The following is a 72,089-nucleotide window of genomic DNA, read 5'->3' on the forward strand; positions in this document are numbered from 1 at the left end:
TGTAAGGCTTCTAATATTTTCCAAAGAATGTGACCACATTAAAAACTTAATTAGTCCCTAAAGCTTAAGAATCATTCACTTGCAGACATTATTTTATTTTTATGCATGATGCCAAGTTAGCATAAAGTACTTTTGCAGTAATTTTCCTTTAGAATTCTATTTTTCCCTTCTTTAAGGTTTTCCTTTGAGGTTTCTGTAGAATGTGGGGGGGACTGCAACTGTTATATCAATCATATTTAATCATTCCTTTTTACAATGTTATGCACACAAATAGAAGAACCATAGATATTAAAAAAAACAACCACTATTGTCTGCAAACTATGACTATCATTATTATTTTACCTATAGAACACATGACAGGAATTATTCATTGTTACATGCTTGCAATAAGATTTGCTTTGTAAGGAGGTAGCCTGTTTCATATCAAAGTTAGGTGGTATTGTGGAAGGATACAGAGAGGTTTTTCAGTATTATATCTTCAAAGATATAAAAATTCCGGAGAGGAAATACGTCTTAAAAGACGGTATTTTATATTTTCATAGGTATAATAGAGTGCTGTCCTTGTCTTGCTTGCTTTTTTCCAATCTAATATCTGAGATTTAATGTTTATATTGTCTTAAACCATTTCTAATCTATTAATATACTGCATTGATCCGCCATTCATCTGATTGTTGAGAGAAGGACATTAATGGTTTCCATTAGTCCATTTTGTAATCTCCACGTGTTCTGATGGTAATAAATCTTCACTCCATCCATTTGCGAGGAGCAGCCAGTTTCAGCAGAATGGGCTGCATTGCAGATGACAGGGGTTTCTGGAAGAGAAGAAAAGCAAGGGGTAATGATTGTCTCCACAGCAGGGAGAACAGGAGGTTCTTTTGCAGGATCCACTCATGAGAAAGATGTGCAGTTAGGCAAGGCAGCTCAAGCTACAGTATGTGATTGGAAACCTGAGGGCCAACATCAGTCTTGTAAAATCAGAGAGGAGAGGGTTAGGGATGAGCTTGGTGTCAGAGGACAGCAATGTAGCTTCCAGGTGGGAGGCAGTTAAAATCTAGGCCACTCCAGCGAGAGACAATGACCATACACCTGCGTGAAAACTAAACCCCCAGGAGCAAGACCGTGATTCCTTGTGTATTTTCACTGCCAACCCATGGCCATGTCACTGACTCTGAATTATCTTTTACTCTGAGTAACACTGAACTCTAACGTTTTGTGGAATTCCTACATAATTTCTGAAGAAGGGTGGGCATGAAGTGAGTTGAGCTAACTATACGAGGATGGTGTCAATTTTATAGACTAAAAGAATAAACCTTGCACGTATTCACAGACATGCACAGCACTGACACCACTAAGAAGTCTTCCTTGCTCTTTCTTTGCCCTTCAAACTCAATGTCAAGTAACTTCACTCTTCAGCTTCCCTGCCAACAGCATTGAAAAGGCACTATTCAGAAATCTTCGTTTCCATTCTGAAACTTCAGCATCCTGAAAAAGCATTATGTTTTGGAGCACAAAGTAGTAACTTTGAAATGTCCTGCAAAGGAAAGCATCTAGGCAGAAGAGTCTATTTGAGACACAGCAAAGATTTTGTTCTGTAAGAAAATGGAGCTGGAACACTGAGCAACAAAGTCCTTGGTTCAGCTGTGGCATCCTCTACCCTCCTGCCCTGAAAGTGGAACCAGCTACCCTGGAGCCCTCAGGGGCACTGAGGAGCCCCTGAGCAGTGCCTCTGGGAGGTCCTGGCTTCACAACAGGTGAGTCGTGCAGGAGCCCAGTGCCCAGGGTTCCACTCACAGCATGACTGCTGGAAGCCTAGGAGACTGCTCCCTTCACCTCATTGCCGGTTGTCAGGAGAACCTCCCAATACAGACATTTTCACAAAAGATGCACATAGTATTTTGAGATGTGTTTAGATATTTATTAAAAAAAAAAAAAAAAGTGTTCTATAAAATTATGTCTTCTCTTGTGGTGATGAGATCCGTGAGATTTGATTGATTTTCATGTAACCATTGCAGGTTTAAATATCTGAATTCTATACGGTTTCATAAATTTACAAAAGAATAAGAGTAATGGAAGCAGGGTGGGAATGAGACTACATGGATTTGACATCTCTTTATTAATCAAAAATCACTTACTAAGCTTACATGATGCAGACCTCAGTTGCTACCCAGTACTGGATCAAGAATGTGTCTGTTTTCCACATGCTGTTCAGAAAAAAATTTGCATATCGTCATGTGAAAAACTAATAGCTCTTGAAGCACCAAAGCTGCTACATGTAACTAAACTTCGGCATTTTCAAGAGAATCTTTCTTTCAACTAGAATTTATGGGTCTGATCTACTCTTATTTGAAATGCAAATGTCACCCACGCTTCATCTGTTTTCACAACATAAAACCTCTGGCAGCACTGAGTAAATTAAAGGTGGGTAGAAGAACTTAGAGGCAATATCAGTGGAGCTATCATTCCTCCTTTAGGAATAGACAGTAATAAAAGCTCATAAAGTTGTTGTCCTTGGCAAGATTTCAAGTATAAGTCTCTAAAACACAGCTTCAATGGTCATGAGTTGGCAAATCATCCTTTTAAGTCTCACATGCTCACATATATTGTGCAATTTGAACTTGTCTTGACATCACCAATTTTTAAGTTGGACAAAAAATTCAGCATTTTGGAGTTTGTTGATAATGAGGAGAAAAAGTAAAAGAAACAACCTGGTCTTTAAAGAAGATGTTAATTTACAAAGAGAACATGTACATATATAAACCTGATGGATAAAAAGCAAGGCGAGGATGGCACAGGAATTCTAAAGGAAAATTTACTTTGTTAAATAAAGCATCTGCTGAACATCAGGTACATGCTTCTGCCAGGATAAGTTTTGGAAGACTTATCCATAACATTGTGCATAGCGTTTTATCTAACAAGTTTTAAAATTGAATGTAGCTTTGAAGAGAGTGAGGAGAGCACAGATGATAAGTTCCAAGAAAACATGGTCATAAACTTGAACAAGTTTTCCACTCCCACCCCAAATACTTTTAAGAAGAAGCTTTTGACAGATTTTCAAGCTCTGAGTACTGCATCTCAGTGAAAAAGCCAGATGAGGAAGGGTAAGAAATTTGTCTCTAAAGAAAAAAAATAAAAAATAAAAGAAACATTCAATATTAAGCAACCTACTGCCTCCCAGGGCAGGTGGCAACCTACAGACAACACCTAGTGTGGTATAAAAGCAGAGTCATCTATGAGTTCAGCCACTGAAGGAACTTACAAGTGGAGCTGGCATGGCGTGCAAAGCAAGTGCTGCATTTTATGAACTGTGCAATAATTATAAAAGCTTTATTCAATTCATTTTAGCTTAAGGTATGAACACATGGGCTTACCAGGCATCATGAACATTGGAGCACCCTGCAAGCATGTGGATGCTGACTTACCTCTTGGGAAGAAATTCCATCAAACTGAATGTATGAGGTTGGGATGGGTGCTTCTAAACCAACCTTTTCAGTCTCATGGATAATTTTGTCCTTCACCAAATAGTTCTGTGTGGCAGTGACACAATAATTATAGAAATGGTCTCTCATGAATGATGCAGTTAATATGTGTTCAAGCAGAAAGAGGAGAACAGTAATTCCAGGCCAAAGGAGGACAGTGATGAGAGACCTCACAGCCTGAGGGTGATTTCTTTCCTGCTGTTAGGGGCAAAAAGGAATTTGCACTTCTCCACTGTTAAAAATCCTCGTCTTGCAGAATGATGTCAATAGCTCTCACTTAATTTAACCTTACTGAAGTCAATTGGGTATTTTACATGGATTCTTACTATTTGTTTCAGATCTGAGTCAATTCACAGTGGAACTACATCTCATGCTTACCAGACTTGGCCTTGAAGGGAAGTGGTTAAGCTCCGCTCTGCCAAGTTGGCAGAGAGTGTGTAGCTCTGCAGTCAGCTGATCCAGTTGAGTTGCTGAAATCAAATAGCACATTCCAGATTAAATTACTGCAGCAGTCTCATATTGAGCAGGGTTTCTGTAGGGGTGGCGGGGAGTGGGTGACCGGTCCAGCCCAATGACATCACCAATAAGGTTGGAGGAAGAGGTGGAGGAGAAGGTGGAGTGGGTGGGGGCAGAGGAAAAGGGATGCTGAGGAGGAACAAAGTGAGGAGATGTGCACTGACACATGAGATTCTTCAAACAACAACAGCAACTGCAGCACCAACAAAACAACAAACAAGCCTCTTGACATCTGTGTTATTTTTAATGTGCCAGAGTCTGGGGAAGGGACAAGCGACAGCAACTTCCACCTACATCCACAGTACACAGTGGAAGGATTAGTTCTTCACACTTGCACATCCAAGCCAAAAATCAACCCACTAATTCTAGAGAAACATGCCTGACAGCCATACTGAGCTAGGTGGTGATTTTATGGAGCAATGGGATGGCAACATTTAATTCAATTTTTTCATATTAGAAGCCACATCCTAGCCTCAGGCAGCCTCGCATCACAGTCTCCAGCAGAGCTGCACCACACATCTGGCTTGTGAGGTATGTCATGTTTTGGGGGAAGAGGGGAAGGGACTTCACACTGTGATGCTACAGAACCATCCCAAGACTCAAGCCTTGCCAGAGACAGGGACTTAAGTCTCATTCTCCTAATTGCTGGTGGTGGCTGTGGGAGGTGCTCTGGATGCTCTGCCCACCTGGCTGTTCCCAGGGAAGTCTCTGCCAAAGTGAATAGCAGAGCAGAACCACTGCTGGTAGCTGGGAGATAAACCGCTGGAAGCAGCACTGGGAATCCAGCAGGACAAGAGCATACACGTGTCATCCAAGAGCAATTCTAAGTCCCACCCCTTTGCACACAGCCTGAAGTGGGGGGCATGACTCCTGCATAACCCAAACTTACACCCTTCCAGCATGTGAGGCTTTGGAAAGGGGTTAAGACTAGAGATGTAGGTTCCCACCTCTGAGTAGGTAAATTCAGTTTCCGGAGCAATTGAAGAAGGGACCAAGATCTGACTGTTTCCCTGATCATTTTATATTTCAGTACCAAAGTAAGGAAAGAAAATTCCAGCAGAACAAACTTTTAGTCAGATTTAGTACTTCTGATGCATATTTTCCTACATGTAGCTGAAGACAGAGCTCATAACCCAAGTAAACATGATTCAAGCCTTGAATTGTTCTTTCCAGGGAAAAGGGGATTCTTTATTCCACCACTTTTTTCTGTTTATTAATAATCCTTTCCTTCTTTTGTGTGTTTACTAGTATGATTTTTCTCTAATAATGAATTCTGTCTCTAACCTTTTTAGAAAATGAGGCACAAACAGTATTTTTCCAGGCTCCATACATCTTAAATTACTGTATCTGCCTGGATGCCTAAAAACCTAAAGATAAAAACCAAGAGACGGTCACGTCCTGCCCAGAGGTATGAGTGTGAGGAGAGGTGACTCAGGTTCATGGGTCCCCTTAGTTGGAAAACAATATACACAGTACTTCAGGTCCATAAACAAAAGGCCCAATTAGCAAATGATTTGGCAGAAGGATTTACATTATTATAGGTTCAGTTGGTAAACCTAAAAAGTCTGTGGCACATGCAACACTATAAATCTTATGTTACCATATTACTTGTAAAATGGAGCAAGAGAATATAAGTATAGGAAAGAAAGTAAAGAGACAGAGATTTCATCATCCTTACATCTCTGCTTGATGTGTGATGGAGTTCGTAGTCTCAGATCCAGCAATGTACGCTGTCCTCTAGTGTCTTGATCAGTTCATGTGATGAGATTGCTGGGTTGAGTGGTCCTCAGGCTGGTGGGTGGGCACCACCAGTGTTAGCACAAGGTGGGCCTTTAGAGCCCTCTGGGTTGCTCGTTTGCATAATATTTGGTCTTTTGCAGAGTTGTTATTGTGAAAGATAGAAAAGTCTGGAGGGGTGATTGTGAAAGACTGTCAGTTCTTCGGCCATCTTGAAGAGACTTGGCTTTTCTCTTAGTGCCATGCTGGGCCTATCCGAAGCTACCTGCTCTCCAACACGCCCCTCCACCCCACCCCCCTCCTGTGTCAGTCAGCTGGCTTTTGTCTGTGGCTCGTTAGCTTGTCGTTGATATGTAAATCTCAGTTCACCTTATACTGAATGTCCCATCTCCTGCTTCTTGGTATGTCCCATCTCCTGCAGCCAGATGAACTGTTTTTGGCACAATGTTTGAGCCATTATTCTTTTCAGTCTCTGACAAAGACATACCATGTAACTACCCACCCACCTGACCATGACTGGGCTTTAATTTTGTTTAAATCATATTTACTAAGCTTAGGAGATGGAATGGTGGGGTTTTTTATCATAATCAAATTTAAAAGTTAGATTTAGAACAAAAAGAGCAAAGAGCCAGTGAAACACAATGATGCAGTCAGGAGGTGTGAAGCAAAGAAGAAATATCAGAGAAGAAAAAAAACATTGGAAATTTTGACAGGTTATTTGGCATTGTAAAATATGGCTTGTTAACTTCAGAGCTGCACCTCTGCAGGGCAAGTTTGAAGAACAGAACATGTAAATATTAGGGGGAAGTGAACCAAAGTTGCTTTAATGCCACTGGACTGCCTATGGCCATCAAGGTCCCCAGGCTGATTTAGTCTCAGGCTACCTGTTCTGTTTAGCAGAACATCCTACAAGCAAATAAAGTAGCAGAAGGCTACTCAGATAAGTCTCAATTTACCCTTGCAATAGTACAGTTTTTGTTTATCCATCTATAACTATTAGGTTGTTCCAACTATATTTAAACAACAATGGATGTCCAGTCAGAGCCATATATTAATTGCAGTGTACTGTTTGGGCTACAGTGAGAATCAAGATCAACACCTGTGGTTTCAGGGACTGGAAAAATACTTACAGCAACTGAAACAAAATTCAATATTTAAATAGATCACTGTTCTGTGCACCAGATTATATGGATTTTATTCTATATACAGCTACACTCAACTTCAGCATCTCTTCATGCCACAACTTGTCCTTCCCTCATTGATGTAATAATATTTGTCTATATCACTTTGCAGGCAAACTGCAAACCTTAGTGCACGTTATTTTTACCTACTGCAATTGAATATACTCTAAGACTGTGGGGTGGTGGGTGGTGCTAGGAGAACTGTACTAAAACAGAAAAAATATATCTTTCCGTCTCCATTCTTTTAAAAATCAGGAATAGGTGGGGTCTGGTGAATAAAAGATCATGCATGACACGCAGAGGCTTTTAAAGTACTAGAAGAAAGGGGTTATGGAAGAAGAAAGAGATATGCTCAGGACTGGTAAAGCTTCTGAAAAGGAAGTCAGAAAAGATTAATTTGTAGGGTCAGTAAGAGAGTACTTCAGAGGAATTGGCTTTCATATCAAAGGTACTCTACTCAAAAGACATCTCTCTGAAAAAAGACTACAAAAAGTAGATCTAGGAAGAATAAGTTTAAGTCTTTGTAGCACTAACCTTGAGGAAAGAACTAGTAGAAATGTGATAAAATTTCAGCTTAATGGGAAACAGCAGTAATTTAGTCAATACAAAAGAGTGCAATGAAAATCCACCTGCTGTAGATAGGTGAGGAACAGAAGCTGTTAGACAGTTTATTCCTGATGGCAAAGCAATGTCACTTAATGTGATAAAGGAAGAAAGAAAATTAAGAGCATATATCATGAAAGGGTATGTTGCTTTGAACAAGAAAAATATCTAGCAGTCATGTGAGTATGCCCTATCTCAGTTCACAAGCAGAATAAGATGCTATATCCACAAATGAAAGCATGCAAATTATACAGACTGTAGGACTAGAACAACAACAACAAAAATTCATACCTGTTCTCTGCATGTTTTAATTGAAATTGAAGGAAGATGTACATCTTCAAGAACAAAAGTTAATATATCAATTCAGTATTCAAACTATGTGGATGTCTCTTGAGGCCTTCCAGAACAGAAAGTTGATCAAGTGTGATAGCTGATGAGTTGTCTATTATTCACATGGAGGTTGTTCAGAATTAATTTAACAATCTCATTTCCCATGAAACCTGAGGCTGTGTTTTGAGCATTTTCCAAAGACAGAAAGGTGCAGCACCTTGTAAATTACTCACAGGGGGCTGTATTTCCTCCTTTCCTTCCAGATTCACCTTTCCTTACTACAAGTGTGCATCGATGGACTCAGAGCTAGTTCTTGAGAGTTTTTATTTTCCCATCAGTGTTTATGATTGTCATACATGGGAAAGTCCTTCTCCTCTTATCCATTGTAACTGTGGCAAGGCCACAAGTTCTCATTTGTGTGAGAGTCTGCAACAGTAAAATCTTCCAAGTAAATAATTACCCACATATTCAACACAGATTCAAGACACACAGGTATGTTTTATATCTAGTAGAAATGCACCACTAGTGACAGAAAAATACTTTTCCTCCACCACTCGCTCAGGGAGCATGGATTTACAACTGGAACATAGCCCAGAACCCTACACAACAGCAATATGAGAGCAAAACCCAACAAAATCTTGAAGCACACACAAAGAACAACAAGCAACTCTTGAACTAGTCACACAAAAAGTAAAGGCCGAAATATTTTTAATATTGTAAGTATCATGCATTTATTGTGCAGCAGTAAATACCATAGCACTATATGAAAAACAACGATGATGCCAGATGGCAGTGACAACTGCTGCTGATATAAGGCAAGGCTTTGTCTGAATTATGCAGCTATTGGGGAACTGCTGCAACTGAAGTAAAGGGGCAGGTCTTCAGGGGAAATCTCCTCCAAGCTACAAGTCATCCAGACTTTCAAGAAAATAAATTGTCAGAATACCAGCTTGGCTAAACAGGAACACATGGCTGAGCTGCAGTGAAAATGGTCTTACACATGAGGTGGAAATGAGGACAGGCAGCAAAGCAAGACCATAGAAACATTGTCTGGGCAAGCAGGGATATTGTCAGGAAAGCCAAAGTTCAGGTAAGGTTGAAATTGCCAAAGGACTCCAAGAACAACAAGATGAGGTTCTATATGGACAGATATATAAAGAGAATAAAAAAGGAACATGTCATCATGCAGCTAAATAAAGCAGTTGAATCAGTGACAGTGGATGCATAAAAGCCCAGGCTACTCTGTTTTTTTGCCTTAGCTAGTTCTCTTTAATATATTATCAATGATCTGAATGAGGTGATCAAGCACACAGTCAGTAAGTTTGCACATGACACAAAGGTGGGTGGAAGTGTTGATCTGCTGGAGGGTTGGAAGGCTCTGCAGAAGGATCTGAACTGGCTGGATCAATGGGCCAAGGCCAATTGTATGAGGTTCAAGAAGGCCAAATGCTGGGTCCTGTGCTTGGATCACAACAACCCCATGCGATCCCACAGGCTTGGGGAAGAGCGTCTGGAAAGCTGCCTGATAGAAAAGGATCTGGGGATACTAGGTGACAGCTGGCTGAACATGAGCCAGCAGTGTGCCCAGTTGGCCAAGAAGGCCAAGAGCATCCTGGCTTGTATCAGAAATAGTGTGGCCAGCTTGACTAGAGAAGTGATCGCTCCCTGGAACTCAGCTGCACCTCAGATGCTCTGTTCCATTTTGAACCCCTCACTAGAAGGATATTGAGGTGCTGGAGTTCATCCAAAGAAGGGTAACAGAGCTGCTGTAGGATCTAGAGAACAAGTCTTACGAGGAACAGTTGAGACAACTGTGGTTATTCAGCCTGGAGGAAAGAAGGCTGAGGGGAGACCTTATTGCTGTCTACAACTACCTGAAAGGAGATTGTAGTGGGCTGGGTGTCGATCTCTTCTCCAAAGCAGAAAGTGATAGGATGAGGGGAAATAACCTCAAGTTGTACCAGGGGAAGTTTTGGATATGAGTCAAAAATTCTTAACTGAAAGTGTTGTCAGGCATTGAAACAGGCTGTCCAGGGAAGTGATTGAGCCACCATCCCTGGAGGTACTTAAAAAATGTGTAGATGTGGTTCTTAGGGATATGATTTAGAGACGGACTCAGCAGTGTTTGGTTAATGGTTGGACTCTATGATCTTAAGGGTCTTTTCCAACCTAAATGATTCTATGTTTCTATGATTCTTGAATAATTTTGGCCTCTGTGAGTCCCTGGGGCCTGGTAGAAAGCATCTAATGGAGCTTGATCTTCAAAAGTTTCTGGAAAAATCTCTTGATGACAGGTGAAAGTAAAATGTTGCCGTCATCTTCAAAAATATCAAGAAAGAAGATGCAAAGAGCTACAAGTAAGGTCAGAGGTGTCAATCAAGGTGTGAGGCTGGAGCCCTTGCCCTGGAAAAAAAGAGACTGCAGGACTGGGGCTGGTTCAGCCAGGAAAAGGGACAGATTCAGAAACAGCCAACAGCAGCTCAGGCATTAAAGAGAGGGACTGAGGAGCTGCAGTCCTTCTGTTTTCTAAAGTGTTCAAGTGGAGGATGAGACACAATGGTCATAAACTGAAACAGGGGAGGTTTTCACTGAATATTAGGAAACGAAATTTCACTGTAAGAATAACTGAGCAGTAGAACAGATTTCTCAGAGAGTTATGTCAACTCCGACATTGGACGTTTTCAAGATCCAACGAGACAAAGTCCTAAGCAACCTGACCTGAATTCAGCATTGACCTCCTTCTTCGAGTAGGAGGCTGGACTGCAGACTTTCAATGTCCCTTCCAGCTGGAAGGACTGTGAGAGTCTATAGAAAGCTGATGTGGGGATGAAGTCTGGCCCTACTGGTTTCTGAAGCAGGAATTAAACAAAGTTTTAGTTACATTATCTGGTGGAGAGCTCTGTGCCCAGCAATCCAGACTTCTCATCTTTGGTTCCTTTTTTTTGTCTGTAACCTCTTTGTAGGACTTTTTTTCTGTCTGTCTTTGGCTGTTCAAAGCAGATTCAAGGTTTCACAGGCGACAATTAGTGTCATAATACGGAATAAGAAGTAGCTGTGTAGGATGCTGAGCAGTGTCAAATTGTTCACATTTAGCACAATGGTATGCTTGAATTTTGACACTGTGTGAGAATCAGAGTGGCTTTAAACAAGAATACAATACTCTTAATGTTCTGGTAGTTCAGCAATAAGAAAAGCACTTCAATTCTAGTATAGAGATTAATTTTGTAGAGTAGGGAGAAAAGGATTGCCACATGATGGATGAAAACAGTGGTCCATTTAGACTAATTTATTCTTTTTGAAAGCAGGAAGTAACAGATGCTTTAGAGCAGAGGTGTCAAACTCATTTTCACTGGGGGCCACATCAGCCTTGTGGATGCCTTCAAAGGACTGAATGTAATTTTGGGACTGTAGGAGTAGTTACATTTATGTGGCCCCCCAGTGAAAATGAATTTGACACCCCTGCTGTAGAGGAAGTTGCAAAAAGGAGGTATTCTGTTCCATCTGCTATAGCTGGAGCTCCCACTAAAGTAAACAGGATGTGTACATATGCATCTTTCCAATAAAGTCTCACTTCAGTAGGGAGTTATAAGTCATAAGAAGTGTAGTCCGCTTCATTAGATCTCACTACACTTAAATCATTTGAGGCTAGCCTTTACAACAGAGTTTATAAAATTAAGAAGCCGGATTCACATGTCTAAATAAATAAGAACTTTCAGATGAAATGCCAAACTTCTGATCCTGCCACCCTCAATAGAACTTGTGTGATTCCAGCTCTTTCGAAGACTCATCCACAACTATATATGTATCAAACAGAAACATAAAAGCCTATGCTTAGCTACTCAGGTTTGATATTTTTGCTTTATTTCTCTAAAACCTGTCATGACTAGGGTTCACCAACACCTGTAAACCCTTTACTTTTTCAAAGTGTGTAGATATTTTCCTGTCAAACCAATCTAAATATTTTAAAATGGTGCTCACTACCACAGCATCTGACTATCCAAGAACTGAAAACCTAATCCACCAAGTGAAGAACTCAGCTGCAAGCGGATAGGTGATACTTTTTATGAGCTTTTATTACTCCCTCCTCCCCTCCCCTCCCCTCCCCTCCCCTCCCCTCCCCTCCCCTCCCCTCCCCTCCCCTCCCCTCCCCTCCCCTCCCCTCCCCTCCCCTCCCCTCCCCTCCCCTCCCCTCCCCTCCCCTCCCCTCCCCTCCCCTCCCCTCCCCTCCCCTCCCCTCCCCTCCCCTCCCCTCCCCTCCCCTCCCCTCCCCTCTGCATTTACAGTGTGGTAGCCATGCAGGCTAAGGTGTGCTGCAGCTAGTTCCTTTGTTCATTTATAAATGGGTCTCTGCAAGTTTATGCTGATAGAGTTGCTACTCCATTGTATGCAATTCCTTAGTATTTCATATCTTTGCAATTGCCTTCCTCACACTCACTCTTCACCTCCCCCTGTAAAACTGCCAGTGCGAGGGTGACTGCAAAGCAGTCTTACTTTGAGGTGAGAAATGACAGACTTTATGCTAAGAGTCTCCCAATTTTCTATCAGTTTGATACAGCTTTATAGAATAAATTCCTCAAGTTAAAAAAAAAAGGGGGGGGGGGAGGGTGCAGAAGAAAAAAGAAAGAAAAGAAAAAAGGTTCATTTCATTGTGCATTTAAGTGAAATCTTTAAAACTCTTTGCATTATTTTATCACATCAGACTTGTCAAGTCACACTCATTTGAATGAGTGAGATTTGAAAACTTCTGAGTGTTACATTACATTTTCCATTGATATATGCCGTGAATCTTTATGGCTGCATGAAAATGAAGCCAAAAGTAAGAGGAGACAGCTCACTTCCAATGAGTGAGACTGGATAGGTTTGTCATATGTTTTTTCAGGTGCTCAGAGGATAGCAGTTCTAAGCAGAGATGGGTAATGCGGTTGACAGGTTTGCATGGGTTTAGACAAAGAAGAAAAACTGAATCAGAGAGACAGAAAGAAAAGGGTATGACTCTTCTATTGGAGACATTACCTTTGCTAACTAACTTGAGCCTCCTCTGGTACTCAAAAGAGGTAGAAATGTCACAGCTTTCTGGAGGCACTCTGGACCTCCTGCAATGACACAGTGCTCTTCATAGGAGAGAACAGGCATCACTCACTCTGCAGGTCATTTTCTTTGGCTGGAAGGGGGAACTATGACCCCATAGCCACCCACTCCCCTGTGCAGTGTCTGCTGTCACAGATGGTCCTAGCAAGAAGATGTTTATGTGGCAAAGAGATTTTGCACATGTTGCTTGCACATCTTTTCAAAAGCCAGCCACAGAAGGACCCTGTTCCTAATGTTCAAGAATATTTACCCTCCATTTGTGCATGCAAAAGTTGACTTTATATTCCCATCTTTGTATTTTAAAGTTACCAGACAGGCTTCTAAAAGTTTCTCTGAGACTTTCAAAGGAGATTTGTTTTTCCACGCAACTGAGAAGAGAATAACTGGTGAAAGACACCTTTCAGATTTGCACTCTGCAAGGATGTACTTTGTAGCATGTGCCTGCAAGTTGATATTTTTTGGCAAATGGAGCAACACACCAACGAGTCCATCACCACGTGCGTAGGGTGTTCAGGAATGCACAGTTCTAGCAAAAAGACTCATGAAAGATGTGAAAGGGCAGTGCTCGCATTTAATAGGTTTACTCCTGCCGTGAGTAAACAGGAAAACTGCTAAATTCGGTGGCTGATGGGACTGCACAGTTGAAACGCCCGCTGCTTTTGGGGTGCCCTATAATGAGGACTCCAGTTTCCCCTTTAGGAGCGCCCAGGCTCTGCTCTCCGCCGTCGCGGTCAGTAGAGGGAGATGTTGGTATGCCTTTCGGTAGCAGGTTTGACTCGACTGTTTTTTAGCCACTTCATTAATTCAATGTTTGAAATCAAACCACCATTTGAAACGCACTGGTATTAATACACAAGGGAAGACGTGTAACATGAAGAATTTCCACTAAACTTTCTACATAGCCACAGATTTCGAGTACTTTTGTGGGATGTTTTTGGAAAGTCAGTGCAGAAGAAATGTTGGCTCTTATAGCAAAATTGTCTCAGGAAAGAGTTCGTGCACCAAGGTGTTTGTTCAGTATTCCTGAGGCTGAAAACAGATCAAAGGTGATGATTTTTAGGAAGACAGAATTGAACCTAAAAATATATTTTTGTTGTTTTGGGCATGTGACTTACTGTAACCATTTTAAAGGAAGAGAAGCATGGGGTTAAGCATTTTTTTAGTGATATTAGCATACACTGGATAAATATATGAGCATACTTAGATGCCGTGGTTATGTTGAGATCAAAGTTGATCAGTTTTATCTTGAAGTGCAGTAATAATTAAAAAAAAAAATAAAAATTCATTCAGTCTGGCTTACCTAAGGGGCCACAGAAAGTATGTCAATTTTGTATCAGCTAAGCATTTTCTTTTTGTGTTCAGATTTCATTAGGAGAGAAAGAAAACCTAGTATTTTCATTTATTTTTCTGTTTGGCAGGAATATCTGCTAGCTTGGGATGCTGGCTCTAGAGCAAGCACTAGCTCCTCGTACTTACCTTCCGTGAGCAAAGAGAATGTCAGATTTAGTTTTAGACATCAGGAAAAAGGAGGTATATGGGACACCTGGTTCCGTTTTGACTGAAAACAGGTTTCCAGAGGAAGGTCTCTGCGGACTGGATCGTGAAGGTAAGTGTGAGCAGAGCGAGGTGCTCTGGTGGCACCTCTGCTGCTCTAGAGGGGAAGTGCCTCATGTTGACAGCTCCCCTTTCCCATTCACTCTGCAGATCTGTTTACCACTCTTTTAGACTCATTTGAGGTAAAACATGGTCACAAATTAGGAAAAAAAAAATGAGATAATTTTGTCTGGAAATTGTTATGCTTCCATGGTCTGAAACTGATGTTGAAGTCACATTCGTTAAATTTTGTTTTGATCTTCCCACTTTTAGGTCCTTGGATTTCTTCTAAATGTAAAAGAGCCAAAAAGATCAGGTGTTTCTTCCCACTAGAAGTTATTCAAATGCTAAGTCTAGATATTACCTGAAGACACAGAGACAACATCTAACACTGTGGCAAGGGAAACATGTTATTAAACACTCAGCTCCTCAGGGTGATGGCACTTGAAGCCAGATAAATTATATCTGTGACTTGCATTTCTGACGCTTGTATGTGGACACAAAGCTGGCTTCAGTCTAATTCTCCCAGCTGCTTCTCATGGGTAAGGCAGGCAGCACAGCTGCACCGGCCCAGATGCCCTCGGCAGGTGACACCATGCCATCCGGCCATCACAGCACTGGCACTGAGGGTGGCTCTTGCCATCAGTTGAAGGTTTGTCAATGGGTCCTGCAGGCAAAGGTCCTTCAAGAATATAAGTGCAGCTGGAATGGCAGGTAGAATCCCCTCCTATGCCATCCTCCATCCTATGTCAAGCTGATCACTCTTTCTGGAAAACGGTGTTTTTATCAGCTTTCGAAGCACAAGATTTGTGTTTTCCACATCCTGGTATTTCACTGACAAGTACAGCAGGTCTAATTTTTCCATTTTGACAATACAAAACCTCAGCAGCTGATCCAAAATTTGTGGAGTTCTTCCAAACTTAATTGTGTTGCAAACAAAAGCCATGGTAGGTCCTGAAAAAAAAAAAAAGTCATTTTTACTCTGCCATAATACAAAGTTTGTTGACAACTTGATACACACAGCATGCAGGAGATAATATGAAGTGACACAAGTCCTAATGTCTAAAAGAAATGTGAGTGATACAGCTTTCAGATTTTTTTAAAAAAAGCTATCTGAAAAGCAGATGCACTTAAAATAGATTTTAAAAAAGTGCCACAGTTATTAAGAGAAAAATTCTCTGCATTTCCTGGACCATGTTTTTAACTGGAAAAAGTATACTCAGGTAACTTTGGGGTAAACTTAGCATCACATAGAGCATTAATTTTAATGAAAGCTGTTTATTTATTTTCTTTTGAATAACAATGTAAAATGAAATTTAAATTGTAAATAGTATCCAGATACCACTAGTTTCCTGGCTCAAATTCTTCAGCACATATGGCAGAAGCATAAGCTTGTGCCAGTCTGCCTACTTTGGGTAATTTTGCATGCAAATAATTTAGTCCTTATACTGAGGTGCTAGAATGTGTTTAGTACACTTTAAAATATTTGCATTGTAAAAGGAGAGCTAATCTCCTGAGGAAAAACAAATTGATATTTTGTATTAAGGGACTACTTTGGACATTGTGTGTAACTGTTATATGGAAGATTATGTTTACAGTACAGCTAGAATTTTTAATTGACCTTCATAAGAGAAGGACCCACTCCTGCTTTGCCAAATTCATATTAGGACAGTCTCTAGTTGTCATTCACCTCAATGCTCTTTGCTACTCCTGAATCTTTTCTCTGATAATTTCATCACTTTGATAAAGCTATTCCCCATAAACAGGTTTAGCAGTGACTGCAATGTTTAATAAATACTCAGGAGGCAGGTTGGCTGGAAAGAAGAAACAGCTCTTATTAACAGCATGAATAATTAGCACAGCTGGGTCTGCTCTGGATTCTGGAAGTGTCTATTTCACGTTGGACATGCTTAGGGACTCAACTCTTGGCTGCTTCATGGCCTTGCTTCCTATCCATAGCAATGCTAATATATCCATTCCCGTACCAATAAGCTGATATTCAGACTTACATTTCCAACCTTCCCCTGCCATGCACACACACACACATCCCTTTCTATTATTTAAATTCCTCTCTGACAACATTAATCTTTGAAACAACATGTAGCTGGTGAGCTCTAATGTAGCTCTAATATAGTACTGGTTCATTTACTGTGAACCAATTCATTTCCTACGCTGCTTGCATTCTGTCCCTGTTGTATGTGGCTGGCTGTCTTGTGGCACAGAACCAGCACAGCTCAGTCCAGTTCTATTATGTTAAACTCAGCTGGTATTAGCTGGACACTGTGTCAGTGGTGATGCTGGAGTCAGCATTGACTCAATACCCAAGACTTCCTCTGATACCAGATTCTCTCAGGACACTGGAGACAGATCTGGATTCCCATGCATTTTGGGTCCCACAAAGTGCATGCTGTCTGTCAAGATGGCTTTTGAAAGGTGTTTTTTCTTAAAGTGTAGTTGTGAGTTCAGCCACTCATTTCTATAGTTTCAGCATCATGTGTAGGAGAGTGGACCACTAAAATATTTTCATAGTGTTTTGTGATGGAGGGAGGTTTTGGAACTATTTCGAGTTAGTTAATGTGATTATGATACCTATGTGGCTATTGCACTTAGAGAAAAGCTAATGAAGTTACAAGTAGGCTCCTTTCTTTCTCTTTTCTTCTTTTTTTTTTTTTTTTTTCAGTCTGAACACAGATTTTCTTGGCCCTGTTTACTCATCCACATGCAAATACAGCTGGCTATCTCTGCTGCAGCAAAAGCTCATCTGGGGCCTATCTGAACGCTGCCTTACACAGCTGCCATAAACACTCAGAAAGAAAAGTGTAAGTTCCTTGGGAAATTCCTGAAGCAGCAGCCCTTGTTGTGGTGGAGAGCCTGGGTCAGAGCAAAGGGTAAGGGACTGTGCAATCGACCATACAACAAGGTAGTGGACTTCAGGGCCTTTTCAATGGAGCTGTAAGTTGGAGCAGAATTCCTTTGTGATGACCAAAACTGTCCTGATTTATTTTTTCTGAGGATGTACGGAGAAAGAAACTGATTAATTAAGTCTTAATAATTTCTAAGTGGCTGTAATGTCTGTCTAATACCAGGTGAAATAATCTTCCAGCAGGTCCTGTGAGGGCCTGTTGACTTTCAACATATGGAGAAAGAATTAAATCTGAACACAAAATTCATGTAGATGCACTCTGTATTGTTCATGGAGTATTTCAATTGTGGCTTTTATTTAATTTGAATTAGCAGCTACATTATTTTGTTTTAGTGTATGTCTAATAGATATAATGGCTGCTAAACTGATTTTCAGACTTTCTAAAGTTCGGAGGTTTCCATTATCTTTATAAGAAACTTCTATAGGCTTTCTTATTCTGTATCATTCACAATCCAGATTAAGTCATCATTCATTACAACTTCGGGTCCATGTAATCCTTCAAAAATTTGGGAAGTTACTCTGTGAATTACCCCACATACAGAACTAATATCAAATGGCAATTTATGGGTTTACAAACCTTCAAATGGTGTATTTGAAGTCATCTGTCTTACCTCATCTAATTTGCCAAAAGGCAAACCTTACACACAAAATTACAAATTGATTATTTATGACATGTTATCTGTTGCCTTATATTTTTTCTTTGAATAATACTTAGGTGTTTGTTTTGATACTGTTTCTGGGAGGCAGGATGTCATGCTTATTAAACTCTGGTGAGGCAGGCTGTTTGGGAGGAAAACTTTCTAGTAACTACCTGATTCTCAATGGCTGTGCATTGAGCAGGCTTCAGAACAATTATGCATGACTCTCAGTTTACTCAGAGGCCTTTTGGATTCTGGATTATTTGGCAAGAACCCTGTAATGCTACAAGTGAGAACATCCCTTCTGTTGCTATCTTGTCCTCAGAGACTTTCTTGTAGGATACTGTACTACGAGTGAAATAGTTGCTATCTCACATTACTATTTTTTAATCTTTATTTCTATTTGTGTATTTCTATGTGTTGGTGATTCTGGGGAGGTAGCTGTTTTAAATATGCTATATGTACTTGTGTGGTAGAATAAGCCACTGGGCAATTGTAGGGCTCCTTGCCCTCAGAAAGGCTTTAGAGTTGGGTTAAATTTCCAGGTACTGAAAAAGCATTAATTACCAGAGACTCGGTTCAGCTTGTTGAGCATTTTTTATGTTGGATTTTGATGTTGGAAGAAAAAATTTAATTTCTGCATTAGCCAGCAAACATCCCCTTATCAATACCAGTAGTGCAGCTAACCACATGCTTACTAGGACTATCAAACTGTCAGTCTCTAAGTAGTATCAACAATTAAAGAGCCACCAATAGTGTTCTGAAGTGAAATGGTAGTGACAGCAATGAAGAAAGTTCAAATAGTCTTAGAGCTAACTGTGGACTCAGGCTCCTGCTCTACTCATATTTCACTAATTCATCATCCAGCCATAAGGCAACCATTTAATATTTCTGATGAAAGCTGAGATTCTAGAGTACAATTATTCAGCAAGCTTAAAAAACAAACACACAAACAAAAAACCCCAGCATTCATTTGAGCAGCTGCATAATGATATGATAGGTCTTTGTGTGAACACATCTGTTAGCATAGATACTTCCATAGGAACATTACCTCATCATCAGTGTATTCAGTCCTATACTAATAATATGATACCTATCTGTAGAGCAAGGTGCCAAACCAACTACAAAGACAGTTTGATGAGAAGCAGCGGTTGCTGATTTGTGAGCACTCAAACGCTTTCCCTGATTTGCAGGGGACCAGCTGGTTAGAATCTGAGCTGAATCAAATAATGTGCACTTTGGTGCAGGCCATCAGCTGTGCTGCTTTTTGTTCTTCCATTATGTCAAATCAAAGGAAGCACAGTCAGTCTTAATACATATCTGGGATCTCTTCCTGGTCTCACAGCATCTTTTTCTTTTGCTGTAACCTGACTTCCTGATTACAACCCATCTATGAAGTGGTCTTTGACCTATTTTGCAGAGGATTGTGAGACTTACTTAGGTATGTTTGTAAAATACTTTAAAGATCAAACAACAACAGCAAAATGATCCCAGGCTTTTCTCAGGGAAAGAAGGAGATTCTGATTCAAACCCCATGCCCCAGTTCATTTGCTTTGATTTTCACCCACAACCCTTTCAGTGGCTTTAGTGCTTCCTGTTGTGTGGGGCAAACCTTCAGAGGTGTTCAGCCAGCTGGAACCACCCGCTTAAGGAACGAAGTTAGAAATGGGGCCAGCCGAATCTGCAGCTTCGACATTTGCACAAGCACAGTTCCATTAATGTATTACAAACCCTCTCCACTTTGAAATATATTATGATCCACCATGAGGTGATGGGAGAAGAAATAAGGTAATTTGCAGAGGTATTGGTAGTGAGGACAGGAAGGGTGGAGGAGGAGAGAAAGAATTTATGATACTGTATAAGCACCTGCTTGTGTCCTCCTGACTTCCCCTTTTCCCAGCGGTTGCTGCCTCTTTTAGCAGGGAATATGCAGTTCAATATTAAAATGAGCTAGATAAATAGTTACACAAAGCAGCAGGCAATGTGAAGGCTCCATTTCAGTAAGCCACGATGTAGTCCACTGTGCCTACAGGTTTCTCATCTCCAATAGGCAATACCAGATGTAATTGTAATAATTCCCATTGTTCTAAAACAGTCCTGCTTCTTTTGGGAAAGTGCTGTCTGAGAGAGCAGCATCCTCTGAGCACCCAGGCTAGTGAAAAACACCGCTTGCATTCCACAGCCTTTTGCAGTGTTTTATCACTCAGTGCTTGCCGTAGCTCACAACTGCCTAGTGTGGGATTCTGTTTCAACGGATAGGCGGTGACAGGTACTGTATGTGGGCCAACAGGAACTTATTATAAACACAGAACAATAAGGAAGGTCTGACTTAGCGTGTTTGTGAAACTCCTATCTGTTAGCAATTCACTTCCTTTGAAAAAAACAGAAATGGGGCCTCTGCTGCCTGAGGGATGCTGGCACATCAATCAATCCATTAGGTAAGTAAATAAAGCAATATCTGAAGAATAAATCATTTCTGAAATCCACCAACAAAATCTTCAAATATATAAATTACCAGAATGAAATTACTCACGAACAATTTTGAGGCTGCAGTGCATATTCAAACATGGAGGAAAAAAAACAAGGAGGAGAACAGCAGGGCTAACTGTGAAACATTCATCTCTCTTTGATCCTCCAAATCTTTCTTTTACTCCTTCTCGTTCACACCCTATTGTGAGGGGAAAAAAAACCAAACCAAAACAACAACAACAAAAACACAAACAAAAAAAATCCCCCCCTGCAGTACATTTCCTCTAGCACAGAGTGTGGGTAAAACAGCTGCCTCCACAGCTGATGACACCATTAACTCCCTGTGCCTTCTCCACTAACCCAAAAACAGATGAGCCCCTGGAAGGCACCACGCACAGCTCTACAAGCAACGCGCCTGGCTCTCTCCTGGTGTTGCAGCATGCTGCCTCCTCTCCAGCAGGCACAATAGGTATATGAAATCAGGCCTTCTGAATAATTAATCCCTTATGTTGGGGGAAAATAAAAAAAGAAGAAAAAAAAAAGAAATAATACATTTAATACATTTGCTGATAGAGAAGTGCCCAGCAGGTTTTATTTTGTTTTTTTTAAGGAGGGCAGCAAATTTAAAGTTGGAGCTTTTTATTTCCATATATTAATCATTTATTGGGGGGAACAAAAAACCTAGCAATGATAGCAACTTTAGTAGGTATACTTTGTATGCTGAAAGCTCTGGTTGAACCCTTTCAATTAATTGTTATTATTATGATTTAGGGTTGTGAATCTCGTGGCATGCTTTTCAACTGGACTGTGCATCCACAGTCCCCGTGAAGAGGTCCAGAGACCACCTACCTGAGACTCTGCTCTTATAGCGAGATGGGATAGTTCTCAGGCAATGTACTTAAACCAAAAGTGATTGCCTGCCACAAAGCAATGAATTGAAAAGCCTAAAATTGAGTTTTACATTGATATTAGAATATTCTGGAGCCAAGACTTTTGTGGATTGGACTCTAAATTGGTTTAGTGTCACTTAAATACTCACTAATTTAACACCAGTTAAAGTGGCAATAAAACCACCTCCAACTGTGTTGAGCTGTCATCCTGTTTATGCAAAATAGCTCCAAATCTTAATACTAACTATGCTGAGCAATGCCGCTGGGATGAAATTGATGGTGAATGTGCATGGCTTTTTCGTTTTTTTAAAGATACGATGAGGCAGTCTAGCCAAGGGTTTTTAATTACTATTAGTACTTTAACATCACATAGTTATTTCTGCAGAACAAGCACTGGAGGGGAAAGTGATATTTCTGTAACAACTTTGAAGCAAGAAGTCTTTGTGAATAACTATTTCCAATTCAGTCTGTGCTTTGCCAAGATTCAAACAATGCCTCTTTACCACCTTGTAGTTATGTACCTTCCTTTGCAATTTGCCAAACAAGTGTGTTCTTGTATAATTGCTTTCTTTACAATCTCACTTGCAACTTAACCACAAATCACCTAATGTTTAGGACAGGGTCGGCATTCAGTGGATAAAGAGAGAAGGTACAAGAAGTGTCTTCTTTTGTGCCCATCCCTGAAAATAAGCCACTGAAGCAGTTAATGGAAATACCCTCCATTTATCCATGCCTTACTTTGCTCATGTAGGAAAAAGGTGCCATGAGCCATAAGGATGTGATCAGATCGAAGAGGGTCATTTAAGGTTAGTGTGAACCTAACTGCTGTATCTGGTCAGCAGACAGCCATCATCATGGGCAATTCTGGGTACAGCGCTGGGAGACAGAGTGCTTTGTGGTTCTCAACCAAAGCGGGAGGACCTGAAACCTCAATTCTCAAAACAATCCTGGTGTCTGAGTAATTATGCAGGTGGGAACCTTAATAATGAAACACATCTTGACATTTCAAAGTGTCTGGAACCATTTGAGAGAGGAAAGATAAGAAGTACTAAAGGAAACAATCCACACTTAGCAGTATACTGAAATATAATTGTTAAGTTTCTTGCTAATTCAGATGCCTCACTGGCCCATTTTGAATAAAGGGAAATAGATTTTGATGTTTTAGCAACTGAATGCCACCACACAGAAGGCATGTTTTCAGCAGCTCTGGTTAAAATATGACTATTCTATACTCCCCAGAGACTGGGCTGGTGCTCACTGAAGCCACTTTTGGGAGCACTAGGTTGATATCTACTGTATCCTGAGGCAGTGGTTCCATTTTTGCCAAGTTTTCCATGAAAGAAAGTAATCAAAGTCTGAGATAAATTAACAACTGAATGCTGGGTATTGGTGGCCAATGCTGATCCCATCCTGCTATAACATGTTTACAGGCACATCTGGATATTCAGAAAGAGCATGAGAAGTGCCAGAGCCCTGGGAATTCTCAAAACAGAGAGACAAAGGGGTGTATCAAGAGAGAAAAGAAGCAGTATTTATTGTTGCATCTCAAATGATCTCTTTTAAAAATTTTCCTATCTGCCTGTTTTCTCTAGTCAGGTAGTTTCTTAAGCTGGAGTCGGGGGCAATTAAAAATGTGTAGACAACTGTATCTTTCCTAGTTCCTAACCAGATGATCTAAAGATATAAACAGGTCTGGCCGTGAGTCTAAGGACAAAGAATTACAGGACGCTCTCACAATTCCATTTTCATACAAACAGTTTCTGCAGTGTTAGATAACAGTACAACCATGGCCAAAGAGACCAGCATTTAAATAGTAGTAGAAATGGTTATCTGCAAAACCACCACAATGCTTTTAGGATCAGCTTCTTTCACAGACAGAATATGTATACTGATGTCATTGTCAACAGATGACATCAGATGACAGATGACATTCAACCTGTTCTTAAAACACAGTATTTTTTACAACTCTGTGTGTACCCTGTTTGTGTCATCTCCTCATATTTAAGAAAACATTTCCTGATGTTAATTTCCACACACAACCCCACCTCCCCCCAAAAATTTCGTACCCCAGTAGCCACAGAAAGCAACTGATGACAGCCTCCTTTGTAAAAAAACCATTTATGTGCTGAAAGATTGCCATGGTATCTCAGCTGCCTTCCAGTTTCCCTAGCCTTTTCCATTCCCTCTCATTCCCGTTACCTTTCTTTGGACACACAACTTATCACCTTTTCTTTCCTCATCAACAGATTTTGGCTTCACATAATCACTACTTTTACCCTTCATTGGGTTCATTTTATACAGTAATGGCACCATGTAATCAAACAAGATAAATTATTTCTGCATAATCTCAGATAACAATAAACAGAACTAAAATTATTATTGTTTTAAAATGTTAGTAGTATCAGCCCAGCATTTAGATTAGGAGTAGAATGTAAAGACATAAAAAGGATTTTCAAAAATGTGCCAGAACTTTTCAAATGGCAGTAAGGAAACAAATTTAATCTTAAATTTCTAATGCACCATTAAGTAAAATATTGTCTAATGCAGATGTTTTAGGTAGCTGCGACAGTGGAACTTTAGGAAAGGGGTACCTGGACACCAGTACCTTGACATGTATCTCAACTCTCTTTCCTAGAGACAAGGAATGTTTTAAAAAATGTTACCTAGGAGAAGGTAGGATTGAATTAGGTTCAGTTACAGATTTTCTGTTTCCTAAAATGTTTCATGTTTGTTTAACCAAATGCTAACATTGGTCCTGTGTCACAAGTCTGTCATAACCAGAAGGACCATGATATAACTTACAAAATGTATTAGCACTTCACACTATCTGCAATGAAAATGTCCAGCCAAAATCTGTCCTAGCTGAGCCATATTTATTCTCCAACTCCTCTTGCCAAATGTGGATGACCAAATCTGCCTTTGATCAGTTTAGCTTCCAGTTTCAGACCTCCCAGAATTTATGCAGGAGAAAAATTCCCAATCAGAGGCTCAGCTGATGTGTTGTCATGAGGTCTTATGAAAACATGATTCACAGAAAAGGGTGAACGAGTTATTTTGTAGTAGCTCACAGATATGACTGCATTTGTGATGCTATGCCTCCTGGAGTACCTACTCAGATTGTACTGCTGTATAGTTTGTCATGACCAAAGACTTTATATTTCTGCAGAGCTCAGCATGTCAGCTCAGTGACATGGTTCCACCATCATGGATTAAGGGGCGGTGGATTCATACACCCTCTATTGAAAATGCATTAGAAATATTGCATGCAGTTTATTCTCTAGATTGTTGTGATTCCTTCTGTATGGAGGGAGCATTTACAGGTTTTTTTAGAGGAAGTTTTCTTAATTTCCATTTTTTTCCTTTTGCAGCAGCTCCTAATTCATACTGCCATAGCCCAGTAATGACTTAATTTTCAGGATGGAGTATATCTGTGCAGATATTGTGAAGATAAGATAGTGCTACTTGTTCTCATTCAGCCACTTTTAGAGAAAATATTAGTGACTTACTACAACACAATTACAAGATTGCCATTCAGGTGTGTTTCCCATCTTATAACTGCCATTTTAAAATGTGTTTAATAATTAGCACCAATAAACCCTAACTGGCATGGAAGTAAGTCTTGCAACAACCACCAGACAGTAGGTTTACTTCTGCACACCCACACCTTGTCATGTGAAAATTACTTCAGTGCTTATCTTATAATTGCTGCATTTAATGTTGTTTACATTGTTTGGAACACTTTCTGACTGATTTTTTTTAACCACTGAATTTGTATATAGAACAACAAACATTACTCTTTTGCTCAATAAAGTTGAAGTTAGAGTGAATTGTTTGTAGTTCTAAATGGAGGGGGATATAGTTGATATACATTTATCTCCTGCTAAATTCATGCCTTGGAGATATTCTATATGGACAATAAAAAGCACAGATGAAGATACACTTTCTTCACTACTCTTGGTCTTCCTGACTACAGTAGGTTCTCATGCTCCTTCTGCACAGTGAGACAATAAAAACATAATATATTTTGTTTCAGAAGGACATGTAAATATTAGCGGGATAGATAATCCCCAGTCTAACACCACCAGTAGTTAGACACTTCACTCTGGTGGAAGTGACATATTTGGCCCAAGAATCAATATTTTGTCTATACCTGTTTGCAAGCATAGTACAGTCACAGTTTTCTGGATATGACAAGATGTCTTAAAGAGGTAATTCTTATGAAATCTCAACACAGAGGACTAGAAACATTATTCATCTAAAAAACAATACTTAGCTATCCACTGCAATATAGACACATGTATTAAAGGACAATCTGCACCTTTATAAACCACAGTAAAGCTGAAAAAAAACACCCTAAGAATGAAACAGATGGCATTGGTTTTATACCACTCTATCTACCAAGTATAAGAAAGATTTCTGCACAATTGTCCCTTCATAAGCTATGGATGCAATATTTTTTATACCTCTTTCACAGAGCAATCAGTGGTACAGAATTTCTACTTCAGGTGTGGAATTTTCTAGTTGCAATTTTTTAATCCTTCCTGTCTCCATAAGACAATTACTACTGAATCAACAAATGCTATCCAATGAAAAATGGCGATGGACTCTTGGGAAATAATGTAGCTCCTTACTGATTTGCAAAATAAAACCTGATTGTTGAGTGGATGGATCAACAATCTCTATTTTTCTTTCAGTGACTTTTAGTAAAGAGTCAGGTGGAGTTATATTTTCTTTGAAAAGGCCACTGTAAATTGTTGTTCACCCAAGAGTAGGATTAAAAGAAATAGGGTTATAGGATATCCATCTTTAGATAATGAATATAAATTGATCTGTAAGACATGGGGCAAGGTGAGGGAAGGGGAATCTTTCTTCATCCCTCAAGCACTAGTTCAAGCTTCCATGACACCTTACTCTTTGTACGTAGAGTTACCACTTCATATGTGTGCTAAATATCTATTCAGAAGGTGTAAGAGATTTTGCAGTTGGCCTGGTGTAAACATAAAATGCATGACCCCTACCCTGAAAAGTATTTGTTGCTGCTCTTAATGCTTTTCTACTACTGTAGAGCCACAGAGAAATTATCACTGTGTAAGAGACATTACAACAGGCATATTATGCTCTAGAGAGAACAGATTGAAAAGCACTGTGTTTTCCCCAATAGACTGTGATGTCTAAAATCAAGCCTTTTTGGCAAGATCTGGGAAGGGTTATTTTGTTTTGCAAGTCAATGATTCCCTTGTGACTAACATAATACAGTAATGCTATGTGCTTTAGGAAAGCTGATGCAATATCATTGAACACTGAGATCATCAGGGCAAAGCACACCCTATACCTTCAGGCTTCTACCGTTAAACTAGCTATATCTCTGATTCAAATTTAATTATTTCAGCAAAATTATAATAATATTCTGTGATCTTTATATTTTAGAGGGAGAAGATCAGTAAAGAAACAAATGAGTCCACCATCTACATGACAACTTGTATAATGCCATATATTTGTACTTAGGCATCTGCAATGGCAACAAGCTTAATGTTTGGTGGGAACTGATCCAGCAGTCTTCAAAAGAGAATACCTAAATGAAAAGGGAGTGATACTTCCCAGATCCTCAACAGAACTTTCAATCCTTTGTAAGGGCCTGAGGAACATATATTAATATCTGTGGCAACAAATATATTGACAAGTCATAATCTGATTAACAATCCAGCTATTCTCTTTTACATGGTAAAAAAAGCCAATTTTTCCTCCTCCTGTCCATAGATTTGGACTTATGACACTGTGATAAGCTCAGGGTAAGTTCAATAACCAGGTGCTCTTGGCAACTGTGTTAGGATAATTCATTCCATCATGCAATGCAGCTTCCTGAAATATGTGCCTGTACTGTGAATATAACACACATAATTTCTGAGACAGAGTGAGACCAGTATTCTACCAAAAGTTTTAAAATTTCCATAATTATTTTAAGTGAGCAAAAGCCTAAAGAACCACCTAAAACAAACCACCAGGACAGAAAATTCAGTCCTTCTGTAAACAAATCTAAAGCCACTTTTATTAAGGTAGACTAAAAAGTTTAAACTAAACTAAAAGACTAAAAGTTTCCATTACAGAAAGTCTTCTGTCTTTCTGAGGTGCTTCACAAAATATGTTTTGAAAAACATTAAGCTTTAAAATAAGCAGTGGTCATCTCCTACCTTTTCACTGAGTACAGTCCAAGAGTTGATATTTAAGAAGTCATACTGATTTCAATCTATTTCTGTTTTTCAATTCTGACAATTCAGTCCCCCATCTCCGTTTGTTTCCAAGCTTTTCTAGCTTGAAGAAGGTCTAGAGGACAGTGTGAAAATTTCATTGTCATCATCTCAATATACTCTCCACTATTACTATAAACACCTTGCAGCTTTCCTAAGTTGTCAGTTTTAAAGTGTATCAAAATGGAAAAAAATGAACTAAAAGCAAATGAAAAACATGCATACAGCAGCTTCATCCCCTGAAGGTTCTGAGTGAAATTCATCATCTTGCATTCAACAAATAACATAAGATAAAAAGGAAAACTAGAGTATAAAATGTTCAGTGTTGCCAAAAAAAGAGAAAGTTTTGAAGCACTGTGGTTTTTATGTATGTAGGTTTGTTTTTTTTTTTTTTTTTTAAAAAAACCTATTTTAGAAGAAATAGAGTTTAATTTGATTTATTACTTATGTTCTGAACATTTCAAAATGGAGAAAAATGGTAACGGAAAAAAGGTAAATCTTGCTTTCAGACCAAGAAGATTAAAGACTTTTGATCTAGTACTCAGAAGAAGAGTATAAACTCACCCATACATGGTCATCTTTCTTGAACCACCTCGCAGCCTTTGTCGTGATTTCTTGCTACCTGTAATGCAATGAGAGTAAAAATGCTTAATTCAGTGTGAAAACATATTGAACTACAGAATATTTCTTCACATTAATAAACCAGCCTATTCTGACTAGTAGTTTGTAAGTTTAAAGATGTATAACAGCACCACAAAACATGGCAGAGCATTTTCCAGTATTTCCACTGCTTAATGAGCAACAACATACATAGGTCTCATACATCCATGACTCCCAGTGCTGAGCTAAGAAAGGTCAGTGAAGATCTCACATTCATGGGAAATGTGCCGTTCCCCTCCCTGATACCTCTGCAGCTTTTATATGTTCCTCTGCTGACCACTGACTGCTCTTCTGTCATGCATTTGTCCACATTGGTCATTGATATTGCTGTATTTGTGACAAAGACCTTCAGAGGAGACGTACTGTAGAATAAGCCTCAATCTGCCTCAAACAAACCATCAAAATTAATCACCCTAGTAAAATCAGACATGTGTGTACTCCCCACTTCATTCTTCCTAGACAGATCATCTTTCCAAATTCTTTGATCAAAAGACAGTGTCAAAGAGAAAGAACATTGAAAAGAGTCTTCAAGTTCAGTTCAGCTTCCTCCTGATGCAGATGCACTTTTAAATTAAGTAGGAGTTTAATGGGCAGGGTTAAAATGTTCCAAGAAGTGGACCCGAAGATTAACTCCTTTAAGCTTATGTCCTTCTACTGATTTATAGAAATTTATACTGGAAGAATTTCATGTAAGTTTGTTTTTCATCTTGTAATGCATCTCTGAATTTCAGGTTCATCAAGGACAAGTAAGTATTTTCTCAAGATATGAGTGAATAAAGAAAACAGGTTATGAACAGAGAGTTTGAAATCCATTTTCATCTAGCAATCTTTATTATTTCCCACACCTCTACTCCTTGTTACGTACACCTTCTTTTAGAAGTCACTTTACCCACCAAGTCTTCTTCCATTAGTAAGTTGGATGAAATGTACAGGCAAACCATGATTTCCGTGTTAATCAAACCCTGACCTTGCTGTTCAGGATATGCTCCTGTACATATCAGTTGCAATTTCTGAACAAATAAAAACAATTCGGCAAATTCTGTGTATGTGGTGCACAAATTCTGTGTATGGAAATGGTAAACATCCTAGGGCTTTTTTACTCCCTTTTCTTGTGACCTTCCATGATGGCAGGCCAGCCATTCCTTTTGTTCAGGTGCTTCCCTGGGGAATGCAGAGGACAAGCCAGTATCCCATACTCCAGTTTTGGAGTGAGTTTTACCCACAAATTTTGGAACATCTGAATCCCCTATTGGCACATGAGCTACATCAGGGAGCTTCCAGCTCAGGAAATCTCTCCCTGTTTTCTTACACATGTAGGTGTATTTGCAAATGCCCTACAGAAGGGAAGAAACTCCAAATACTACACTTTTCACTGTAAAAATACAGACTTTGAGAGTCAAATTACACCAGATTTCCATTTCATGTGTGTCTGTGTGAGATCTGAAAGCATACAAAAGCAAAACTGTGGGGGGAGAGGGTCGAGTGCATCCACTGCATTGGTAGTGCCCTGCTTACCAGTGAGTTCAGGCACAATTTCAGGAAAGAAGAGGCAGGGAGGGCTCTGCCAGGTGATCTCTGCACAGTCAGTGCTGCTGTGCTCCAACATGGGGCAGAATCAGAGCAGAGGAAACCAGAAGAAGAAACAGGGGTTATCACAAGGTAAAGAGGATTCAACCAGTTCAACCCAAATCATGTTGATTGCAGCTTTGCATCACTATAATCCACTTAGATTTCATTCTAAGGTTCAGCCATCATGGGTGCTTTGAGTGGCTGCAGCTGGTCAAGGCCATGGACCCTGTGGCTTCCTCCCACAGACAGCCAGGAAGGACATCTCATGTCCCTTCCCTTGTAGCCGAAGGGCAACCAGGAACGGGACAGTCGCTGGCAAAGACCACCTGCAGGCAGACGCTGTGCCCACCCTGCTGCTGCCTGCCTGCTCATCCCATCCTTGGCAGGAGAAAGGGCTCCCTGTGCAATTGACAGCAGGAATCCCAGGAATCTACTGGGAGGAGGCCTAAACAAAAAGCAGATTTCCTGTGCTTAAATCTGCTTCAGCAGGAGGTACAGAGGGGTCTGTGAAAATGGTTCATAATGGGCGGTATGCTGAAATGAAATCCAAGTGGATTACACTGCTTCAGGTGGGAGGAGGTGGACATTTTCTTTAATTTATTTGTTCAGGTAGCTGGTGGCATGCCAAATCCAGGGGAGAATAGAGATCTTTTTTACAGATCATTAGAATTACCATGATGAGCATTAATGTGGTTATCAGATTTCTCCACTTTTTGCTGGAATTCTCCCTAGTCAAGTTGGGTTTGTATTTTGTGGTTGGGGTTTTTTCAGGAGAAAATAACTCAAACCATATACTGACTGTCTTGCCATGCATCCCTTAAGATTTTTAATCTATGTGTAACTGCTTAAATCACCATGACATTTATAATAGAAAGGGTTTTACTATTTAAGACTTTAATTGGCACAGTATATTAACAGCGCTGTTGTCACAGTGGCACTTAAGACTGCCTCAGCATTAAAAAACAAGCCCAACTTGAATTACACTTGTATTTTTTCTTACTCTTCTTCAGCAGAAATGTACTATACAAAAAATGAATGAATGAATAAATAAAAGAAAATAAACTCAACCCTTTTATTTTGCAGTATTTCAGTTAATTCAGCTTTACTAAACTCAGATATTATCTCAATCCTGATATTTTCCAATGTATGCTATGTGTTTTTCTCCAAAGACTATCATCCCCAAAAGAAAATACTTCACAAACTTCCCCTCTGCCCAAGGTTTTTTACTCTTTGGCATATTCTTATTGTTCCATTTTTGTTGCTATTTACAGTAAAAGCTCATTTAAATATTATGAAGCTCACAGCATAACCATGTGGCAGCACTTGCCAATGAATAACATCTGCAGCAACGTGTATGTGTATTTATATTACATTAAACTTAAACCCACTCATGTGGGTGATTTTGTTTTTCGTTTTTTGCCTTTTTTTTCTTTTCTGCATTGCCTCTGTTTTAAATTCTTTGTCCCAAGTAAAGCACTAGGCAAATGTATAAACCACATAGGATACAGTGCAGCCATTGTCACCGGGTGCAGTGCCAAATATAGTTTCATCATTAGACCTAGGTTCATGCCAGTGTAAACTACTCTGTGTTAGATGTCAGTAAAATGTTATTTTCTCTTTTTATTATTTTAAACTTATCTGTGCTGAGACTGGGTTCTTTCTGTGTGTCTGTTTTCAGTGCTTGATGTCTGTGCATGTTGTATTCTAAGCTGAACTGCATTTGGAAAGCCAACAGAGTTTACTTTTGCAGTAAAACAGAACTGGAGTCCTCTCATAATGAAAATTTTGTCAATAATGAGATACAGCGTAGCCTCCAAGTATTTGGGTAAGCACACTGTGTCACACACAAAGAGAAAGCTGTTCTCTTATTAGAAAATAAAGACTTGTAACATGAGAGAGAGAATTACCAGAATCTGTACAGAGACAACAGAGCATGCAAACTCTTCTGAGCTAAGCAGATTGGTCTAGCTAGTTTGTATAACACAGCCTTTGAAAATTACGTGTTTTAAAAAAGACAGTATAGAGACATAACAAAAATGCCTAGGGAAATGATCTGCAATTGGAATATTTGTGGTACTGAGGTCTTTTCAGGACTGTGTTCCTCCTTCCTTCCTGACACCACCCAAGAGCTGTAACTCCAACTATTTGCCAAGAATCTGATATGCACCCACCATGCATTTAAAGCTGACAGTCATTCTCAAGTTTATAAATAAAATAAGTCTCCAAAAGAATTTAGATCCTAGAACAACTGTTAACAGAGCTTGAAAAGGTTGTGACTGTAGTGTGCACCTTTCATTCTCCCATGTTGATCTGCCTATTATTGAAAATATTGTCCTTTTGGAATGTTCTTGGAGCCTGCACAGTTCTCAGTTTTTTCCTCCTTTCTCTGCCAGTTGTTTCTAGATCAAAACCATTTTGCTAGACAATTACAACCACATGCATTTAAAAATATACATTTTCTTGAATTAACTATTAACATAAAAGTTATCAGAAATACAGGTAGCCTTTAGGAAGATTTGTGGGTCCTCATGAAGTACAGCTCAAAATCTTTATTAAGCAGGGAGAAAACCACAAGGCAGCTGTGATTCCTTATTACATGTGTTTAGAAACTCTGAACCATGCAACTCTGACCTAAGTTTTTTGGTATTTTTCAGCCAAGCCCAGATCAGACTGTGCATTTCAGAGGTCCCATCACCCCGTTTTCTCAAAAATCATCACTACAGTTCTCTCTTTGAATTTTGTCTCTCAGAGCCTCAGGTAACCCTATTTCCTTCTCTTATTACTAACACGCCTCTTCCTACACGCACTTAGATTATGATCATGTTTAGTGTGAAAGAATGAAATCAGAGAGCTCTCTTTTGTTCCAGATATAGAAGCTTTGCAGGCAAAAAGCAATAAAAAGACATGGAAAATTAATGTCATAGAACTCTGCAGAGAAAGAAAAGTATAACTTGCTATTCGTGGGCCTTTGAGAATAAGCTGATGAAGCCATCAAACTGTAATTCTGTTCCCTGCTAGCCTAATCAACTCGAAGCTTGCCAGGGCATGAGACCTGAGTTTGGAGCTGGTGAATAGAGTGAGAAAGCTATTTTGTAGGTAAAGAGAATTGTCTTTCCTTAGTGATCTTGTACAGAACTGAGAATGCTAATTGTCCCTCTCTGCTAACACCCTATAGATATACTGTCCTGACAAAATAGGGAAATAAGGAACGTAATGTAAGCACCAGCCAGCAGTATTCTCAGGTTTAATGATGGTACAAAGCAGAATTCATTGTCGGGTTTGTTTGGATAGTATCCTACAGGTTTAATACTAATATGACAAATTTGGACCTCTTAATATTTCTGATTACTTTTTTGTATTACATCTTTTAAAGGCTGCTCAAAGAGAGATTAAAAGATTTTGTGATGCTTAAAATAAGAAAGATTAAACTAAATAAAACACAAAAAATAAAGATCACTGGCAATTTATGTTAGTGAAATAAAGGCTTAATCAAGAGCAAAGTAAATTCATCTTCCATTCCTTCCTTCTCCACTTTCTTAAAATGGTTAAAAAAAAAAAAAAAGAAAAAGATAAAGAAAAAAGTTTATGCTGTGTATGCTGTGTTAGGTAAAAATGAATGACTTCTATCCTTTCTTTCCGTCTCCTTTTTTTTTTTCTTTTTTTTTTTTTTCTTTTTCTGTTTATTTCCATGGTTGGGGTTTGTTTTTGTTTTTGTTTTGTGTGTGTGTGTGTGTGTATCCTGTACCTTCAAAATGTACAATTTTTCCAGAACCACATAACATCTACCTGTGCCAGATTGGAAGCAATTTCAGTGGAAATGCCTGGTTAGGTTCTTTCACACACCTCATTTTCTTAACAAGACAAAAACCAACAGAAGTCCACCATATTGTCCAGAATTCAAAAAAAACAGAGGTCTGCCTCTTGTCTGCTAGTCCAAGGTGGCAAAATGGGAACAATTGCAAATTTAGAACTATAACTGGAAAAAGTATAAAAATAATTTTTGATAGTCCACTGGATTTTGCTGCTCATCTCTTTTTGCTGGGATGTAACTCAAGCAATTAAAGAAAGCTACATGCTAAAAATTATCTTCAACAGCCTTTCCTGATCTTTTGGTCTTCAGTGGTTCCAAATGGATCCTCCTGCGAAGTGCGATAGCAGTGGGATGTTTTCAATATTTTTCCAAGATATGGACCCAAACCTTTGCAGAGTTTGGAATCCATGGGCTTGGCTCCAGCTCTGTGAGACACCAGAGAGATATTTCCTGTCTGTGTGTCAAATCTAGTGATGTCTCCCTCTCCTTTTATTAACATGTTGTGTTAGAGATGTGAGGAAAAACATAGTCTGTACTTCAAGACTTATTTCCATGAGCCAAAAGTAAAGAATGAATTTGGGCTGGTTATATGCATGCAGCCATTTCTTGATAATATATCCTCAAGCATTTGGGACTTCACAGTTGAGTAACTGTCAGTCACCAGTCTTAGACACCCTTGAAGAGGAGAAATGAGAATATTCCTCCTTTAGACTAATCAGAAAGATGCATAGAGAAATTATTAGGATGGTGCAAAGGAACTGTGATTTTTGCATTGTTTAAAATTAGTGTTTGATATTGGAATATGTTCTTAAATAAATGTGGTTATGTTATACATAAGTTTAATGCACTTTTCCTGCTTTATGCTTTTGCTAATGACTTATTACTTGGCATTTATTCTATATTTATTTTAGACTATGGAAATGATGTTAGAGAAAATGCAAATTTGGTAATTTTTTTATTCAAGTTCAAAATGGTTCATAAAGCAGACGTTGGAGACAACTCACAACATCAACAACACATTTGGCCCAGGAACTGCTAACAAACATTCAGTGGTTAAAGAAGTTTTGCAAAGGAGATGAGAGCCTTGAAAATGAGAAGTGCAGAAGCTGGCCATCAGAAGTTGCCAAAGACCAATTGATAGCAATCAGCGAAGTCAATTCTCTTACAACTACATGGGAAGTTGTCAAAGAACTGAACATCAACTATTCTACTGTTGTTTGGCATTTGAAGCAAATTGGAAAGGTGAAAAAGCTCGAGAAGTGGGTGCCTCATGAGCTGACTGAAAATCAAAAAAATCATCATCTTGAAGTGTCGTCTTCTCTTGTTCTACACAACAAGAAGGAACCATTTCTCAATTGGATTGTAACATGCAACGAAAAATGGGTTATATACAACAACTGGCAATGACCAGCTCAGTGGCTGGACTGAGATGAACCTCCAAAGCACTTCCCAAAGCCAAACTTGGACCAAAAAAAGGTTGTGGTCACTGTTTGGTGATCTGCTGCCATTCTGATCCACTACAGCTCTCTGAATCCTGGTGAAACCATTACATCTGAGAAGTATGCTCAGCAAATCTACGAGATGCACCAAAAACTGCAATACATGGAGCCAGCATCGGTCAACAGAAAGGGCCCATTTCTTCTCCACGACAATGCCTGAGTGCACATCACACAACCAGCACATCAAAAGTCAAACAAATTGGGCTATGAATCTTGCCTCATCCACCATATTCACCTGAACTGATGATCCTGAGGGTCTCTTCCAACTGAAATGATTCTGTGATTCTAATAATGGATGGCAAGTATTCCCATTATATCTAGGATCATGTATTTACAGACAATATTAATTAATTTATTTGTCACCTTTCAGTCCCTTTTTTAGAGGAAGCATTTGGGACAGAGTTGACTAGTGCATATTCCAATATCAACCACAGGCAGCAATCTCGCTAATTCAATTGCATATGCCATAAGAACAGCTACTGAAGAGCCCAGAAATTCACAACTTCCCCCGCCATTAAGAGAAAATGACTGGTGAGATTTTATCTTTCCCTAATAAATTTCAGTTAAAACTTGATTTTAATTATAAACCCCAGGAGAATTAGGTCCAATTCATTCTTGTTTTGCATGTGGTTGAACTGATCACAATCCAAGGAAGGGAATAAGCCTGAACAAAAGACTACGCAATAAACGTGTGCAGTCAGCTCTACATTATCCATGGTTAGAATATCTGGACTAGTCAGTACTTAGTGCCACAATGTAATAAGCAGGGTGCACTATTCTCCTGGGCTCTGCTCTGGACAGAAATCAGTTTGAAAGTGGTAGGGGTTTTTTTGTTTGGTTTGTTTTTTTTCGTTTGTTGGGGGTTTGTTTGTTTGTTTGGGAGGGCTGTTTGTTTTTTATTTGTTTTCCTAACATTAGTGTACCAAAAATGTGTTTGTAGCCTAACTTAAAATGATTCTGTATTATCTATGCCTTTGTTTTTACACATGCTCTTCCATTTCACCCCCGTCCATATTCTCCAGGATGACTGAATCAACTGTTTCCTTTACAGTGTTACTTTAATTAGCTCAAGCCTTGTTTCACAAGTGAATCTCTTTCACAGTGCTAGGTACTGTCCAGGTTATTTTTTCTGAAACTTGACTGTACCATTCTGCACTATCTGAAAAACAGAGACTAATGCTGAATTTGGACTGTCGCTGATGTAGGATTAGCATGCATTTTGAATATTATTCTCCTCAGCCTGTCTAAATCAAGGCTACATCCACTTAGGTCAAAGAAGGTAAAGCAACATAGGTAAGAGAAACAGGACCTTTGTGTATATTTGTTCCTCTCCCACATCAAAACATGCTGCAGTGAGTTAGTTTCCCATTGTTACAAGAAAATGGTGTGAAAATGAATAATGTTGGTGGTGCACAGTGCAATCACATCTGCTGAGAAAAACAGAAAAGAGAAAGTGGTAGCCAGCTGCCACTGCCGGAGAGATTCATTCCAAGGGCTGCACATCTGGATCTTGCATCTGTGAAACTCATAGTGACTGGCTGCTTCCAATCCTGGAGTAATCAGAGATGAAGTAAAAGAATCAGCACCATCCCAGTACAATCAATGATATGGAAAAGATACAGGCATTACTCTTTACTAAGGCACTAGTGCATCTGTTTTCTCAGTGTTCATAAGATGTAAACCCATTTACTAGCACATGAATACCTAAACCTCTAGAAATGAGAATGATGAATAACGCTTTTCAAGGGCCATTTTTTAAAATAACATTCCTGCTGTTAGCACAACAGTGTTCTCTACTATAATACTTTCCAGTTAGAAGAAAATATGAATCTTCATTCTCTGTTTGCTGTTTCCATTGTTAGACCTGGCCTGAACATGTTCTCCCTTTCTTTCCCTCCCCTTCTGCTAATTTTCTTATGCCCTGAAAAACCCTAATAAACCTGTACAGGTTTCCAATTATAAATCAGCATTTTTCAGCAGAGGCAATTACAAAAAAAATTAAGTAAAATTCAAAAATTATTAGAAAGTGTTGGGTTTTTGTTGTTGTTTTGTTTGTTTGTTTTTCTCAAAATTCAATTTAATCAAAAGTTAAAGCAAAAGAAACAAACAAACAAAAAGGTTTTTTGAAAACTATCCAGTTGTTAGCACACTTTTTTAGTAACTTCTGTTTTATACTGAATCACACCATTGGAATCATCTTGCAGATATTTGCAGTATACACTCACATTGCTGTTTCACAGGAGTCATGACACATGAGATTTATGAAGTTTTTCTTTCTTTTCTAAATCAAGGTAGTTACCTACAAATCTACATTCATCACATGTGATGATTATAAACATACTTCGATTAAAGAGTATGTGCTTCTGCAAACCAGATATGCACTCTCAAATGTTCATGTCTTCTTTTCCTAGTTGGATATGAAACAGACAAGTGGTCTCAGTGTTACTGAAATGCACTCATGCCAGTGTATTGTCAGAATTATACTCAAAAAGTTATATGCACATTTTGAAATGAGGGTACAGCTTTCAGTAATAGCCTGATTGACTGCAAGTCTCATCTAGGAACCAACAGGGCAACACACTAGTATTGTGAGGTGGATAAAGGTAATTGCGAATGCTAACTCTGAACATAACAAGTCATTAGTAATTCTCAGACTTGGTTTAAGTAGTTTGATATTTCTCTCAGTGATATCAGCAACTACAAGATCCTAGTCTAAGGATTACAATTGTTCCATCTAGCTGTGATTGTAGCCTTTGCAATGTTACTACTTTATACTATTATGTCTATCATTCTCTTACATATGCACTAAACAAAATCAAACTTTTTCAGTATAATTTACAAACTGTGTACAGTGACAGATGTACAGAAGCAAAACAAGGATGGTGACATTAGCTAGGAACCAGTACAAAGTCCAGATCTGACTTAACCATGACTCTATACTAAATCAGTGGCAGAGTTCTCAAAATAATACTAGGTACGGGGACAGAACTACAGAAATTTAGCAGGGTATGCAAGTAGAAATGTAGAATTATTTTCAGGCTGTTTTATGTACTCATGCAGTTAGAATTTTACCTCAGTTCATTTCATTTCACTAGACTGTCTGATTCCCAATATTCAAGAGAGTAGTAATCTTTAATCAGTTTATTCTCACCACACTCACTTGAGGTAGAGAAGTATTATCCTTGTTTAAATACAAAGATTTGTAAATGAAGTGACATACCTTATATCAGCCAGAATCTGTGGCACAAGATGGGGTTTTCATCATGCCTTCAGAGCCTCGATTCAACAATTTGGCTATATTTCCTTCCTCAGCCACATTTAGGTTGTTTATTCACAGTTTTATGATGAATTAGTAGAGAGAGTGAAATTTCTGACTCATCTGTGTAAGTGATTTTCTATATTTGTGGTTTAAAACTGCATATAGAGCCTGAGGTGTGCAATCCATATTTATTCCAGTTTAACTAGAGGAAGACTTAGAATGGAGGAGCATCTCAAAAATTTTGTAATCAGAAAACAGAGTAGAAACATGAGGTACTGCAAAAAAAGTGTATACTATGTGCTGCTGAACTACGCATACTTTGGACAGAGTTGGGCCTACAGCAGCAGAGGTTAATCACAAACAAGGTATATGAGCTCCTTTGGGTATAGTGGCTAGGACAGGGATATCTTTTCTCCATCAGTGGAATATACACAACAGATTACTTGAGTCAGCACCCATGCCCATGGCAGGGGGTGATTTTTCTACTGACCACAGTGTCTCAAGCTAGGTCAGGACTGCGAAACCAGTATCTAAGAACCCTCACTTATTTCTGAACCGTGACTACTTGTAAAGAGACATCTTCAATTCCAGGATTAAGATCCTAAGAGACCAGACTAGTGCTGTCCCAGCGATACCACTTTTCAGTTGTGTTCATACTGTAAGGCATAGCTACTAATCATGACAATCGTGTTTACTTTCTTTATATTCTACCAGACATATATTTTTTTCCTATGTAAAAGATATGACCCTATAAAAGCTAAAGAACCTGAGGAAGTCAATATTTAGGATCTCAAGCAGTTTTCCCTATTTGATCCAACACAATAAAATACAACCTCTTGGTGACCAGTTACATTGTTTTTTTTCACACTGCTGTAGACCACAATGAAGGAAGTATCTTTGCTAGACTTAGTTTTTATCCTGTCTTCACCCATGGGAACATATGGAGTTGACAACCAGACATGATCAAAATTGTGTTAGCTGCAGTTGCCTGACACCATATGCTCTCAGCTACCTTGCTCAACAGCACAACCTGAAGCAAAATGTAGCTAATTAGCCCCCACGGTTTCCTGTCTGCTTCAAAGGCCACCTACTCAACACATCTGATTAAGAGCACCACTCCCCATATCAGTATTATGTTCTTTCCTTCTACTTCTTTCTGATATTTGTTAGTGTCAGTACCCGTACTGCTGCAAACAGATAAGAAAAAAAGGGATTATTTTGAAGAGGTGACCATCACAGAAAAAAGTTATGAACCCACTTGGTCATGTCATCATCACCCAGTTTTGGTGATCATCTTCTCCATATAAAGGTCATCTCCTGTCTTCACCGACACTGAAGCAGCACCAAATATATTGGCTCGGTGACTTTAACAAGAATGTTGTAATCTGTTTTTTTTTTTTTTTTTTTTTTTTTAATTTATTAGAAGATAGAGTTTATCACTTTTCCTCATAAATTACATCTCAAAACATGTTTATGGTCAGAAGAATGAGTGTAAAAATGGTGTGTATGCAACAAAACTGCTTCATGTTTGCACTGACTTACATATGCTTTGTTTTCTGAACACAGATACACCCTTTTTTCTCTTTATTTCACAGAAATTGATCTAGCTGGGGGACAATAAGCTTGTTTCTTTCATGATTCATGCATTATCAACACAATTGTTAATTGTTTACAGTTGCAGATCTTTTTTAAATACAGATAAAGGAATGAATTTCATCATAAAAAGAAAAAATAAAAACAACAAACAGCTTCTACTTCAATTTCTCTTTCATACAGAGAGAGGGGTTTTCTCTGGTTATACCTCTTACCGTTGGCTACAGAACACATAAACATTAAATAGTAAGATCTTACCTAATGTCTAGATGGACACCAGTGACAAGTGGTGTCCCTCAGGGGTCCATACCAAGACCAGTACTGTTTAACATCTTCATCAATGACACAGATATCGGAATCGAGTGCACCCTCAGCAACTCTGCAGATAACATCAAGCTGAGTGATGCAGTTGACACACCTGAGACATGGGATGCTATACTGAGGGACCTGGACAAGCTTGAGAAGTGGGCCCATGTGAACCTCATGAGGTTCAAGAAGGCCAAGTGCAAGGTCCTGCATCTAGGTCAGGGCAACCCTTAGTATCAATACAGGTCTGAGGATAAAGGGATTGAGACCAGCCCTGCAGAGAAAGACTTGGGGCTACTGGTGGATGAAAGATAGGACATGAGCTGACAACGTGCACATGCAGCCCACAAGACCAGTTGTATCTTGGGCTGCATCAAAAGCAGGATGGCCAGCAGGTTGAGAGAGATGATTCTGCCCCTCTACTCTGCTCTGGTGAGATCCCATCTGGAGTCCTGTGTCCAGCTCTGGAGCCCTCAGTACAGGAAAGACATGGACCTGTTGGAGAGGGGCCAGAGGAGGCCACAAAAATGATCAGAGGGCTGGAACACCCCTCCTGTGAGAACAAGCTGAGAGAATTGAAGTTGTTCAGCTTGCAGAAGAGAAGGCTCCAGAGAGACCTTACTGCAACCTTTCAGGACTTAAAATGGGCCTATAAGAGAGATGGGAACAGACATTTTTGCATAGCCTGTTGCGATAGGACAAGGGCTAATGGTTTTAAAGTAAAGGAAGGGACATTCAGGCTAGACATGGGGAAGATATTTTTTACAATGAAGGTAGTAAAACACTGGCACAGATTGCCCAGAGATGTGGTAGATGCCCCATTCCTGGAAACATTCATGGCCAGGCTGGGCGGTGCTCTGAGCAACCTGATGTGGTTGAAGATGTCCCTGCTTGTTGCAGGGGGATTTGACTAGATGACTTTTGAAGGTCCCTTCCTACCCAAACCATTGTATCATTCTATGATTCTGTAATAAAATACAATACTGTGCTACCTACTGCTCTTTCAGACATGTTCATTCTATGATTGTATGATTCCCATAGTCAGCGAGAAGAGTGTGAATGCAGCTGTTTCCTCACATAGAATAGATCTAAATTAGGAATGAGAGAGGGACAGTTTTCACCATACTGATTTTTAGAGCAAATTCTGGTTTTTAGAAGGATTTGGTGAGTACTATTTAGGATGTTCTTGTTACCCTTTAAAACCTCTTGGACTAACGGTGCCCATGGTGAACAAAGAGAACCTCTGTGTAGCTCAAACACATGTATTCCTTTAATCCAGCTCTAGAGACCTTTTTTTTCTTATTACTCATTGGTGCTCACAAGACAGCAATACTTAAAACAAAATCGTGGAACATCAATGGCTCTGTAGTTGCAATACTTCATAAGATACTGTGCAAAATTCATGTGCTATTTCTTTGATAAGGGAGGGAGTTCAGACTGGCTGGTAAGGACATCTAATCTGAAACAGATTTCCTTGCTGTTCAATACTCGTTATAGAATGAGCTCACATGAATAATCTAATGCTGCTTGATTACTCATTAGTTCCAGCAACCTGCTTTCATATTTATTTCTGTCCCCAGTGGCCCTCCTTTCCATCAAGTCATTACTTGCTGTGGCAAGCTTTGCTGCATGGAACACAGTACAAATTTTAGCAATGCCGGCATGACATACTAGACCAACCAGTACTATGGCTTAAAACCATAAATGCCAACTGCAGCAAGTAGTAGTTGTGTTGGTATAAAGTGTGTAAAAAGTTCTTAGTTTCAATCATGTTTTACATAATAAGCACTCATTTTGTTGTTTGTCGGTTAGGAAAATACATTAGGAAAAATGTATTCCTCTTGGATTTGCATTATCCCAGTTCTGTTATGAAAGGCAGTTTCAGGATTCAGGAAGGTATCTGTAGTTTGAATCATGTGCATTAAGCCTTGTAAGCCATTTAAAAATGCAAAACAAAAGAAATCAAAACTCTGGTAACTTGAGGACTGTACAGAACAATCCTTCTCATGCAATGCTTCAAGCATTTTTTCTTTTAATATTTATCCCAAGAAAGGGCATGAGCTTTGTAATGATGATTACTTAATATCCAGAAAATTTATTTTCTTTTGTCTAAAGAGAGACTTACCCAAAATCAGCATTTTTTCTGGACGTTCTCTGGCTCTTGAAAGCCTCCAGCATATAGTGCAGGGGATGTGATTTCTGGCTTGATTAGGTAAGGCTCTACCTTTCAGCAAAACTGTTTAGGTGTGTGTTATTACATTTACCTTGAGGCATGTAAACATCACACCCAGTTCCTTTGCAACCTGAGCTTTAACTGAAAAAGAAATAAAACATCCTTCAAGGGAGAAGGGAGCTGGATGTTTACCTGAAAGTAATAACTTGAGGGAACTCTGCATATTAGTAACTTTCCATTCTTAAGGCAACTACTGTCTCACTTTGACTATATGAAGATATAAAGCAGTAATCAAAGCAGTAATTAAATTTGGGGCTTTTTCCTCTTAAAGTGATTGCAACTTGAGCATCAGGGTAGAAGTGAGTTCGTATTGATGGAGTGTTTCAGTCCACCATTATTATGATACATCTTTAAGACCAGCATTTCTGCAAGCATTTGCTCTTGAATCCAGTATGTAGTCTTATAAAATAATAACTGGTGTAGTTTTTGCTGCAAGTTGGGGGACGTTCATCTTACAAGCAGAAACAGTGGCAAAAAATACCCAACAATGTCTCCCAGGAGAAGAGAGATGAAAACTCACTTTAGAGTGGGAAGAGAGTCAATAATGCGATCCAGCAAATTTTTGATACCTGAAATATTTTTCCTGCATGTTTTTAAACAGGAAAGAGTTTTATATTTGCCTATATACAAGAATGCCAGATTGAAAAATACTTGATTTCCTTCCCAACAGAGAAAGATACAATCCAGATTTATTAACTGCCAAATCAACTTTATGTTCACTTTTCTTGTCACATTCCAACCAAGTAATCTGGTGTGTTAAGATTATATATAACCAGGGACTCCATCAAAAATAACTGTAAATACCTGGGTTTGTCCTTTCTTCAAGTATTTCAATGAACAGGACTGGTTTAATGAGCACTAACTAAAAATCTGCTAGGAAGAAGCATAAAAGTGACCTCTCTGAAACACAGATCAGGTTTAGCAAACCCATTTACAAATTTGCTTGTCCTTCCCTCAGCATTACAGAAAACAACAACTCACTTTCTTTTTTTTTTCATGTTTTTAATTTGGAGGCTTCTAATTAGTCACTAATTTAGTTGTTTGGGCAGTAAATGAAGCAGCCTGATTTAGGATGCTACAAACATCTAAAATATCTGATTAAATATAATGCTTTATATTTTTATACCTATAATATATATTTATATATAATTTATAATTACAATATATGAATTCTCCATCTACTCAGAACAATTCTTGGGGCTAACTGTAAACATCCATAATTATAAATGTTGACTCCAGTTTCTTTGTGACAGATTTAAACACAGAATCAGTCACAAGTTCTTAAAATACCTACTAATTACTAAAAGTCTACTAAATATTTATGAAATAGTCACTGAATCTACTCAGTAGATTTTTTAGCAGTCTTAAAACTTGGTAAATTTTACAACACGTGGTTATCAGGGAAAACCCCAAACATTATTTCGAAGCCATGAATTATGTATGACTATCCTCATAAAGGTACAATATTTTTTTTGAGAGCTTGAATGTTTGAAAATTAGCAACATAAAAGAAAATAGCAGGACTGCCAGCTTCAGGACAAATAAGTCAAGCTCCGCTATTACTAACAAATGTGAGAATATTTTTTCTAAAGAAAAAATAGTACATTTATTTAGTAGTTTAATTTTTTTCAAAAAATATTTTGCATGTGTCTGCATTTTTATTAGTTTATATTAAGACATTTCTTTAAGTCATGCTCTGTCTTTTCATTTTAGCAGAAGTTAAATTATGGCTATTCAATTTTCTTCTGGGGTTTTAATAACATGTAAGAACAGCGAATGAAAGACTCTGTCCTGGTATTATTAATTTTTATGATTTCACTACATTTTTCTGATTTTAAAACTGAAGCTCACGAAAACAATTATAATTACTTTCATTTTTACTAATTAATGTTTCTACAGTGTATTACAGTGAACTGCTATATGTGTATCTGCCTCAGAAATTTATTTGTAATGGGTGATGCTTTGGGAAATGAAAGGGAGAAGGGAGGTTGGATTGGTATTTCATTTCTATTTGCCATTTCTTAATGGCAAAAGCTGTTCCTTATAGGAAGGACAACTGTGGTTTGAAGCCTGGCTCTATAACAACTGTTTTCCCACAGAAATAATTTGAAAATAATTACTCTTGATTGTTTAGGGTGAGCTAGAGTGATTTTTAAATTAATTCTGAGAATTGTCATAGTTCAGGGGTCTGGCACATAAAAACTGGTAGAAGAATACTTCTCAGATATTAAGAATGTCTTTTAAAATCCTTGTGAAATTCCCATCCAGGTTTGCCAGACACTGTCATGCACATTTGCACTTCGCAAATATTCCCTGACATTAATTCTCTAATTTTTCTGGTATGTGCTTCCAGAGTAATTCATGTGCATCTGAATAGCAAAAAAAGAGCTGTAGTGCTGAATCTATCTTGGTGTCACCTTCACAATCACTTCTGTAACATCACCAGCTGTTTTTCATTTCTGCTTTAGTTCATAAGAGAAGGATAAAAATAATATAAAAGAAATTGTGAAAGGTGTATTTCCTCTCATATTTCACAAGAAACACACACTGTTCCATGTCAATCATATCTACAATGCACCAAATCCTTTTGCAGCAATCAGGCAGTTTTTTGCCCATTAATATTTCTGAAAGCCAAGTCACAGTGTCAGCTAATCCTGGTCATTCTGTAACACATGTACAGATTATGCACGCTTGTCAACTCTACTAATATCTCACCTTTGACTGGTATTGTCTCCTCACTTCTGTTCCAGGTGGAGGCTTACTGTCAGTACAATCCATATTGTGCAAACTTTCTCTGGTTGTATTTTTGCACTCTAGACTACTTATTTTATTAGGAGTTGTTTACATTTAGGTACTAAATTCTATCAGCTGTGATAGCAACTTTCATATATACACAATCTGAATGTTCTTCTGATGGCAGCTTATTTGCTAATGTGGTGTTCCATAAGAAGGGTTGTTGGTTTAATACGTCCTGGACACGTAGCACAGGTAATAATGAGTTTGTTTCCAGTTGACTGTAGACCTGTCTACTGTCCTCCTAAATCAAGCAGTTCTTTTTATTTTGGGTGCTTTTATTGACTTGAGATCCACTGGGTGTGCAACAAAATAGCAAAATTTAGTTAGCATGCAGGCACAAGTTTCTTTTTTTTCCTTTTTTTTTTTTTTTTTTAATTAAGCACTCAGACTTACTTCAAAAGTAGCACAAATATGCAAGTCAACTTCATGATTAATAGCTTTAGACTCAAATGCTTTTATTTTTGGTCTTCATGGAGAACCTACTATTTCCACTGAGATTTTTTCAACAACTTCAGCTGTATTTAAAGTTAATGAGCTTTTTCAATTACATCTTCAGATATTTAGCCTTTGGATAACATTTAGATGAACTAGGGTGTATCTAATTATGTTGGGTGAATTCTTAAGAGGATCTGCATATACTTCATTCATAACAAGCACATTTTATGTTGTGGGCACGTACTGGATTTCATTGTAGTCGGAATGCAAATCACCCTTGTGGAAGCAGTATTACCAATAGGTCTGAGAGTTTCAGGAATGACAGCCCTAGCAAAACCCCTTGAGACTAGGTACAGCACCAACCACTCTAACTGGCAGAAAAATCAGGACTGTCATTAGGGCAAAAACTAAACACGGAAAAGAAGGCTAGGTAAAAATTTAAGAACATGATCTTAACTGGCCAAAACATGTCAGAACAAGTATATTGAAATCTTGCTGCTTGCTTATGGAAACAAACTGTGAAATCAACAAAAAGTGGAACAAAAAAACACCCCACCACTTTAAAGCAAGAAAAAGCAGGGAAAAGACTGTGATTTTAAAATTGCGTGCTTTTGTCCAGATGCACGTGGGGAGGAAACCCTGCTTTACACATTGACTTCCCCAGAAGCTGATGTTCTCTGCCTTCCTTTGGGAGCCCTTTGTTTCTAATCACTTTACCAGACACCTGAGGTGCAGAAGTAACCACAAGAGGTAGCCTGGCTGGCCCAGAAAAACTAACACATCAGATCAAGTTGTTGACTTGCATTCAAGACGGACATTTTAATCTGTGTTGTGTGTGTCCTGTAAAGCGTTGGTAACATCACTTACACTGTCCCGTTCTTGAGGTACCACCTGTAAAACGAAGATGGCATTATATCCCTATTTAAAACAGCAGTTGTGAGGATATTTGCTGAAGCAAAAGGCTGGCCATAAAGAATGAGTGAGATAAATACCTATCTAGGTAAATAATAAATAGTTTAAGCTCCTAAGTTCATCCCCATAGTTGGATTTTAAATATTTCAGACCTGGAGACCTGCTGAGCACCAGCCCATGTATTCATGTCCCTAAAGTCAGGAAGCATAGCAGCTTTGGAATGTAAAATCTGAGCTCAGGTTTCAGTTACTTCTTAATGCAGGGCTGTCCAATTCAATGGTATAGAAATGCCTTCAGAGAACATATTTAGAAAAACTCAGCTCAACACTCTGTGTTTTAAATTAACAAATTCAAATCTCTCAATACTCTTAGCCTTTTTTGATATTCCACATACATGCTTTTCTCAGCTCTGTTCTGTGCCTGTTTCCAGATTAGTTGGATAAACTTAACACATTCCATAGCAGGTTCACAGTACTCTCTGACTTCACTTGACCAGTCAAACTTGTTGATGGGGCTGCCTCTCAGTACACCTGCAATTGCTTATCCTTCAGATTTAAGATTTTAATTCTGTCTTCCCCATCCAATTGTTTGTTTTCAGAAAAAAATTTATGAAGACATAATATCCTTGATACTCCTCTTCCTTTCTCAAATTTTCTGAAGTTGACCATTTGCTGCAAAACTGTGAGAGGTGATGGCACATACAGACCAACAAGCAGAACAGTGTGATTGTGTAGGGTTTGTTTTTTTTTTTTTTTCCAGGTACTCCTGATAAGCAGAATTTAGAGGCAGGGAAACAATTTCAAAGGCTGTAATTGGAGATCTGACTGAAAGAACTACCACTGAACTACATGGTCTCATTTCTCTCCTCTACCCCATCCTACTTCAAGCAAAACACTATCAAGAATTTACAAGAGAGGTCTTAAGTCAAGACTTGTACTGTAGCTTTCTGATACTATACTCTTGTGAATGATAAAAAAAGAAATTGCTTTCTTTCTGACTGAAGCCTCAGACTAAACCAGAACAGAACAAAGCTGACAGCTGTTTCTTCAAGATTACTTCGAGAATATATCTGATCCAAAAGAAAACGTCACCTTTCTCCCCAGTGAATGTGGCATTATAGGGGAAAAATGGCAAAATTCCAACCAGAACTTGCCAAAACTATGAATCTAAAGGTATTTGCCTTAGGAAGAAAAATATCCACCATGTTCTCAGCACTGAAGTATAAAATGGCTGTTTTCCTTCCATCCAAATTTCCTGTGTTTTTTATTAGAAACAATGTAGCAAAAACCTTATAGAGGCCACAAAAATGCAATTTCATATTATTTTTGTTTTGAGAATTTTCTTTATATAGCATAGTACAAATCCAACCTCACACTTCATGGAACCCTTCTTGCCTTTTATCTTCAGAATACAAGAACCAACGTCATTACAACTGACTTTTTATTTGCCAGGTAGCAAAGACATTTTTCCTTTGGCAGACACGGCCACCAGAGAGTCGTCCTCAGGGATGGTCCTGATGCATAGGTAACATATGCATTGTGCAAACCACTGACATGGCCAGTTAAGAAACAAGATGCAGCACAGAACGCATACTCGGTGCTAGGCTAGACTTAGCTGTCAGGAGCAAATTCCTCACACAACTGCTTTTGAGAAGGCACAGGCCTTCATTTGTATCTCTAGTCATAATCACTGATTTGGCTTTTGAAATGCTTTGTGTGACTTGATCACTTTTAGTAGCTACTTGGCTTTGACTGGCTGATACATGCACTGGAACAAAAGTACATTAAAACAGCAAGCACAGTTGGAGCTACAACAAATTGTAAAAGATGCCTTAGAACTTACCAAGATACCTTTGTCACTCTTTTTTGGGCTCCTGTCCCAATGACTTCAACTTGAAAGCATTAAAATGAGTTCCTTATAGATGCTTTGCAGGTGAGGGGTTTTTTGAGCTTTAATTTGCTGTTTGATTCGCCCCAGGATTTTCAGGTGTTGCATGAGGGAGTAAAGAACAGAAAGTACCTCAGTTCTTGGTTGTCAGCCATTGGATGATGGCCACAACATTATTAAAGCCTCCAAGCATGCTGGGTCTCAACCACAAAATTTAATTTTCCCTACTGCAGGGACTAATCAACTACCAGAGGCACTAAGTCCTGAGGAGACTGTTTTTATCTGTATTTTTTTCTTTCAAGGACTGAAGCACAGTTAATTTTACAGTTTTGTCTATCCTCAGGCTTACAAACAATGACAGAAATGCAGCTTGATGAGAAACAGATAAAAAGTGGAATTTATGCTTACACTATGACATAAACTAAAGAAAGATGAAAGGTTTAACTAATTAACAGTACCTCTATAAGTCAGACAGAAAGACCCCAGATTCCCTTAAGTGAAGGAAAAAAAAAGACTGAAAGGGAACTAAAGCACAATGAACAGTATGAGCAACTACCTCTTGCTTTGTGTGAAAATGAGAAGGAAAGTTGTTTCTTACTGCAACTCCCTGTTCCCACAAAACCGCCTCTGCCCACAAACTAAATTTGCATTTCTGACTCTTCACAAGGCCTTTACAGGACACACATGTTTGTATCTCAAATTTAGCATTCAGAAAAAGTATTTATCATGGTTGCACTGGATAATAATCCTTTAACTTCTTAAGTAGTTGCTAGCATACTGTTTTTTCAGGAACTCCATGTGTATGTTCTCCACCCTAGAAATATGACTACGCAATTGAACCATTTGTGTTTCATTTACTGAGAAGTATAAGGTTTGATGTTAAGAGGAGAAAGCTGGGAGTGAAGTATAGAGAGCAAAGAAAGGAGAGAAATACTGCAGCTCAGCACAACTGCAATATTCATCTGTATTGTTTTTAATCATAGAAACTGTTTCTTGGAGTTCTTCCAAGAAAGACTGGGGGACGGTAGGGAACTTCACAATGAAATAATAATACCTTAAAATGTACCAATACTGGAGATAAAGGCTGTACTATGCACATGTTAAATTTATCAGAAAAAGATGGTTGCAAGCAGCAGTTCACATGACTAAGACAAAATTCTTTCAAAATGACGGCTGTTCGGGCTTTATAGGAAACATTAACTTAAAAGAAATTTGGAAATAGAAGAAAGTTCCAACCAAAGAAAACAATTATAAATATTCATAATTGCCTGGAAATAATTTGTCATACAAAATTGGACTGCGATACGTTTATACAAAAGCTTCAGATGCATTGATGTTGTAATACCTTTTAGGAGCCCGGCATATTTTTGCATGGTGTTCCAATAACACATTAAAGAAAAGGACATGACTTTTACTTTTATCCTCTACCTCTCTTCATCACTCCATTTTCTCCCTCATTTTTTTCACTTCACTTTTCCTCCTTTTTCTTTCTTTTTCTTTCTCTTTCTTTCTTTTTACAGGGCAGGGGGGAGCATAAAATAACTGGAAGACTCAGTAACTGCTACTCAGTGTATTTTATTATTTCAGGAATTCGTTCCAAGCTGGGCTGCAATTACATTTAAAACTGGAGAATAATGGGCTATTGACATGTATATGGTTTTAGAAATATAAGGCCTCATTTTCTCAGCTGGAATTTCCCCACAATGTGCATTTGCATTACATTAGAGATGCTCTTTTTAAAAAGAGCATAGCCTGCATTCAGACATTTTGACATTATCTGGGTCAGAGGCAACATTTAAAAGCAACAGCCCTACATCTACTGTGAATCTCTTACAAGCACACACAATGCATTAGTGAAAATGAGGGAAACACTGAGAGGTTCTCCATATTAAACCATGGTTTATGACATACCTGCCTGCACCAAACATTAATCCGCAGGAGATAGATTGTCATGGTCATGGTCCCCTGCTCCTCTCCAACAGCATATGCATTACCTAAATCAAAATCTGCACTTCTTCATGCCCTGTGCAGTTTGATGTGACCAGAAATGGTAGGATGCGTAAACTAGCAGTTTTCATGGTGCATATAATTGTCTCCCTTTTCTATATATGTACCTACAAATATAGCAGCTGCAAGTTTTTCATTCTGGCTTAACAATGAGGATATTATTCTCCCTCGGCTTGACTGAGTTCTAACTAGCTTGTCAGGCTCAAAACTGCATGGCACTTGTTAGGTATGTAAGCAACTCAGTACCTTTCTTGTTCCCAGAAGTGCCTAAGACATAACGAAAAAGGAATGCAGAAGTTTTTCACCTGTTATAATTGTTTTATAAAGCCTTATACAATGAATTCTTTGTCATCTTCCAAGAATGGGTCATTTGTGCACGGTAATGCTTACACAAGTGTGTTTTATGAATAGAAAGATCTGTGTAATTGGTGTGGTATTGCAAGTGAAACCCCATGGAGGTTGCACAAGATGTATTTAACTTTCTAATTCGCCACTTGCAAGATTTGCAGATACCAGATGTTTAATTTATCCTTCATTGACATACTACCTTCTAAATGGAAAGGACTCCAAATTAGTACCATCCCACTGTGATTAGTGAGAAAGAAAACTGGTGTAAAGTATGGGGTTTTCTTCCTCCTTCTTTTCATGTCTCATTTCTAACTTTCCTCCCCACTCCCACTCCTTACCACCATCACAAATTTTCCGCTTTCAGAGTTTACTATTTTAATGCTGTTCCTCTCCTTCCTTCTCACGAATCTGAGATGCTTCTTTTGCTTTCCTGTGCTTGAATTCCCAGCTCTAGTTTCTCTATAGCTACTGAGCCATTAACCATCACAGAAGTAGCTGCTTAGTAAAAACACAAAATGTGTCCAATAACAGATATTTGTCCCTTGACTCTTGGAAAAAAGAAAATCCTAAAATCAGCAGACTCATGAAGAATCTCTTAAGATCCTATAAATAAGACATTCCAGAAAACTGAGCCTTGTCTTTCTTCCAGTTCAATAGGGAAGGTAGATAGGACCTGAAGAAGACAATTTGAAATATCCTTTGCCTTGCCTAAATTCTAGAAACTATCATTCTTCTTCCAGCCTTTGCTCCAAAGTTTCACCACCTCTCACTGGGGTTTGGACCAGTCCTAACAATACCCTAGCTAAAAGTGTGTGCTTTCTCTCTTTCCTAGTGAAGCAGAGAAGGAAGAGTTCTCTACATACAGGTTTGGATTCACTACCCCACCAAAACATGAGAGACCATATCACAGTTTTCTTCCCCCAAGGCAAAGCAACTCCCAAAGGTCTCTGCCTCCTAAATGGAGAAGGTGTTAGGAAGTGGAAACAGATGCGGTGATATTATTTTTCCACAGCAAGCAGGCAGTTCGTGTTCTTTTCTTTCACTGAATATAACCTAGCTGGGTGGAAACTGGCCTGCTTAGAAACAAGCATTCCTACCTAACACATTTGCTTCCTGTACCACATTCTATCAAACAAGACAAAGTGGTTTCACCTCGCTCCACCGTAAAATATCAGGAGTCATGCTGCTAGGTAACTCGAGAAAGGACAAGCTTCCAGCCTTACTTTGATCCTTTTTTCTCACAGATGAAGTTAACACCTAGCACCTCACCCAGGTCTGGGAGAAAATACAATGCTTACATGATTCTGTTAGCAATACTGCTTATTCCAGTACATTTGTGATGGAATTTAGTCCCTTTAAGAAAATTTTTCATTTCTTAAACGTGATTTTATGGTTTTAGAACATGGCAATGAATGCTCTAAAATAGCTAATCTGAATAAATACTGCAGTGATGGACTAAAAGATGTGAAGGTGGAAAAATGCAAGGAAGTGTGTGTTGCTAAAAAGCAGCCACGAATGAAGCGGGAAGTGACAAAAGGGTATTAAGCAGAGACTGATTTTAGAAATTATATTGCTATGTCATTTTAGTAAAATTCTTTGTTCAGTCTGAGAAGGAAACAATTTTATCTTATGACTGTTTTTAAATCTTTCTAAAAGAAAAATGAAGTAGAAAGATCTGCCCGTGAAAGTGTATATAACACAATGGGAAGGAAATTCCTCCAAAGTTGTAGAATCTGTCATGTAAAGAGATATATTTCAGCATTCCTGGGATGAAGAGACATCCCAAACATTTAACCAGGTTTTAATTTGCTGATAAGGAGTGATAGGAGATGACTCTGACAGTGGTATAACGAGTAAATAAATATTTCAACAGTTTTGTAGAGTAAGCAATTTTGCTTAATCAACTAACAAGACTATTTTAGAAATTAATACGACCTGACAGAGCAGAACATGAGTTCTTTGGTACATGTACTATCTGATGTGGCAGCAAAGAAGTACTCATCAGGATTAAGTAACACATCACAGAAGATCTGTGAGGCCAAAACGGTGGACAGGCTGAGAATCAAGTATGACACTGCTGCATTACGTTTAGGGGGTATGCAAATCTTGCAAGCATTAAAAGCCAGGATGGTGCAGTCTGCAGTCTACTTTGAGCCTAAATAAGTGCTCCAGGATTTCTGGGCATCTTTACTTCATCGCACTTTTCTTCAGAAGCAGGCATAACCCATTTAGCATATGACCAACGATTCCTTTTCCACCTGATAAAGTATTACTGATATTAAGGATTTTTCCAAGTCCCTTCTACCCTAAGATGTTGCTGAAAGTTCACTGACAATTTTGCTTTCAGGACTTAAGCTGGCTTGGCTTGATATACCTTTTCCCTTGCCACCTTCGTTGCCTTTTCTACAATGGCACTTGGAGGTTTTCTATTGAATCATCAATAATTGCTTCTTTTAAAAATAGAAGCTATTTCCTATATGTAGAGATCAAAAGTATATTATGACCCTTCCTTATGGAGGTTTCTGATCTAAAACTTCTGGTAACATGGTTCAGGGCATAGTAAATCAAAACAATAAATGCTCCAGCAATTAGAATTTAGGCAGAGATTTTTTTGGCTATAATTAAGTGCCACAAGCACTAACACTTGAGTCTGGTTACAGTAGAATTTGAAAACAGAAATTGTCATTTCTACAAATGCAAATGTTGTTGCGGTAGGAATACTTCTTTTAAAAAATTGTTTTTTGATAAAGCCATGTTTTACAGGAAGAGTCCATTCAACAAAACAAAAAAAAACTTTTCCACAAGAATGCACCTGTGTCAGTGAAGCTGCAAACACAGGTTGTTGTTTGTTCTTCAAATAATAAGGAAAGGTGACTCAAATACACCTAATGAGAAAGAAGGGTTGCATGGGCTGGTCATTTACCCGACAAAGGGAGATGGGAGAACTCAGCCTATGTTTACCTCCTTAACAGCCCTGTTGCATGTCTGAATCACAAGCAGCCAACAGTTTCCAAAGCAGTTTTGCTGGGATGTGAAGTCTGGAAAATGGTGTGGGAATCAGCAGGTAAATTTAGTTGCTGGGAAAGAGGGAAGGGAGTTGTTTTAGTCTCTTTTAATGATCACATTTCAAATATATTGCTGACTGAATAATCACAGTTATGAGTCATTTTATAAGTCTAAAAACACACATATATTAACGTGGAAAAACTATCTACTACCAACACATCAATATTTGTTCCTGTTGAAATAACTGACAGAACTCCAATATGCATAAACATTTTGCCAAGCAATTATTCATCAAAATTAATGTGAAAAGATCATTCTGTTGCATTAGTGTAAACTGTAACCACAAATTGGGAGTACAAATACTTTCTTAAGGCCAAGTTCCAGTAGCTTTGTTTAGGTGAGTTTTTTGGGTAAGCATTACAGACATCACCCAGTCTTGTAAGCTGTATAGAAACTTTGAAAAACTTTGCAGACAATGGTTTCCAAGCCCTGGTTAAATCACATTACAATAGTCACCACTGTATGTCTAAGGGCTAATAGTAGAGTAAAATCTTTGCAGACGCTTTAGCCGAGGAGATAAGCTCACCTTCCTACCAAACATAATCCTGCAAGTCTTCAGTGTCCAGAGTCAAAGGCTGCTGCCTTCTCCCATGGGCTTGCCTTCCACCAGGACTTGATGGTTCCCATCCAAGACAACACATGCAAGCTGAAAATCAATTGCCAAGAAATAATCAAGCACACTTTTGAGGCTATACATAGAGAGATGATATACATACCTAAATAGCTATATCTATATAACTAGATCTACATACCTATAACTATATCCATATGCATGTGTGTGCACATATACACACGCACACAGAGTAAGGAATACAGCTTGTACTTTGGAAAATGTCCTACGGCTTTTAATTTTTGCATATGATTCCACAACAACAGCAGCTCCTGGAACTGCAAGGAGTAACAGGTTACAGTCTACTGAAGGTAAAGAGTCACACTGTTAAGTCATACTTGTAAAACTTCCCATGCAAACACTTGTGAAATCATCTTTAATCACCTTTTATTTACTTTACAATGGGTTGCAATGAAAAGGTATTTTATACCACATTAGTTATATGCTATTTCTCATAAGAACCTGCAAAAATCCTTGAGCTTTATAAATGTTGACCAAATAGGGAGCAGAAAATGTAGGAGCCTAGTAATACAATTATTAACACGGGTAGCTTTAATTGCTGAAATTAATGTTCTCCAGTGATGGCTTGCAAGTAATAATTAATAGTGCTTTAAAAAGCAACATGTAAAACTTATTTTACTGATATGTTTGAATAATTAGATAAGTGTGAAACTCTATGAGTGCAAGAGTGTGTGGCAAATAAGTGTTCAGACAAGTTCATCTAAAATTCTTGTTTCAAGAAATATCGTGCATCTCCTTACACACCTGCTGTGCAAGGTGATTTGATTTCCATTCATTTACTTTACACCACCTTAATGACTGCAACAACAAGAAAAAGGTAAACACAGGAATCCTGCATAACCATAAGTGCATTTCAATGAACTTTTGTAAAGAGGTCACATCTCTTTGGGGAAATTGTGGATTTGTACCCAAACATAAGAGAGCAGAGACACTACTGTGGAATCATAACATAAATCTCTATACTTACAAGTGTTGGGCTGATATATTAAATGAGACCAAACATTAAACTTATAAAGCATTATTTCACAATAGCATGATGTGGCCTTCATTAACAGTAAACCAGCCCAATATAATGTAAGTAATGTAATTCTATGTAAGTTCAGTCAGAAACTGGTGGAATACAGGGTAGATATTCTGATCTCCTCCATATTTATGAACCAGTTTCTTACAGAGTATTACCATTAGCTGAGAAATTTGAAAATTATATATCTATGAGATTATTATATCGGCCAGACTTTTGTAAGAACCATACACTAGATCTTCTTTAAATTGTGCTATGGATGAAGGATAGAACCAGATGGGTACATGACAGCAGGTCTATAGTTGTGGTTGGTTTTTGGTTTTGTTTTTGTCTTATTTTGTTTGTTTGTTCGTTTTTGAGGGGGAGGGAGCGTTTTTGTTTTTGCTTGTTTTTTAGTTTGTTTGCTTTTTAAAAAGCCTACAGTTTAGTCCACAGCTCATATAATAAGGACTAACAGCAGAAGGGATCTTCAGCCAAAGCTCATGATTTGGGCCCAGAGTGAGGTTTCAGCTAAGCATAAATTTTCAGCCAGTGATCTGGAATGAGAGCTGGATCCCAGCTGGGGCATCAAGCTCAGAATAGGCTGATAAGCCACTGCAGAAACTGGATCAGGCAGAGGGTGCCACACTACAGTTAGCAGACAGAGACCAGAAGCAGGCGTGGTCCAGGTGTGGGTTTGTTAGATATATAGATTCAGGGCTAAGTTTGAGACTAAATGGACAGATAAGAGGTGATTTTGAAAGTGAAGCTAAGAGCCAATGCTAGATTTGCCTTGTCATGAAGGAGTTATCATGTGGAGTTCACTTGCCCTCGTAGCCCAAGAATTGGAATTGAAACTGCTATGGTCCACCTAACTTACTGATCTGGCAGGAGCTAGGCGAGGGTGAGTCTGGCCCCTGGAGGATGTCCATGGCTGGATTTGACAGGTTTCATCAAAGGGGCTATTGCTTTATTGTCAATGTTGACAATGTTTTTGGCTGTCGAGTCCACATGCAGAAATTGTGAAACAACGGCAGATTAGATTCTGTGCATCAACTGTCTCTGCTTACTGGTTTTAAACTGATATATTTCTAACTAATTCTTTTTAAAACAGAAGAAAGTTGACATGAAAAAATAGCTATTTTAAATATGCCAGGCAACCAAATAGTCAAAATAGCAAAATTCAAAACTAGTATTCATTTTACTTTTTTTTTTTTTTTTTTTTGTCCTGGGCTGTCTAAGTGCATTTGCTACTCTACTTGCCTAACAGTAGAGATATAATATGTGTCTTGGAGATCAACCATCTAGTTGTTATCTATGAACACTCTGGAAACAGAAAAAGTGCAGAAGCGGGTGGTCCTTTGAGCCTTTCTCCAGGAGTCTCCCAAAGGATACATCATTGCACAGCTACGTTTTTTTTCTCCTTTCCTTTCCTTTCCTTTCCTTTCCTTTCCTTTCCTTTCCTTTCCTTTCCTTTCCTTTCCTTTCCTTTCCTTTCCTTTCCTTTCCTTTCCTTTCCTTTCCTTTCCTTTCCTTTCCTTTCCTTTCCTTTCCTTTCCTTTCCTTTCCTTTCCTTTCCTTTCCTTTCCTTTCCTTTCCTTTCCACTCCCTCTCCGTCTCCCTCCTTTCCCCTTTCCCCTTTCCCCTTTCCCTCCCTGCATTTTATTTTTTCTTCAAAAAAAGCAAAATAATTGTGATGTGCCATGAAGCTCTGCTTGTGTCCTGTTTCCATTTCCCCAAAGTAGAACTCAGTTTTCTTAGGTAATTAAATAAATCTTTTAAACAAGGGCACCATTTTGTCAAAGACATAGAAAGGGAAGGCCAGGTCAGCAGAAAATCATCAAAAGCTGGTTTTCTGTGTTGAGCAAGTACGTGGGAAACCAGCATTTGCATCAGGGCAGAATTTGTTTCAAAAGAACACTGTGTTTGTCACCAAAAACTTGGGGATTTGTAACCCCAACCAGACCTTCAAGGTGTTATGGAGTCTGACAATAAGAAAAAGAAGTACAGATAGCTAGAGATGGATAAAGCCCTTACAGACATACTGTCAGTAGACATGAGTGAAATGCAGAAAATACAAAGCAGGCAGTGACAAAACACAACATGTACAGAACTTTGCTCTTTCTACAGAGCTGCAGCCACATGGGATGGGAGGGAGAGGGGTAACATATTAACAATGCTGAGCTAGACAGTTACATTTTTCTGAAGTAGTTGTGACAGGTTCACCTATTTGGGCAGTAAAAGCTGTGAAGTAGCTTCATGAAGGATCAATACAGATCAATAGTTTTCTTAGTTCTTTTCCACAAGACTAAAATTTCACTCTGGTGTAATGAAAAACTCCTTTTACAGTCTAGCATCTATGTTTTTTTGTTCTATGCCAGTTGTGGTTTTGGAACAATTATTCCTTCGTGATTTGGCTGGAAATGACTTTTCATTTGCCAGCTGCACTGCAGCTACTGCTACTGTCGCTCTCTATATCTTTGCTGCTGCTCTATTGTGGAGACCTTTTTTCTTCTATCAAAACATTTCCCTGGAGTCATCTGCTGGCTGTCTCTCATCCAGGCATCTAGAAAAATATTTCTCTAGTAGACTGTTTATTAATAACTAGGAGCTCCTTTACAAGCACTCTGTGTGCCTATCTTGCCTCTGGTGGGAAGGTGAGTAGAAGATAAGTCTTCACCCATCCCACCCTTTTAAGGTGGAGCTGGCTCCAGGCTAGATAACTTCACTATGTAATTTAGCTTTTAGCAACAATTTCAATTTGGATGAAGTTCATATTTTTCATTAGTTATTATCTAACTTCAAAAGCAATAGCTTCACAATCCCATCAAGACATAAGAATTGATGCACAATTACAGAAGCTGTCACAGTGGAGACAAGATATTTAGCAACTGTCATCTGCTAAGAATTTTTGGGTTTTTACACTGTTTTTCTTCAGTGAGGCTAAGTCTTGCCACTGAGTGAGTAATTCACAGTCAATATGTCCTCAGGAACAATTAGTCCTCATTTTCTACAGGCAGGGTAGCCTATTGAAGGGGTTATCAGTAAACAGCACAGAATTGTTCCATTAGGAAATTACTGTAAACATGGAGAACATCTTCCATTTCTTTCCTTACTGTACTTACTGTGTTTTTCAAGTGTGTGGATTGGCAACCCTGACACTCTAGCCTTTATTTCTAGATATAAATCAGAGAACTGTCCAGTTATGTTGACAGTTGCTATAAAAAATCTTATTCTTTCAAGTTTTTAAGTGGTTCAGTGTATGAAATTTATGAAATTGCAGAGCACATAAATCTAAGGTTTTTATATTAAAGTCAATGACTTGCTTTTAACATAATGCAGACAGGATACTGAGGTGCCAAGGTTGAGAATGAAGGTAAAGGACTAAAAATTATTGCCTTTTTCCCCTCAGTTTTTTCAGCCTGCCTAAGACAGTACTGCAGAGATGTGTATGGCTAGTGTGATAGAAACATCTTTAAAAACCTAATTAAAAAATCAGAAATAACTTGGACATAAATGATATTTGTGCATGGATTTGCAAATGGAATACCAGTGATCTGGTCAGGTTTATTAAAGAAGCTATAGAATTTGCCAGTTGCAGAGGCCAGAAACTGCTCCATATTTGAGGATTCACAATGGTGCTAAAGAAGGATTAAGGTCAACATGGGCTTTCAGCAAGCTGCCTCCCCATCAATGCCACTTTTGAAAATGTGAACCCACTGCACTGGAAGGACAGCATTCCTCCATTCAGGAAGACTGTGTCACTAAAATGTTAGTGTGACTAGAGACATTAAGAAAGATACAGGCTAGGATAATGCATCTGTGCAAATAAACAAGAGTTTACTTCTACCAGCAATGATGGAGTTCGCTGGGGATGTAATTCCTCATAGGCATGAAGCATTTTATTGTTAATATCTTGTTTTTCATTGCACCTGAACTTCTGACTATCAACAGCTGGGAGCCCAGCCATGCTTTCCTCTTCTTTACTTACCACCCACAGAGGAGAAGCCTATAGAGGTAGGCACTACCCAACCTCACTCCACATCCTAAGAATGAGGACAGCGTTGAGGGTAAGTATCATGCTTTTGCTGTGGCCTTCTGTCCTGTTACCCTCAGGCCGTCTTGGCTTCAGAAACACAACCCTATAACTGACTGCTGGTTGGGATCCTTGTGTTGATGTGTTGTCACTACCAGGTCCCAGTTCATCTTCCTTAGGGTGCCATCGCAGTCTTGGTGCTTCCTGACTCAAAAGGGTTTATTTATCTTCTGAGCTTTGGGTATAAAAATCTTTCAATGGAAAGAACAACTCAAACTAGATTATTGTCCTCTCAATATAATTCACTAAATAAGCTAGTGTTTTTTTTTCTTCTTCCCAAAGAATAACTGTCTTGTCACAAAATCACAACTTCAAATGTCAGTCTTCTCATCAAGAAAGATAGATCTGAAAAATCTCAGAGAGTGAGGTGCTATTTCACTGTAGTGGTCCATAAAAACTGAGCTCCATAAAAGACATGATGGTGGTCTGGCATTGTAGCACCCCTGCTATACCCAGTCTTTGAATATGTGAGAGGTTGACAGTCTCTGAATACTTCCGTTTCTGACTGGAAAGAATGAGAGATATTTTTAAACTTATGGTAGTGTAAACTTAGGTCTATTTCTCTCTACCAAGTAGCTTTGTGGGCTATCATGCAGGTCACACACCTTATATAGGTTTTTTTCCCCTTCCATGCTAAGGTCAGTCGATAGTATTGTATGATGACCACAGAAAAGCCTTTGCCCAGCTTGTGTGTACTATCTCAATTTAGCATTTCATTGCCTTGGCACACCACTCCTACAGACTGAAGCAGTTTTATGAAGCCTAGACAGAGGACATCTACAGAACTGTTGTCTCTGAAGTTTCCAAAACTTAAAGGGCCTGTAAAAGGAAGAAACAGAAAATTCCTAAAGTAGATTGCGAAAGAATGAAAATGCAGAATATTTCAGTCGAGAATTAGCATGGACCTGTATCTATTTATAATTCTATAAGTGCATCTTAGCACGTTTCAGGTTTTATTCAGTATAGCATTAATATTCAATCAAATGAAAAGTTAATGGTCATCCTGCCTGAATCTCACTAGCTTGATGGAGTAAGTCTCTAGATGATATCAAAGGGTTTTATTCCATTCCCATGAAGTTATTTATTTCCTTCAATGCAACCTCAGTTTGTGTTATTAACATGTTCTCTCTGGATGTAATTCTCTTTTAAAAACTACTAGCACCAATTCTATATAATGCTTCCTTAGTGGCAAGCCCAGAATTGCAAAATGTTGTGCTACAATCACCTAGTAGGAAGCTTGCAAGTTATATACACATAGCTGGCATTATTTGCTGTATAAACATTATACTGCAGATAAAAAGTTTGGTCAACTGTTTGCAACACACAAAAAGGGTAGGAGAATAACAGCACAGAACTTCAGTAGTCATGTGTGTCTATGGAAACTTTCAGGTGAAATTCTGACCCAGTTTATGGAATTGCTAGCTATCTAGTTATATGCAGCTGGTTAATATTCCTATAATATACACATACATACAAATGATCCTACTTTTTCTGTTATGAAATCCTGGGTGAGAGAGCTTAATAATTGGACTCTAGTCTCACTGTTATTCAAATTGTGGTCAAATTGAATATAACATCAGATACTTGTGTGCTGTTTGGTTTCAGTTGAATAAAATGTGATTGAAATTGATTTGGACAGTTTTCTTAACTACAGAAAAGCCAAAAACATTTCGTTGGGGACAGAGTTTGGATATGGTACTATTATTTTTTCCCTCTGGCTAGAAAAAAGCTTCATTAAGAAGTGAGGATTGTTACAAGATCTTAACAAAGAGCACAGTCAACCGCTTTATAGCTAAAGTCAGATGACTGATGTATTTATTATAAAGAATAAATTCATCTAATAACCACACAAATTTTTTTTTTCACATTTTTATATTAAACTCAGCTAGTGTATCAAGCAAAGAAACTCCATATCCTTCAATTTCTTTGATGATTGTTGTTTTCTAGTTGCCTTGATAGTAAGAGTTATAAACAGAACTTTTTAGCTGGAAATATGATTACACTTCAAGCTAAGTATCAATGCTAAGAATTTTTCCTCACAAAATCCTACAGTTCATGCTCTTATAATAAAGAAATTTATGGTACTTTCCATTTGCATTACCTTCTGAGAGCCTGATCCAGCTCCTGTGTAACCCTACAAGAAAGTCTCCATTGCCTGCACTGAACTATAAAACTACCTCAATGTCAGATCCAAACATCCCTAAGCTTTGAAAAAGGTTAGAACTTTACCAAGCCCTTTGACTCAAATCCATCTGCAATTAAAGTACAAAGTATAGCTTTGATTTCATCTTGGACTGCAATGCGTAGCAATGCGTATTCTAATTATGCAAAATTTTAGCAAAGAAAATTAGGCTTAAAATGACATATAGGGAGCTGTTAGTATTCTGATGAAAATAGTATATTATTTTAGAAAGCCTATTGATATATTTTGACACCAGTGGATGTTTCATTCTCAATTTATTTTATTATTTATACTACTATTAATATATATGTTGATCATTTTAGAGGGTTTTATTGGAAAACAAACAAACTAACTTACAAACTCAAAAAAGCTAATTGCAATATACTTCTACTACGAAAAACAATTATCTACAATCTGTGCTTTTTTCTTCAATAATTGTGTTCCTTTGGTAGATTCAGGCTCACATTTTCTTATCACTGACAACAAACCACATTTCTATGGTTTTTGCTTTCCACCTGCCGTGCAGAATCATGGAGCTTACAAAGAGCTGGAATCTCTCTTTTTCCATTCTGAAGACCAGAAAAAGGTATCACCAGTTTGATTCCTGTGTGTCTCATAGCAGCCTTCCCTTATTGCCCTTCTTCCCACTACACATCAGACCAGACCACGACTGTGCTTTTAGTGCTCCATCCAGTCCTCACAGGCTCTGGACAGCTCTGTCTAGGGTGCTTCCTGTAAGCTTGCTCAAGGACAGGAGCAGAGTATTTCTCACTACATTTATGTTTCAGCCTGGCCTGTGTTGCGCACAAAAAGACATGGGACAACTTCGCTTTGATTCCTAATGAGATCCATTGACTAGTCAAATCTACCCATGCACAGCTAAAACAAGGCCACAGGACTTAAGAAAATCCTGTGTATTAAGAGTGTACACATCACTGCAAGTTTCCTGTGGAGGCACTTTCAAAGGTAGAAATCAGAATTTCTTTTGCAGATCATTAGTAACAATGATAGGTGAGAAACTGATCAGCTTATTTCTCAAATCGCTGTTTAAGTTTAGAGAGACAATTGCCATTGTTGTTGTTCCAGTTGTTATATTTATTTTTTTCTTGAAAACTCAGCATACACTTAAGTCCCCACCTTGCCATTTGTTTTCTCAGCAGAATCACTTCTTAATTAATCTGAGTTTGAACTGATTTTATTGATATGAAGAAGAAAGATTAGATCTATCTGTATTCACACAAAATATCTAGTGCATGGAAAACTTATGCTTTCATACTCTGGACTAAACTCATACTTTATATAAGACGGTAAAAACCCTTTGAAATATTACATTCCTTGACCAGTTTGAATTTGATACTTTCTTCTGAAAGTGTGAACTCACTGAAACAAGCAGAAATAACTGAGTATTTATAAGATAAACTCAGTCTAGCTGTCATGATTTTGAAAATCCTTTCTTTTGCCAACAAACACAAATCTTTAACACAGGGAATAAGCATGTTGAGTGAGTAGGAGTATTTTTCAGACTGTTTTTGTTCTCATTCTGTCCTTAAATGCTTGCAAATGACCATCAGTTTTGTTTCTAAAATGAATCTATGGTTCATGCTAAAATAGCCCTTTATGGCCATAATTTCACCCCTGCATATGGTTTACATTTATGAAAATAAAAGAGTTCCAGTGATTTATGATAGAGAACCTATTAAAAAAAATCAATGCTATACAGGTCATCATTAAAAAAAGCTTTTTTTTTTTTTTTTTTAAATTATTCTTTCTCACGCATTTTAACATCCTAAGTAAAGGCCTGTCTCTCATTTTCATCACCCATCAAGACCCCTACCTGAACAGCCATGTTAGATATCCTGAAATGAAAAATTCCTGTTTGGCATGGAGTTACTGAGTAAACTTTGAAGACATTCCCTTGTCCTATCAAATTGCTACTAACACAAGTTTGTGCTCTTGCAGATATGGCATGTAAAGATTATCTTTGTCTGTTCCTGTTTTCATTTAAAAATTACTGGATACACTGTATGTAAAGAAAGTGTCATTGCAATCCCAAAATTTTTAACATGGCAGCTGATCTGGAACCACTACCTTTTTGAACTGCTACACATCTACTGTACAACCAAAAAGCAGTTGAAATGCTGTCTAAGCTCATGGACAAAACAACATTTGTTAGAAAACAGGACAATACATGGAAAATATTGTTGGATGCCTCAAGATAAATGTTTTCTAAAGGAAAGAAATATTTATTTGCCTTCATTGGATTGGTGAAGTTAAAAAAACCCAAGAAAACTGTTGAAGAAAATTCAAAATATTCTGGATAGAAATACACCAGTAGAACTGGAGAGAAGTCTTTCCTCAGGAAAATTTTCATTTTAGGAAAAATTTCAACAGGCAGAATACATATCAAACAAAACCTGATTAAATAAGTTATTTTTACAGTGCATGTGCTTTCCTTTATAACTCATTGTTTCACTTTCCCTCAGTACATAGGCAGTGTTTTCAGTATCTTAGCACATAAAGATTAGGTTTACTTGGATTAGCCTTCAAAGTTTGTTTGTTTTATCCAAATCAAACAGCTGAACAGTTTTACTTATCAATGACGATAGGTGATTCCTTTTGATATTCAGGTGATCTGAATTGTTGTCCCAGAACTGACACTGAGTGTCTTACTGACCTCATACCTGCCATAGTATCCCTGTTTCTTATTTTCCCATCCATAAAATCGGAATAATGTCTCCTTTAAAAAAAAAAAAAAAATTACTGATGACATTTGCTTTGTTGTAGTATTATCATTATTAATTCAAAGAATAAACAGAACAAAAATTGAACACCTCCCAGACTCTGAGGGAAGACTGGAACCATATCCGAAATTGCGGTTTCTGACTCAGCTGTAATTTGTAAATTGTAATTAACACTGAGCAAAAAAATTACATAGTACAATGATATATTCCACTTTCCATCCAAATTTGAAAACCAGATGATTTTTTATTCCTTTGAGCTAAACAACTCTTCTACCCAAAATAAGAAAAACAGTGGGTTTAGATACTTTTATCCTTCTCAGGTAAAGAAAAAGACTGACTTATTGAAATAACAAAATTTGAAATAATGTATTTTCTCTCTGTGGGCCAGTGATCCTCTGAAATTCCAAAATAGTTAAAGAAACCTGAGAAAAAACTGTTGATATTACAACTATGGAGCAGAAAAATTAAGCAGGAGCTTTCTAGTGAACAACAAAAAGCATGCAGGCAGTCAGCTTACCAACTATTGTGGAAGACAATCTCACCAGAAGTGTATCCATATTTTATTCTTTGCCAATTTTAACCCTACTAGTGACAGTTGTTTGACCCACAGGTCATGAGAACTATGAAGAAGCTTTCCAACTGCTGAGTGCCCTCACTTCCAATTGACTTCAATGTAAATTGCACAGTCCACATTAGATGGTGCTCTGACAAGTCAGAGTGATCAGAGAAGTAAGTAACACCCAAAGAAGCCAAGTAACACCCAAAATCAGTTCCCCAGCAATGCTAGGAAACAAACTTGTTATCTCCCTGTTTCCACAGTGGACAAAAGTAGTCTTTGCCAAACTTCATGTGAAATAATTCATCATTGCTGACCATTGACTGGCTTTATCAGGAAGCAATTATTGTTGACCAATAATAAAATTGTGTGATTTCTTTGGGTTTGCCTTTAGCTGAACCTTGTTTCTAGTGAGGGTGAGACCCCAGTTAGTCTCCATTTCAGTCCTGGTGAACACCCATTTCCATCTCAAAATAAATTAGCGTGATACAAATTAGGCCCTAGGTATCCTTTCACTATGAAAATCCATGAAAATAATAGATTTATAGCATTAGTATTAATATGTAAGGCAATAAGATAGGTCAGTTATTTTTCCAGTACAGATAGGAAAAAGAGGTTTCTGTGTGTAAAAGGTTGCACACAAAACCTATCAAATAGTTGAAAGTATCTTTTAGCAGCAAGAGGGAGTTAAATAGTGCCTTCATTTTCAGGAGCTCTCCACAGAGGCCATCTTCACTCTGCAATGCATCCTCTTCTCTACTCTAGTATACCACCTACCAATAACTGTCCAGTTATTTTTACAGTTGCTCCTAATATTCTGAGTCTTCTTTATGTAGAAGCTGTTTTTCTGCTCCACACAGAAAGCAGTCAGAAAAAAAGGTATTCATATGATAGCTGAAAACGACTGCTTTCTGTGCCTTTAACAGTTCACTTATCATTCCAAAGTTTTGGAAAAAGAAGCTGTACAACAAGCTGAAACACTCTGTTGTGTTACCAAGAAGTTAGCAAATTTTGGTGCATGTGGACAGTGAAGAAAGGAGGAGGAACTGAAGGCAGAAATGGAGCATGAAGAGAGTACATTATCAAGGGAAAAATGTGTTTCAAATGATAGAATTCACCTTGGGATAGAGGTCCAGTATCCAGTTTGGACATAATTATGGCCCGCTTGAGCCCTTCTTCAAGATTTTATAGCAGACAAAATGTGTGTGTTTGAACAAGGAAAACCTTTTTTCTTTAGTCATCTATATTTCATTCCTCTCAGCTACAACATCTATAGGAAAACCCATTTAGGTCTTAGACCAAAATCTCTTCCAAATACTGAGGCAAATGCATACTGTACTAATACACATTACCTTTCAGGTTTTATTTATGCACAGTGATGAGTTATGAAAACTTTTAATTTCGTTTGCCATTTTCATTAACGTAATAATCTGGAGTAATATTATTTACTCCATTTTGGCTTCCCTTCAGTTAAAACCACAACTCTCATTCTATGTATCTTGGCTCACAGAGATTCTGTTTTTGCAGATTTCATGTCCTGTTTGTGTTCTTTCGTTTCGCTGCCAGACCTCCTATTTGCTTACATGGGACACCCTCCTCTATTTCATTTTTCATAACTATATGAAATGTGACAATTATCAGGTCCTGATGAAATGTTATGGGCTCTAAGAAACAAATGCTCAATTTTAATACTGTAAAAGTAACACAAATAACTGTAAGGTACTATGCAACTAATAAATCAGAGAACTGACGCTGTCCAAAAGGTGCAGAATCAGAATGACTTTTTTGACAGGTCTTAAGTGCAAGGAAATGCACTGCACTGTAGAAGTATACTAATGAGTACAGCCATTACGAAGCTTTTTTCTCATGCCGTGCTTAGTAGTGAATAAATATTTTGCAAACCACTTAGATGGCAGTACTTGTTTCCTCACCAAAGAAATCACAATTAAAAAGATACTTGCTGGAAAAAGTGCTGAAAAAGAAAATGAAAGAAGTGCTTTGTTAAGGGAAATAATTTTTGTGCCACAGAGGAACAGTCCTGTTGCAACTTACAAGAGATAAAGCAAGAAAAAGTAAGGCTTTCATTTCATATATTCAAAACACACCAAAAGCTAATGACCTAATATTGTGATATGTTGTAGAAATTGAGCCACAAATATTTGAGGATCCCATCCTGTAAGGTGCTGAACATGTCTAGGATATTGCTGGCACTCTACCAGTACGATATATCCAACAGCAAACATGTTCATTTCTAATGAGAGTCATTTGTCCTTATGCTGAGTTATTTAGTCTTGTTATTTTTATATTCAAGCTTGCCTGACCTTCAGCTATATATTTTCTTTGTAATTATGTTCTTAGATACACGACACTTAAGAGTTCATTCAAGCAGCACATTATAAAAGTGAAGATCATTAAGTGCAGCACCACACTAACAAAAATAGTATAGTTCAGAAACTAAGAAACCACAGGAACACATGTAGTCATGTGATCCTCAAGATGCACTGAATTTCATTACTTGTATATACAGATCACAAGGAATATGGAAATAAAAATTATTTGTTTTAGATCAGAGAGAACATTATTTCCTGTAGAGTAAAATAAAAAGGAGCAATTAGAGCCTTGACATTGCCAAACACTAATCTTCAGCAAAATGGCTAGAAAATTAAAAGAAAAGAAAAAAAAAGTCATTCTCCATAAGCAATACGATACAGTATGTGATATATTTACAGTAGGATGTGAATGTTTGAGACTACATGTTTGTAAAAGGGAGATCATTTCTCCTTTTCCACTGATATAATATTTCAAATAGTGGATTATAATTTTTGGATGGTGTTCAAAATGTACAAAATTGAAAGACTGATGACATAAGTTTGCTTCATCTACGGTTTCGTTTAATATGCCTTAGCTGTATTTTTTTAATATATATGTAACTACAAGCTAGTCCAGTTTATAGCAAATGTACCCCTTTAGCAGTTTTGTGACTTTATAAATGAGCTATTATGCTTTTGTTAGAGTCCGGGCATGTTTCTGTGTATACCTATCTATCCATATACACATATACATATATATATGTATTTATTTCAGAACACTCATTGTTTTAAACTTTAACATGCACAAAAACTGCAAAATGCTTGAAGTTTCAAATGTTTTCCTGAGTGCTGCAGAAATAAAATCAGAGAAGTTAATGCAGTGTTTAGCAGTGATCAAATGCTTAAAGCTACAGTGTTCCATTTTGCTGTCTTGATTCTTTGAAATATAGCTACTCTTCCAATCAATTTAAATGCTCCTAAAAATAATTTAGGAGAATGTCAGTTTGTGCTGGTTTAGCTGACATTGAGTTCATTTTCCATGCAGTTAGAATCTCTTCTTAGTAGCTAGCACAAACTTTTCTTTTGGATTTAGTTTGAAAATGAAAAGATAGCACCCTGGAATAGAGTTAATGTTTTCTTCCAGTAGATTTCTGGTGTTTGGTATTCGGTATGAAAATAAAGTAATAACTTACTTTTGTTATCAGGGAAACCCAAGAGTTTTTCAACTGTCCTGCTGTAGGTGTAAATTGGTGGGAGGGGGGACAGGACAGCACTTTGATTGACATCTAGGCTGATCAATGAGTTATTCCGTACCATGAATGTTACACTCCAAATATAAGCAGGAAGTTGCTGGAGAAGGCCGTTCTTCTTTGCTGGCTGCTGTCCTTGAGGGGTCCTGCTCTTGTCCTTGCTCCTACTCCTGCTCCTGTGGTCTCTGCATTTGACTTGGATTCACTGTGCTCTCAGTATCCACTCTCTGGCCTTCATTGCTGGGAGCCTGTCTCCAGCAGCCAAGTAATGCTTTGCATCACTCTTCTATTATTATTATTCTATTAAATTTGTTTCTATTTAAACTCATGAATCTTTCCTCCTTTTCCCTTCCTTCCATCTGGGGACGGAAAGGCAAGAGAGCAAGAAACTGTTTACTGTTTTAGCCAGCCACCATCCAGGTGGTAATGGAGTTTAAGGATTAAAATGAAGAGCAGAAAGAGATGACTTTGGTTTGATTCCTCTGAGTTATCCATTGTCTACACAGAAGCTACCAGTCTGTAGCACTTCCCATTGTACATCACAGCAGACCATGAATGCATATCATTACTATTGCTGCTCCATCCAGTTCTCACACGCTCTGGACAGCTTCATCTAAGGTACTTCCTGGAAGGTTTCTGAAAGACTCCTATGTTTATGTTCCAGACTGGCCTAGGTTCCATATGAAAAGACATGGGACTTACATTGAGAACAAACTTCACTTTGACTTCTAATGAGAACGGCCTGTCAAAACTACCCATGCATACCTAAAACAAGGCCTTAGGACTTGAGAAAGTCCTGTCTGTTAAGAAAGTCTTGATGCTCTAGCACATGTGGGTACTCTAGTATGTAATGGTGTCTCTTAGAGAACAGAATAGACTTGCTCATGTTTATTCTTCTTTTGAAAAAAATTATATACTACCACTTAATTATTTTCCAGAAATTTTGGTGCCTTTTTAACAAACTCTAGCTACTGGACTTGTTCTTTTGAGAATCTCAGCTTTCATCAGAATAAAGACTATATCTCCACAGGTTGTAAGAGTCAGAGGAAACAGCTTGAAAGCCTAGGTTAGATATTTTGAAAATCCTACAACATCCACGTAAATTTTGTTAATTGAAGGACTGCTTACATATACTGAGCAATGTTCAGGCTCAGTTCACTGCAGATTTGTAAATTCTCTTCTGCATCATGCCATGTTCTATACACTTTTTATCCTTAGACAGACCGAATGTCTTGTGTTGAATCCAGGGAAGTGCCTTAGCACCTTCCAGATGAAACAGCATTGTAAAGAAAAGATGAACAATGGATGGAAATATAGACACATCTGTATATCAGTGCTTAATTTCCTGGACATTTTCAAAAGAGGGAGAGTAAGAAGTAGTCAGATATTAAGGAGGAGTTAAAGAGAAGAAAATGCACTATCAATATCAATGCAAAAGGGGCTTAATAAGCAGTATAAACCTTAAAAAGTTATATTATTTTCCTTCAGAATAAATAGTTCATATAACTGGAAAAAATAGGCATTGTCAAGATAGTGCTACTGTGAAACAGACACTGACCAAATTAGTTCCAAAAATCTCTTCTGAGAGATACAAGAGGACAAATAAAGTCTTCGTTAAATCACAGTTTGTGATTTAAAATTGTGATATTGAGTATATGGGAAGAGAATGATTTTTAAAAGGGAGACATAAAGAAGTGCTCCTGTATGTGCTCAGTGCTCAGTGTGGCTTTAGCTATTGCCTGTTCTTTATAGGAAAAGCAAAGCAGAAAGTAAAATATTTTAACTCAGAATAGCAAAAGTTTCCTAAAAGTAGAGAACAATAAGGAAGCTGAAGTTCAGGGCTCTGATTAGAAGGCGGCACACCTGTTCTCTTGTCTGTGGGAGCAGTAACTACTAAATGATTTAGTAAAAATCATTTAATACTACTAAATGATTTAGTAAAAATCAAAGTTCTTAGTGAAGGACTGAAGAAAAGCCTCCTACCTTCTGCCATGTACATTTCAAGGTTTTGGGGGTTTGCCACTGTAAAAGTTTTGTTTCTTTGTGATTTTTTTTTTTTTTTTTAATTTTGGCCTTGTTTTCGTCGTAATTAGGGAATTTATTTCCTCTTTGAGGTAACCCAAAGCTAACCAAGACTTCTCAGTTTGTTGCAGAACTTACCCTTACCCTACACTCAAACCCATACCTGTCTTTCCCTGCCTTTTGTAACTGCCTTTTATAACTGTGCTATTGGCACATTGCATTATTGTATTTAAGAACATAAATTCTTAGCACCTAATGTTTCCTGCTATGCATCTTGTCAGACAGCAGGGTAGTAAGGTCCTGAACTGGTGACATGGCACAGTGAAGACAGAGACTTGAGCTGGGGAAACAGCTCTGTTCCCAGGCCCTGGACTAATGAGGGTGGGAGTGTGTAAAAAGCAGTTTGCTTGGGGGCTGGAACAAGGGCATTAAGAAGCAGATGCTCTCAAGCTCCAAAGGAAAGCTGCTCTAACCAGAATACAGCATTCTCTCAGACAGTCCAAGGCTTCACAGGGGGAAAAAAAAATGTTTTAGTTCAGTGCATAAATGCAAGAGGATTGTCAAACTGGATAGGCAGGAGTCTATCACACTAAAAATTATTATTCAAGTTTAAAGTAAAGCTTTGTTTAGGTTTTAATGAAAGCAACAGAATTTTAACAACAGAACTTCTGTTCTTTCTCTTTTTTTCTCCATTTCCACATTCAGTTCCAATGCCCCTGCACCTGCTACCAGTTTTGGCTTCTTGGCAGTGATGCTTAAAGGGACATCAGCTGGCAGTAGCAAACTGCTAAAAGCTCCCCTGCAATGCAGCTTTGCAAATGCCAGCCATTTATTCACTGGTGTATGCCAGCTTAACACAAGGTTTCTTTCCCTCTCTCTTCTGTGCTCTCAGGTTTCACCTCTGAACAACAGTAGGGAATCTGAGTAATGGTCTAGCTCTTTGAGTATTTATTGAATGTGGTCAGTTCTATTTGTTGTTGTTGTAATATTTTGATCCAAAGTGTTGCATAGAATTTCAACTATAGCACTGTTTCTTCTTTGCAGACATAGCTGTTGGACCACAAGTTTTGTTCCATTTTAAAGTTTAGTCCTTTTAAACAGATGGTGGGGTAGCTAAGCTGCTGAGATCGTAGAGTTATTTGTTGCCTTTGTATTTTTCCTCTTCTGTTTTTCCAAGTCCAGAATGCTACCCTGGAAAAATAAATATAGAGAAAGAAGACAAAGAGGGTGGCA

At 38.2% G+C, this 72,089-nt stretch overlaps 1 long non-coding RNA gene across 3 annotated transcripts; it reads right to left on the reverse strand.

Annotated features, from left to right (window-relative positions):
* Positions 1-13,475: 13,475 nt before the first annotated feature.
* On the reverse strand, positions 13,476-42,679 carry LOC135577299 (uncharacterized). 3 transcript variants are annotated; one of them, XR_010468991.1, is made up of 5 exons: positions 42,512-42,679; positions 36,538-36,778; positions 28,254-28,311; positions 27,633-27,765; positions 13,476-15,478 (listed from the first exon to the last, which is right to left on the reverse strand). It is a non-coding gene; the product is annotated as an uncharacterized LOC135577299 (long non-coding RNA). The 3 variants fall into 3 exon arrangements; XR_010468990.1 differs by lacking the exon at positions 36,538-36,778; XR_010468992.1 differs by lacking the exons at positions 27,633-27,765; positions 36,538-36,778.
* Positions 42,680-72,089: the final 29,410 nt, after the last annotated feature.

This window comes from Columba livia, chromosome Z (genome assembly GCF_036013475.1).
Source record: "Columba livia isolate bColLiv1 breed racing homer chromosome Z, bColLiv1.pat.W.v2, whole genome shotgun sequence".
NCBI lineage: Eukaryota > Metazoa > Chordata > Aves > Columbiformes > Columbidae > Columba > Columba livia.